Genomic DNA, 71,545 nt, shown 5'->3' with positions numbered 1-71,545 from the left:
CTGGAGTTAGGTAGTATCTCAGTGTAGTTTTAATTTGCATTTCTTTGATGACTAGTGAGGCTGAGCATTTTTTCATGTATCTGCTGGCTGCTCATACAGGTTGGTCTTGAATCCCTGGACTCAGGCAATCCTCTTGCCCTCTGCCTCCCAATGTGCTGGGGATTACAGGCATGAAGGAATCCATTTTCTACTGATTCCCAGATGATGATGATGCTGGTCCAGGAACCACACTTCAAAAACCACTTGTCTAAAGAACAGACATCTGCACTATGGGATTTATCTTTCATGGAACTTCCAGAGTGCACTGTGCACTAGTCAAGGATGGCTGTCAACAAATATTCACTCTCCACCACATTTCCACAGGAGGAGTATGCTTCTTGATGTTGGCCTAGGCCCTGTGACCTGTTTTGGCCTCATGGTTAGTGCGTACTTTTCTGTCCCTCAACTTTGTATTTGGTCATGTGATGGGCTTTAGTCAATAGAATGTTAGCAGTTATGACTTGAAATATACTTGTGTGGTTGTGTTTGAGTTCCTGTGCTTCCGCCATGAGAAATTCTTCCAAGAGTAGCTCAGAAAAATGTTCCCAGAAAAATGAACAACGTAATGGTGCAGATGTGAGCCCAGCTGTTAGCTGGAGCCAAGTCCTATTGAGTCCAGCTTAAATCTGATGAGGCCTTAGACATGAGAGAGAAAAAAGTGTTTACTATTGTAGGCTACTGAGGTCAAAAGAGCTTTGTTATGTAGCTTTATTGTGGAAAGGGCTAATTGGTGCAATGACCAATGTTGGACATTTCCTGTTCTTTAAACTATTTCTTGACCCCTTTCATTGTGTAAATGCCTACACCAGGACCTGGATGAAATCTTAACTGTCTTTGCCAAATTTCAGCATTTCAATCTATATCAATTCATCTAAAGACAATTATCCCCCAATAATTAATGAAACCAAGAGATTATTTATTAATCTCATTTAAAAATATGATCTGGAACTTTGAAAGAAGCTGGAAAAAATGAAACACAATGTTGAATTGACAGCACACGTGAGTGTGCACTGCACTCCAGTCTGGGCGACAGAGTGAGACTCCAACTAAAAAAAAAATGGCAGCATATATGGAAGGAGCAAGAATTTACCGTGAGATAATAAATCTATCTGAAATGGTGAAAGGTGACAAAAATTGCAAGTATTTTAATGGCCAAGTCTCATGGGAAAGTTTAAGCAATTTACTGACTTCTTTTCCAGGTGTCATTTTCCTAGGTGGAGATCATTGTAGAATATAAAATTCTATAGAAATAAATCTGCCTTTGCCCAAAGAAGTCATCATAGGAACCGTTATTTATATTTGCCCTTCAAAACACTCAGTGGAAAAAGCCTCCTAAAGGCTGAGTCCTGGTCACTGACTTTCATTAGAGTCTAAATGGATTACATTCTGACTTGTGCTTCTTATTCTAAAGCACATAAAGCTAAAAACTGTAGCTTTCATGAGGGAAAAGAAACTTCCTCAGGATCACACCATAGCCTGACAAGCACTTAAAAAATTTTTCAAGTACCAATTGTGGCATAACACAACAGGTCAACTATATTCTAGGGAAGAGAAGGATTAAGAATACAGATCCAGACTCTGAACAACTATCGTAATACTATAAGAAAGGGATTGGCAGTAGTAGGAAACTGCCAGGGTAGGGGGAGGAACACCTCATCAACAAGGGCACCTGCATAATGAACATTTGTATACCTAACCCTGAATTGTACCCCACATCTTTAAAATTAAAAAAAAAATACAGATCCCGCTTCGGAGGTCACATGCAGATTATCTACTGGATCACCTACAGGAATGGGGCTCAATATTGCATATGCAAAGTCTTTTACTAATAGCAATAACCAGCTTTTGCAGCTTGCCTCTGTGGATCAGGCTGTGCAATGTCCCAATGATCGGATTCATTTATCTCTCCCCTTGGTCAACAAAGTTTTAGAAAGGTATTCCTTAATCGTGGAATGTACTAAATTAGCCCTTAGCAGATAATATCAAAATTGTTTGTGTGTATGTGTGTGTATGTAATCTTGACAGACCCAGTCTTTATTCCAGGGAAGAGACAGTTTTTGACAAATCACCATTTAGCAGGATTTCAATCTATTCAGGATATGTCATATCATTAGTTAATTATTAGGAAAATTATGATTGCTATTATTGAGATATAATAGCTAGCGTTTATTTGCTGTTTAGTGTATACCATGCACTGGGTACATCTCATTTAATTCTCATATAACACCAATTAATTGCACAGTTTGTATAGATCAAGAAACTGTGGTGACCAGCTCGCCAGGGGTCCCCATAACTAATAAATCATAGAGCTAGAACCTAAATCCACTGAACCTCAAGGTCCATGTTCTAAACCATCTCCCTAAACTGTCTCTATTTTAGCTTAAAGAAATTTTCTTAAAAATACAAAATGTTCAAGGAGAAGCAGAAGAGATATCTTGACACCATGTTGAAAGCGTGAAGGCAGATGAATGTGTGACAACTGATTTAGCAGACCCCAGAAAGCTGATTCTGGCCAGTGGTAGAACTAGAGCAACCTCAGAGACTCAGGGAGGACTGGCAGCAATTACATCCAGGAATGGGAATTCAGGTGAGGCTAAGTGGCTTGAAGTCTGTCTAGGAGTAAGTTAGACCCCAGCCCTCCTTTCCTTACAGCCAGGAGCCTGCTGGCTTCTTTCCATACAACCAGGTGCCTGTCCCTTGCCACTCCAGCAGAAAACTGCGATGCTGTTATTCAGAAAGATCAAAGCTGGGGATTTCTGAACTGGGGCCCATCAGGCACAGTTTGGGGCCAAAACAAGAGGTCTAAACAAACATTTGCACTTGAAAGATGTGACCCAGCTTATTCCTCAACCTTCCTTCCACGCTGGCTCCAAGAATGGGGCAGCCAGGCCTCTATACTCCAGGCAGGAGACAGCAGAAGGCTTTTCTGGGGAATATGACCAGTCTTAGAGGACAGATTTAAAGACATGACAGCAGTGATGCCCACAAAGAAACTGTCCTGTCAGATGGCCCTAAGGTGAAGCCCATCATCTTCAAGAACAATGAGGGAGAGCAAGTTTTCACAACAAAACTTATTTTGCTCTTTATATAATGTACTTATATAACTTGATGGACTTCATTCACTCGAAGTTCCCAGTCCGCTTTAGTGTCCTGCTCTTAAATATAAACAACCAAGCAGGAATCAGTAGACATCTAAGAAAAGACTGTAAACAAAGAAATACATGTTAAAGAGAGACTGCTGCAAGAAGAAACTAACAACAAACATCTTTCATGAAAAAGAAAGAATAGTATTGTACCTTCAAAACAAGTACAGAATGATACAAAGAAAAAGAAACATTCAAAGAGCAAAGGAAGTCCTTAGAAGTAAGAGCATAAAGATAGAAATAGAAATCAATGGAAAGTTGGAAAGAGGGAGTTGAGGAAATTTTCCAGAAAGTAGAGGAAAAGTCAAAGTAATAGCAAATGGAGAGAAATTACTAAATGAATGGATGAATGACAAATACAAGATGCACAAATAATATAAATGGCAAAAAAGGAGAGCAGAAGAATAAGAAGAAAAGAAATGATCTACAAAACAATCCAAAACAATTGCCCAGAAGTATAGTACACAGGCTTCCGGATTGAAAGTCTTATATTGGAGGAAATAGACTCTCACTTTAAGGCACGTCATTGTGAGATTTCAAAATGTTGGAGACAGTCATACAAGCTTCCAGAAAGAAAAGACAGTTCACATACAAAGAACCAGAATCAGAATGGCTTCAGACTAATCAAAAGTAATGTAGTCGGTATTCTAAAGGAAAATTATTTTGAGCGATAATTCTACACACCTACTGGAAAGTGGACTGGATAAATAAAATGTGGTACGTATACACAATGGAGTATTACAGAGCCATAAAGGAGAACAAAATCATGGACTTCGCAGCATGTTGGATGGAGGTGGAGACCATTATATTAAGAGATCTATCACAGAAACAAATAACTAAATACCGCATGTTCCCATTCATAAGTGGACCCTGAACATCAATCACATTAGCACAAGGGAGGGATCAGCAGTTGCTGGGCACTGCTAGGGGAGGGAGAGAGAAAGGAGGCGAGGGAACATGTAACAATACAAAGGGTGCCTGCTCCTATACACGGAGGAGTGAGGGCCAGTGAGAAGCCCAAACTTCACCTGCATGCAGCCTACTTATGTGGTTAATCCACACTTATACTCCACATCTCTATAATAAAATAAAATTTAATAATTAAAAAAGAAATTCTACGGGCAACTTGGCAAGATCTCATCTCTCCAATAAATAAAAAAAATTCTACACTCAAAGTATCAACCAAGTGTCAGGATGGAATAAAGACATTTCAGACACGCAAAATCTCAAAAAATCCAAAAGGGTCCCAGGCATTCTTTCTAAGGAAGCTTGTGGAGGATATGCTCCAATTAAACAAAGGAGTAAACCACGAAAGAAAAAGGCGTGGGTGCTGGGAAAGAGAGGATCAAACCCAGGCGAGAGGCAAAATGATAAAGGAAGATTTCAGAATGACAAGCATTGCCTGAGGTGAAGAGACCAGTAAACACTGAAGCAGTCGGAAGGCACCAGGTGGGAGATTTCTTCAAGAACTGAGCCAGGTGCAGTGGCTCATGCCTGTAATTCCAGCATTTTGGGAGGTGGAGGCAAGAGGATTGCCTGAGCTCTGGGGATCGAGACCAACCTGAGCAACATGGTGAGACCTTGTCTCTACAATAAATCAAAAAATTAGCCAGGTATAGTGATGCATGCCTGTGGTTCCAGCTATGTGGAAGGCTGAGGTGGAAGGATCACCTGAGCCCAGCAGATTGAGGCTGCAGTGGCCATGAGCGTGCCACTGCACTCCAACCTGGGTAACAGAGTGAGATTCTGATTCAAAAAAAAGAAGAAGAAGAACTGAAAGAAAATCTAATGAACCTGAACATCCTGAGAGAAGAATTGGAAAAAAGTTGGGGTGGAATGAAGGATAAGTATATAGGACACTAAGGAAGCAAATAAGCAAAAACAATGCTTCACTATAGAGGAAAGCACACTGCTCAGGAAAGAGACATAATCACAGAGTAAACTGTGGTTCAGCTGTGAGGAGCATTTTCATAGCCAAGATGAAAGCCTAACATTGGTAGGACTCAAATTATCATTGGTCTGTATTGAAGGATGGAGTGCATGTGTGTGGTGGGAGCACAGAGCAAAAGACAGATGAATTTCCACCTTCCCAGTGAAAGACCACCCCCATACAATACAAACCAAGAAGTAGAATAAGAGCATATCCTTTAGAGAATTGGAAGTAAACACCAAGAGCATCAGCTGAAAGAGTTGAGCGTATTTTTTTATTATTATTATTCCTAAGGGGAAGAAAGAGAAAGAAAGATGAGAGAGTGCTGATCTTCACAACAAAGCTTATTTTTCTCTTCATGAGGTTATAGAACTGATGGAAAATTAATAATTGAAAGAAACAATTAAACTGCATTAACGTAAATTTTTTTCACTATAAGTATTTGACAAATTAACCTAATTAAATCAGACCTCTCTTAGGACTTGTACACTCTTTTCTCTCTTCTCAAGTATAGTCATGTGCTGCATAATAGTGTTTTGGTCAATGACAGGCATGGCCTGAGTGAAGAGGTCAGTGAACATGAGCAGAAGGATCACCTGAGCCCAGGAGGTCAATGTTGTGTTGAGCCATAATTGTGCCACCGCACTCTAGCCTGGGGCTTGGGTAACAGAGTGAGGCCCTGACTAAAAATAAAAATAAAAATCTTTAACTGCATCTTCAAAGTTCCTTTTGTCAAGTAAAGTCACAGTATTTAATCTTATGGGAACCATATCATATATGCGGCCTACTTCTGACTGTTTCAGTGTTATACTACTGCATTTTTACCGTAACTTTCTATGTTTAGATACACAGATACTTATCATTATGTTACAGTTGCCTACAGTATTCAGTACAGTAACATGCTGTACAAGTTTGTAGCCTAGGAACAAAAGGCTATACCATAGCATCTAGGAGTGTAGTAGGATGTACCATCTAGGTTTGTGTAGGTACACTCTGTGATGTCTGCACAATGATGAAATCATCTGAGAACACATTTCTTGGAATGTATCCCTGTCATTAAGTGATGGGGGGGCTGTAAATAGATCCCTTACTGAGGAAGAGATAGTGTTATTTACTCAGCATCATGGGAGACCCTCTGGGAATGATGGGGACTATGGATAGCCCAGATTCAAATCCTACCCTCACCATTTCCTAGCTGTGTAGACTAAGTTATTAAACTCTCTGAGCCTCAGTTTTTCCATCTGTAGAATGGTAATGCTAACACCTACCTTCTTTTGAAGGATTGTAATGTTGGGGACCAGGCACCCAATAAATAGCAGATGCTATAAAGTACTGACTAAGAAAGCATAAGATTGCATTTGTTTCCGATTGCTGCTATAACAAATTATCACAAACTTAGTGACTTAAATAAACACACAAGTATTATCTTATAGTTCTGGAGGTCAGAAGTCTAAAATCAAGGTGTCAGCAAAGCTGTGTTCCTTCTGGAGGCTCTAAGGGAGAAACCATTTTCTTCCCTGTTTCAGCTTTAAGAGGCTGCATCACTCTGGTCTCTGCTTCTACCACATCTCCTCTGACTCTCTCACTCTTGCCTTCCTCTTATAAGGACCCTCGTGGTTACTGTGGGCCCAATTGTATATCCAGAGTAATCTCCCCATCTCAAGACCGTTGGCCAGGCAGGGTGGCTCATGCCTGTGATCTCAGAACTTTGGAATGCCTAGGCAGGAGGATTGCTTGAGGCCAGGAGTTTGAGACCAGTCTGGGCAACATAGTGAGACCTCGTCTCTACAAAAAATAAAAAAATTAGCTAGGTGTGGTAGTATATGTCTGTAGTCCTAGATACTCAGGAGGTTGAAGCCAAAGGATCACCTGAGCCCAGGAGGTCACTGCTGCAGTGAGCTGTGATCCCACCACTGCATTCCAGCCTGGTGACAGTGAGGTCCTGACTCAAAATTTAAAAAAAAAATCCTTTACTTAATCACATCTTCAAAGTCCCTTTTATCAAGTAAGGTCACATATTTATAGGTTTCTGAAACTAGGACATGGACATTTTGGGGGCAGGGTCCAACATTCTGCCTATCACTGGAATTAAGTAGATCTTTAGAAGCAACGAGAAGTTAGATAATTTTACTATTCTCTCCCTTTAAATTTTTAAATATTTGCATAATAAAAATTTGTTAATTTTAAGAAATTACTGTTAATTTTTAGATGTGATAATGGCTTGTTTGGTTTTTTTTAATGTCTTATTTTTAGATACGTATATTAAAATATTCCTTCAAAATGGACGATGTATAGATAATAAAAATGTTTGTGAAGGCAGCTGCCCTGACTGGAAATTGGAGATGGAGCGGGTGGGAGGGAGGGAGGGAAATGAGAAGATATCTAGGAGGCATCCAGAAGCCCTAATAATGAAGATTCAATGTGCCTAGCCAAGAAGTTTAGGCCTACCAAGAGACTGAGAGACACATGAGTGTGTTGAGGCAAAACAATCACATCATTCATCCACTTCAAAGTGCAAACAGCCAAGATATCGTCCATTGCCACTCAGCTTTGCTTGACCTGCCTCTATGCTCAGACATAGACATAGAAGGGAGAGTCACAGCATAGTGGGCTTCAGATGCAGTCTGGGCTTCGCCACTGAGGTACACTCATGGAGACTTAGAAAGCAGAAGGGAGGTCGTAGACATTCTCTGTCCAACAGAAACTGGCACACATTGAGACTTTGCAGGCCGGTGTTCTTGCAGCAAGCTGTGTATTTCCCTGACAGTTACCTCACTTGAGATTGCCAAGTTGCTGGGAAGCTGGCAGCAGTTTCCTGAAAATTCTAGATGCCCTGGAAGCAGCATAACTTTCTGACTCCTTGCACCACAGCTGCAGTGGTAAACCCTAGAAGTGGCTGACTTCTGCTCCCAAAACTCCTTTGCCAATCTTGCCAGCAACTATTTAATGGAGACTCTGGAAAGCTCCAAGAGGAGAGTCACAACACAGTGCCCTACGGTCTTGAAAGCAAAGCTGAACCCTGTTCCAGAAATAACCACTGCTCCTTTGAGAAGCAGCTTTTATCCTGTTACTGTGACTGACTGTAGACCGAGTGAACATATGCTCTGAACTGGCCATGGGAACTATATATTCTCTGATTGTCCAAGTCATAAAGGTGGCTTTATGCATGTGCAGCAGCACGCCATCATCAAGTAAAAGTGATAGGTGTAATATTGGGCTCAGTTAGGTCCTAAAGGCACTAGTAAGTGCATAAGCATGGCTCAGATTCCTATACTACCTCTTTCCTCACCTTTTGCTGCTTGGGGAGTACTTTATGACCCATTAACTGCAGAAGAGGAAACTCAAGGCACGTTCATGGAGGAATCTACACAGGTTGCTGCACAACTAGATATAGACTGTTATTACCTTATACAGAGCACAGTGGAAAGGGAAATCCTTCCTATGGGCAGAACTTTAAGCAAGACAGTGGGTTGTTCATTCTTCCTGGAAAGAAGATGTTGCAAGGTAGAAATTTATGCTGATTCATGGAAGGTGGATAAGGATTTGACTACATGGTGAGGGATTTAGAAGGAGCAAGACAGCTGGACTTGGTGACTCAGCCTGTAATCCCAGTACTTTGGGAGGCCGAGGTAAGTGGATTGCCTGAGCCCCTGGGTTCGAGACCAGCCCGGTCAACTTGGCGAGAGCTTGTCTCTACAATAACGAAAAATTAGCCGGAGGCAGGCTCGGTGGCTCAGCCTGTAATCCCGCGCCTTTGGGAGGCTGAGGTGAGTAGATTGCCTGAGTCTGCGGGTTTGAGACCTGCCTGGGCAACTTGGTGAGACCTCATCTCTACAATAAATCAAAAATTAGCCGGGCATGATAGCACGCACCTGTAGTTCCAGCTACTTGGAAGGCTGAGGTGGAAGGATCGCTGGAGCACAGCAGGTCAAGGCTGCGGTGGCCGGGAGCGGCCACTGCACTCCAGTCTGGGCAACAGAGTGAGACTCCAACTCAAAAAAAAAAAAAAATTAGCCGGGCATGATAGCACGCACCTGTAGTTTCAGCTACTTGGAAGACTGAGGTGGAAGGATCGCTGGAGCACAGCAGGTCAACGCTGGGGTGGCCATGGGCGTGCCACTGCACTCCAGCCTGGGCGTTAGAGTGAAATTCCAACTCAAATAAATAAATAAATAAATAAAAATAAGGAACAAAACTAGAAGATTGGTGACCACAAAATCTGGGGAATGGATTTTCAGATAGTCTGCTTGGAATGGAGACAGTGTGAGGATATCTGTGTCCTGTGTGAAGCTCACCACAGCACATGAGGCTTTCAATAATCTGACAAACAAGATGAGCTGTGGACACTAGTCACACATGATGAGAAAACAAAATGGCTATGGTGGCAGGGATGAAGCTCGTGCAACAGCGACTCCTCTTCACCAAGACTGACCTGCCCAGCCTACGCATAGCAAAGACCACCATTGATGCCCTCAATAGAACACCATTCCTCAGAGGAACTAGGTGGTCATTCTATGGGAGATGCATTACATTGACCCCTTTTGTCATGACAGAAGCAGTCATTTGTGTATTCACTAGAATATTCTCCTGCCTGGCCTGCAGTGCTTCTGCCAGCTCCACCATCCATGGGCTTATAGAATGCCTTATTCTGTAAGTATGGGTTAACTTCAAATAGTCTAGATTGACTATGTGCCCATCTGTAGAGTAAATGGCCCTTGCTGATACTATCAGATGTATTAACTAAAGAAAAGCGATGCTCTGTACCCTTGGGTCAGAGAGCTGCTTTGTCAGCATTATTTAGGAAAGTAATTGGATGGATAGTTTTCACCTGCTTTTTCCAACCTGAAAAAGGGGATCTCAGTGGTTATTAAGGCTGGCCACATAGCTAGAGCATGTGCTCACATGACCAATTCATTGTAAGACACCCCACCATGACCAGGTTCTCTGGTACCAAGATGCTTCATACACAGATCGATGGTGGTATGAGACCCGGAGACAAAGCATGTCCTATGTGACCCAGGAATGTGAAGACAAAGAAGTGTGTGCCTGAAGCCCCTTTCAACACATGTCTGTTTTCTGTTTCTGCTATATTGTAGGTGTGGATGTCTATTCATCAGTCAAGTGGAATGTAAAACAAGTATATATATTTGGAAGTGATAAAGATACTGATGTAAAGCTATGGGAATAGATGAAAAAGGAAGAGAGCTGAGCCTGGGTCCCTCCAACATTGATGAGGAAGAGGAGGGGACATCAACAAAAGCGTTGAAGGAGTCGTGAGTTTCTCCCAGGGAGGTGGGAGAAACACCAGAACGTATGGTATCCCCAAAGACAGAGAATTGTGTTTTGCAAAGGAAGGAGTGATTGACCACGTCAGATGCTGCTGAGAGTTAAGATGTGAACTGAGAATTGATCATAGGATTTTGTAATATGAGATCATTGGTGACCATAATAAATATGCTTCCAATGAAGTGGGTTTGAGAGAAACTCAAATGAAGGGCAGAGAAGAGAGGGAAATTGAACAATTCTTTTGAGAAATCTTTTGAAGCAATGGCAGGAAGTCAGAGGCCGAAAGAGAGATTGTTTTAAATGGGAACTATTACGATATGTTTTTATGATGGTGTAAGCAATCAAGCAGGGAGGAAAAGTGGTAGTACATTATCACTTGTATCTTGTAAAGTGAGACAAGGCCAAGGGGATTGAGGTCCAGGAACCTAGTGGAGAGGCCTGCGCTAGCCGGGAAAATCCACAGTTCCTCCATAACAACGGGAGAAAAGGCGGGTGCGTGGGTGAACAGAGGTGGGGACGGGGCTGCAGATGGTCTTATCTGATGGCTTCTGTTTCCTCAGTGAAATAGGAAGCAGCTTCAGCAGCTAAAAGGGTGGATGAGGGAGGAGGTGTTAGAGCTTGAAAGAGAGAAGAGAAAGTGTGAAATAGTCATCTAAGAGATTGGAAACGTAAAGGCCCACTTGATGATGGTTGTCAAGAATTTAAAGTGATACCAGTCCACACAGTTTTGTGGGGTTTTTCCTTCTCCAAATGTGTACAGCTAACTTGGGTACAAATACAAAGTAGGTAGAGAGTTGGGTTTAATTGGGATTGGGTAGTCATGTGAGTATGTCAGAGAGGAGAGAAAGGGGTATGGGGGGTGAGAGTGCATGTATGATGTCAGTGTGATGGTGGCTCTGAAATCTAAGCCATGCCAGGAGAGAAGTGAGGACATGAGGTGAGGGACAGTTCAGGGGTGACAGGGCCAATCTTTAGAGATCCCAGTGGAGTCAATGAATCATTGGAACCAGAGAACTGCTTAAGAGATCATGGAAAGATATGAGGTGAGCCAAGCGTGGTGGCTCACACCTATAATCCCAGCACTTTGGGAGGCTGAGGTGAGAGGATTGCCTGAGCCCATGGGTTCGAGACCAGCCCTGTCAACTTGGTGAGACTTCATCTCTACAATAAATACAAAATTAGCTGGGTGTGGTAGCGTGCACCTGTAGTTCCAGCTACATGGAAGGCTGAGGCAGAAGGATCACTAGAGCCCAGCAGGTCGATGCTGGGGTGGCCATGAGTGTGCCACTGCACTCCAGCCTGGCTGACAGAGTGAGACTCCAGCTCAAAAAAAAAAAAAAAAAAGATACGAGGTGGTGTTGAAAGAGTGAGGTCTTAGACTTGAGATTTTTTTTTAGGTGGCAGAGCTACTAGTAATGACAAAGCTAAGGTATGGCCCTGAGTGTGGTGGCTGGAGTGAGTGGAGAACAAGGTCTTTGCAGAAGATGACCTCAAGGAACTGCAATGCCAGGGTGCTGGCAGCTTGTAAATACTGAAGCCACCAACAATGATGACTCTAGTAGTGGTGGAAAAATAGTGAGTTGTGAGCCAAAATCTCCAGTGAATGAGAGGCAGGAACAGGAGAATAGAGGAGGAGCACTTGCTTTAAAGGAGCTAGAGAACTTTAGGGAGGAAGGAGCGATGAGGAGCAGGGACTGCCCATCTCTCCTGTAACTTCCGAAGTATGTAGGCTTTGGAATTCAAAGCAAAAACCAGCCGCCGCTTAAGGGGAATTCTGGAAAGCAGTGTTCTGAGGGTGAGTGAGAGACAATCTTGCTCCAGTGAATGATTTGATCAGGCTATTATGCCACAAGACACTCCTGGCACACAACACACACACACACACACACACACACACACACACACACACACACACACACACACATCATGCCAGCCCCTGCTGATGCCAGGTCTACAGCAGGGTTTTTATTCATAAAGCCAAAATAGCACTGGGAAGCATGTAAATGGCCCAGGAGTCAGAAGACCTCCTAGCCTCACTACTGTCTTCAACATCACCAATGTGTGGCCAGACCAGTCAGGGTCACTTCACTTCAGTCTACAGATAGGAAAGATGAGGCATGGGAAGTTAAGTAGCTCAACAGTAAGTGGCAGGGATGATCACTGTGACTTCTGACTCTTCCCAGCCCTGTGGTTTTTGCACTAACCGGTTTCTCTCAAGTTTCCAAAACAAGATTTATCCGGTGAAGTCTTTAAAATACAGATTCCTGGGCTACACCTCTGGAGCTATGGATTCAGCAAGTCTGGGGCATGGCCCAGGAATCAGTATTTTAACAGCTGCCCCAGGTGATTTTTAACATGACAGAAGTTTAGAAATGCCTCAGATCAGCACACTGTCTTCTCTACTGACTTATTTTGTGCAGTTGAGAAGGTTCCCTCAATTTCCCAGTCTTTGGAATGGGCACTGAGACAATGACCCATTGTCCTGCACTAGTTGCCTAACATCTCTTCAATGCAACAACTTAATTTAAAAGCTGGAGACCCAATTTTCCAGACAATGAATGGAATAGAAAAGTAATACCAATACTTTATCAGGGTTTGAAAGGGGGATAAATGTGCAGGTCATATTTTGAGGAGATACCCATCCCATCTTCATCACTTACCAGACTGGAATGAAGTCAAATTATTGAGCCCCACCAAGCCTCAGTCTTCCCACCTATAATATGGTCAAAATTCACACCTACCTTATAATGTTTGGCAAGTCTTGGAAATATTGTATGCAAGTTTTTTTTCTTGTAATATTTGTCAAGTTGGAATTAATACAGTAGTTGCTGGTAATAGAAGTAATAATAATGTGACTGGGCATGGTGGCTCACACCCGTAATTCCAGCACTTGGGGAGGCCAAAGCAGGAGGATTGCTTGAGGTCAGGAGTTTCAAACCAGCCAAGGTTTGGCTGACCTAGGCGAGACCTCATCTCTACAAAAAAAAATCAAAAAATTAGCCACATGGCATGCACCTATAGTCCCAGTTACTCAGGAGGCTAGGGTGGAAAGATCAACTGAACTCAAGAGGTCAAGACTATATGGTGAGCCATTGCATTCTAGCCTGAGTGACATAGTGAGACCCTGACTCCAAAAAAAAAGTGAGGTGAAGAAGTAATAACAATGGAAGTTGCTGTTATTGAGAGTTCCTAATCCAGTTCTGATCATTCTATAAGCCAGACGAGAGAATCTGAGCCCCCAGAATGAGTGCTCATTGTAACTGCTATTATCAGTGGGCTTGGGAAACCCTGGAGAGGTCATTCCAATCAATACACTAACATTTGCTTTGTCCTCATGCCTCACGCCCATGTTGACACAAGTGGCCATTAGAGGACGGTGAACCGCGGCAGAAGCAATGGGCCGGAAGGAGGCGGCAGCACGCTGGATTTGGCACTTGAGGAGATAGTGTTTGAATCAATTGCAGCTTGTCATTAATTCTGGGATAAGGTTGGGTTCAGGCCATGTACATTATTGTTCTTGGACCCACCCTCGGAAACAGCGTAGGATTCCCAGCTCAATAAAGGGGTTGCTCTCAAGGTCTCAAAAGCTTCTCATTGATCTCAACAGCAAGTACCGCTGCCAGCAAAAATTTCACTGTGTGATTCATGCTGTGTGGTAGGGAAATGTCAAATACCCTCTTCTCTGGAGAGGAAGGAAAGCCACACAACATTAGGTTAAGCTGAACTTGAATAGAAGTCCTGCTCCTGAAATTCTAGCTTATAGCAATTTCTCCTCCTTCTGAAAAGTGATCAAGATGCAAACAAAACAGAAGGGAGGACTTGCTTTCAGTCCTATCTGCCATTAAGGTGACCACTGTTCACCTAACTTAATTTTTCTCTAGACTAAAAGTAATTAACAATAAAGGGTTATTTACATGATAGTATGTCTATATGGTGGGATATTGTGAGTAGTTAAAAGTGATGCTGGGATCTCTGTTGTAAACCTGAACAATATTAGACCACAAAATATTGAGTGAAAATAGCAGGGTAAAAAACTGCATATTTAGTAGTAACCCATGTTTGTAAGGGGGAAAGTAGGTGTGTGTGTGTGTGTGTGTGTGTGTGTGTGTGTGTGTGTGCTTTTAAAATGACAACACTTAAAAATCTAACAGTGGGGAAAACTTAAATAAAATATGGTACACTCATACACCGGAATGTTAACTGACACTAAAATTTCATTTTGGAGAATCTGTAGCACCACCATGAAGTACATGATGCAGACATGCTCTCTCAATGCCACTCCAGTTCTTTCCTTCCTAAACAAGGGAGGACTATGTGATCTACAGCCTGTTACAGCGTGAGTTCTACAGGTGACCGGACCTGATGAGCAGATCCTTCTGCTGCTATTTCTGCTGCCGCTACCAGGTCTCAGATAGGTGTGTCCACGAAGCCCAGGCTAACACCTTGCGCTCCAGTCAATGCAAGAAGTCTGTAAGCCACTCGCTTCTGAAATAAATGCCAGGCATGGTGGCTCACACTTGCAATCCCAGCACTTTGGGAGGCTGAGGTGGGATTGTTTGAGCTCAAGAGTTCAAGACCAGCCTGGGAAACATAGCAAGACCTCGTCTCTACAAAAAATAATAATAATAATAATAAAAAAATTAACCAGGCACAGTGGTGCATGCCTGTAGTCCCAGCTATGCGGGAGGCTGAGGTGGAAGGATCGCCTGAGCCCAAGATGTTGAGGCTACAGTGAACTGTGATCTGTGCCACTATACTCCAGCTTGGGCAACAGAGTGAGTCCCTGACTCAAAAACAAGAAAAAACAAACAAAAAAACCCTGTTCTTAAAATCAAAATACTTGTAGGGAAAAGTTTATTACTGTGTTTGTTTATTTGTTTTCTAAAAAGCCAAGTACAAAACTCTTGATTTATAGCTTTATCACAGCACTATTGAGAAAAAAGACCTATACAGAAAAAAGACCCAAGGAAATGCAGCCAAAATACAACAGCGATTGCCTGTGGGCACTGAGATCATGGAAGGATCCTTCTCCTTTTTAGCATTTCTGTTATTTTTAATTTTTAGAAACTTAACGTTTCATAAGAAATGAGCAACTGTCACTTGATTGTCTCTGTAGAAGAGCAAGGAGGACTTTGTGGTCTCCTCACTGCCACCTGTGTGTCCCCAGGGTAGACACACTTGGGGACTGGAGGCCCTGCTTGCACTAGCCTCCTTTTCTCAACTCCCTTTCCCCACTGTATGTTTTCTTCCTTTTTCTATTTAATATGGGCATCCACGGATGCATCTTGTCTTTCAGATAGTTTCCTTCCTTCAAACCCTCTATCAGAGATCAAAAACTAACAAATTGTGATAATAGCAAATAATGGTGATCATAGTAACAATCATCCAGGCAGAGACCTTTAGAGTAACTAGCTTGGTTTATTCTGCATCCTGCATCCCTGAATGAAGCAAACTTTTGTCCTTTTCCATCTGGAGCTGTCAAGTGGTGGGATAATAGGATCGTGTGAAGCAGCAAACAGAAAGGCGTCTTCATTCTCAAGATGCAACCGGTAAGTGTGTGGGGGCCACTCAGATGGCTATAGCTTGCAACCATCCAGCCACTGTGCCAGAGTGTCGGAGAACTGGCAGTACTGGGACCAGGTGGGCCTGTGGAGAGGAAGGGAAGAGCTCCTTCAAGTCAGAACTCAGGACCTCCAGAGCTTCGCAGCCCAATCCAGGCCACTTACACCACCTGCTATGCCCCTGGAGCATTTGTTTGCCAATCCTGCTCTGGGCACATTTCTGAAGGCTTTTGTGTACCTCCAGAGCTGTCTCTACCACATCGTGCCAGTGCTTTCTCTGTCCTAGTGCCCGACTGCACCTTGCCTCATTCCATAAACCCCACATGGTGTGATGGAGAGGCTGAACTGTGAACTGTAAAATTTTCTGCCAGCCCTGAAAGGGAAGTATCCTTAGCTTCTCTGAAGTGAGCTTGGGAGAAGTCCTCTGACTTGCCAAGAGCTACACGGTGAGTCCTGCAGATTCTAGGCCTGCAGTTAGAATCTTGTTCCCTGGCCAGGGTCGCTTTTACCTCTCCATGTGTGTGTTTTACTCTTCGCCTTCCAGAATTCCTTCCAGCTTCTCAACCCACCTAGAGCAGCTGGATGAAGTTTCTCTAATCTTTTCTCCTAGTGCCCCTGAAAGTGATCCCCTGTTCTAAGTCCCTGTGCCAGCACCGAGACCTCAAGTTCTCCAGTCCCTACCTCTGGCTTGGGGCATCACCAGGCCAACAGCAGGCCGTTAGAAACACTGTGTAGTCATCTCACCCCTTGGCAGGCAGGCCTCCATGGATCTTCCAGGAGGTTCCCACAGTGGAAGAAGGGGCTGTGGTCCCCTGACCCCTCATAGTTAGAGAGCAGCAGGTAAAACACAAACATTACTATCTTCAGAAATCTCAAAGCTGAGCATAGCCCCAGGGTGAACACTGCAGAAGGACTCCTGGGTGCATGTGGAGTGTTGGTCTTCTCCCTTCTTGTCTGCCCCAACCCTGCAGAGCTGCCCAATCTGAGCTTTAGGAAATGCATGGCTGCCTGCTAGCTTAATAAGTGCTCGCTTCACTGGGAACTTGAGTGAGTAAGGGGGCCTTGATTAGCCTGGCTTAGCATATCTCTACTTGGTACCGTAAAATAAAGATGATTTTAGCTCATTTGTGCTTACCCTAGAGGGTCAGCCAAGCTTTCAAATTAATGGGAAGGTCAAGACTATGTATGAAAGGTATTTCAAACATTCAGAAGACAGTTAACGCTAATAATGGGACTTTCACTTTAAAATGCAAGCTATTAAGTTAGTGGTGAAAATGGGTTAATGAATAAGTGGTACTGAAACCAAAGACTACCACTTGGAATTATAAACTTGAATCTCTACATTTCACTTTTTATACCAAAATAAATTTCAACAAGGCCATAAAAACATAACAATTTTATTTTTAAATTTATTTAACAAAAATTTAAAATAGGGCTTATTCTGTGCCAGCACTGTTGTGATATAGAGAAAAATACGGCTCAATTTATGGACAACTGAAGAGCCTAAAAGACCTTTCTAAGGAGATTTCATATAAATCCAGCAGCCACAAAAGAAAAACTGAGGGATTTGATTCTGTGAAACTATAAAACTTTTGTTGGATGAATGTACCAAGTTTATTATACCAAAGTTAAAATACAAATACCAAACCTAAAAAAATAGTACATCTATGATGAACAAAGTAATAACCCTGATTTATAAAGGACACATAAAAAATCAGTAAGAAGAAAACACTTATCAACCCAATAAAAAAATGGGCTAAGAATATGAATAAGCAGTTCACAGAAAAATGGCCAACAAACCACATGAAAAGATGCTCAACTTCCTTTGTAATTTAAGAATACATAATAAAACAGAATGGTATAATTTTAAAACTGCACAAGTGTTTAACACCTCAGACTGGTGAGCTTGAAGGACACAGGCTCCCTCATACAATGTGGCTGAGGGACCACTTTTCCAAATAACAATTTAGCAACTAGTCTCTCCAACTTTTAAATGCACCAAATAGTCCCAACAAATACCCTGCCAGGGATTACCCTATTGTTACACTTGAAAGAACATAAAACTTACAGCAGCAAAATGCTTATGATAGAATTTTGAAACAGCAGCAATAGCAACAAAAAATGGAAACAATCTAAATGTTCATCAGTAGGAGACTGGCAGATAAATTAACTGAAACATCTATACGGTGGGATACTAAGCTATTACAGCAACAGCAGCAACCTTTAAGTAGTGCTATGCCAAGATTCATGAGTGCTATTAATAAGTGAAAAAAAGCAGACCAGATATGGTAGCTCACGCCTATAATCCCAGCACTTAGGAAGGCCAAGGTGAGAGGATTGTCCGAGCTCAGGGGTTCGAGACCAGTTTGGGCAACTTGAGCCCTCATCTGTACAATAAATCAAAAAATTAGCCAAGTGTGGTGGTGCGTGCCTGTAGTTCCAGCTACTCGGAAGGTTGAGGTGGAAGGATCGTCTGAGCCTAGCAGGTCGAGGCTGCGGTGGCCGTGAGCATGCCACTGCACTCTAGCCTGGGTGACAGAGTGAGACTCCAACTAAAAAAAAAGATTAAAAAAACAAGGTGCATGTCAGTGTGTACACTGGGATTTCATGTGTGTTTAAAACTATTTGGGCAGATATTTTTCTTTGCGTTATAAGACATATTAGCAGTGGTGACCTTGAGGAGGCTACTAATAAGAGGAAAAATTTTATTTTTCATTTAAAAAAAAAGCAATAAATTAAAAAATTAAAATGTTGTGAATAGCTTCTGAGTAGTACCTCCAAATGCAGCCTCAGTTTTTCAAAAACATTTAGGGGGCACCCATTATGTTCCAGGCACAGAACTGGATGCTGGAGATACAGAAGCAAGAAAAATAATCTCTGATTGAATTTAGTTCCAAAATATCGTGAAGACACAGAAAAAGACCAAAAAAGCAACAACAACAAAAAAGCCTCTGAAACAGACACACTTCCTGGGCCAGATTCTGAATGAGGTCTCCACTCCCCACAGGGTCCATGGGTTATGGAAGGCACACCACCACCCAGTCTTACACTAATGAAATGAGTCTACTTGCAGCCTTGCCATCTCCAACTGTCTGAACTGCTCAGAATCCCTGAGTCTGGATCCACAGAAGGACTGAACAGTCATCCTTTGGTTGCCTTCTATACAACCAGAACATAGGTCTCTATGTCATCCACTCCCATCTCTCTGAGTAGCCTGGTGAAACCTGAGGCTGGGAATAGCTCAGATCCAGGACAGCTAAGACCATGGCTAAGTCATTCTACCTCTTTGTGCCCCAGTTTCCTCACTTTAAAAAAATGAAGATAGAACTACTTTCTGCAGAGAGATTTGTGAGGATTAAGTGATGATGTGCATGTCAACACAAAACTGCACACCAAACCAGTCAAAAAATAATTGCAGCTTTATTAAAAGATTTCTTCTATTGTAAGAGGCTTCTATTCTAACACTCATCAATGATTTCTTAACTTTTGGGACAGAATACATTGATTGCAAAATAAAGCCTAATTTCAGAAATATTAAGTTCTGAAAAATTATACCATCTGGCACTTAGTAAATATGTCACTGTTCCTAGAGCTAACTGGAGATTACAAAGCCCAGAATCAACCAGGCAGGCAATTATGAGATGTTGAATAGGGGGAGAAAAGGCAGAAGATGATGGAAATTTTTAGTGGTACAGAGTCAAGTAGGTAATGTAGGCCTGCCATCATAAGTTGCATCCATGGGGGTGGTAGCAGTGCAAGCTGAAAATGCAGGGTTTTCATGTACCCTGTTGGTTTAGACTATCAGAAAGATCCAAACACTCACACCAGAAAAGTCTCCAGGCTCGAAATTGGGCCAAGATATGTTGCTCACTAATCTACCCCCAGGTGAACAACTGAGAAAAGGGTCTGGTCATTACTCAAGAATCATGAACAGAGACCAAAAAAAGTCACATAATATGCCTATTTGGCAAATAGTGAATATGGGCAACTTAGTCCTAATTCAAGGAAGGATAAACAGAATAAAATTAACATGATACCTATGGGGAAATATCACAAGAAAAAAAGGGGACATCATAATAAAATCCAGAGGACCATTCTTCTGAAAATGACATACTGCAGGATCCAGAAGTAAATTTTACAAAACTGACATTCTTAATAAGACATCACCAGACACAACCTCTGGAAAAAGCCATGAGAGAACAGAGATTTTTTTAAAAATTAAATTTTAAAAGGAAGATGGATAAGATAACAAAGAATTGTAAGAAATTAAAAATGTAATAACTGAAATTCAACAACTTATTCATGATTTTTAAAAAAACTTTAAACAAACTAGACGTGGGAAGGAAAACTCTTAAAATCTGATTAAACTTAAAGAAAACATCACATGTAATGATAAAATATTGAACTTCTTTACCCGTGAGATTAGGAATGAGACAAGGATGCCACCAACATCACTTCTATTCAATGTTTACTGGAGACCCTAGCCCATGCAACAAGGCAAGGAAAGTAAAGAAAAGATATTGTAGAGCCAAAGTGAAAGGTAAAACAATAGAATTTTTAGAAAAAAAAGAAGCATATCCTCAGGACAAAGGAATAAGCAAATATTTGTTTAAAAACAACCATAAAGGGAAAGTGAAAATAAATTAGACTATTTTAAAACTAAGAATTTCATTTATCAAGACACCATTTAAGAAGGTAAAATCCAGGCACATGGTGGCACATGCCAGTTGTCCCAGCTACTTGGGAGGCTAAGGCAGAAGGATCACTCATGACCAGGAGGTCAAGGCTGCAGTGAGCCATGATCATGCCACTGCACTCCAGTTTGGGTAACAGAGCCAGATCCCATCTCTTATTTATAAATAAATAAATAATTTTATTTTTTTAAAAAGGTAGTCCACAGAATGAAAGATATTTTGCAATATATGTATCCAACAAAAAACTTGTATCTGAAATATATAAATATCTCTTACAAACTAATGAGAAAAAGACAAATGACACAATAGAAAAGTTGACAAAATATTTGAACAGGGACTTCACAAAAAGGGATATCTAAACAGTCAACGAGATGCTCAACTTCACCAGGGAAATGCAAAGTAAAACTATCTTGCAATGCCACCACACAGTCATGAGTATAAACTAAAAACAACAAACACTGGTGAGAATGTGAAGCAACTGAAACCTATAACTGTTGGTAGCATTGTAAATGAATCAAAATTCCTTTAGAAAATTGTTTGGCTCGGTATGAAAAATTTGAAAATATGTATATCCTATGACTAGCAATTTTATTTCTCAGTATAAACAATAGAAATCCATTTACATATTCACCAAAAGATAAGTATAGAATGTTCATGGCAGTATTAAAAAAATAGAAACTACCCAAATGTCCACCAATAAAAGATTAAATAAATAAGTTGTAGTGTATCCATACAATGGAATACTATACAGCAATGAGAATGAATGAATTACAACTACATACAACAACATGAACAAATACAACATTGAGTGAAAGAAGTCAGACACAGGCCCAACCACCTGTAAATTTTAGAAGACTTTACTAACCAAATGCCTGGCTAAAGAGGAAATCAAATTTGTAGTTATTTTTGGCAACAAATATACAATAATCAAATATATAAAGAGTTCTTTGAAATAAATATGATGACTTGAATTTCAAAAATAGGCAAGGGACAGGGACAAAAAAAAATCACAAAAGAATATTAATATATAACAAATATAGAGGAAAACACCCTAATGTAATATTACAAAAGGTAAAAGAAGATAAAACAAAATTGTTATTCGCCTTTCAAATGGCAAAATTTTGTGATTGGTAAAGGTGCAGTAAATAGGCATTTTACCGATTGGGCTTGGTGGCTCAGCCTGTAATCCCAGCACTTTGGGAGGCTGAGGTGAGGGGATTGCCTGAGCCCACAGGTTCGAGACCAGCCCAGGCAACTTGGCAAGACCTCATCTCTACAATAAATAAATAAATAATTAGCTGGGCAGGGTAGCGTGCACCTGTAGTTCCAACTGCTTGAAAGGTTGAGATGGAAGGATTACCAGCACCTAGCAGGTCGATGCTGGGGTGGCCACGAACGTGCCACTGCACTCCAGCCTGGGTAATGGAGTGAGACTCCAACTCAAAAAAAAAAAAAAAAAAAAATAGACATTTTACTAAAACTTTCAATGGAAATATAAATTGATACACGCTTACTGGAGAGTCATTTCACAATATGCATCAACAATCTTAAATGTATTCAAAAACCTTAGGGGAATTTATATGAGAAAATAATAAGAGACTATTATAATAACCACAGAGATTTATTCTGAGGATGTTCAAGCTGGCATTCTATATAACTCTACACAAGACTTGAAAAAAAAGGTGCAACTCAAGGCAATTTGTCTGATAATTATTTCCTTCCTTCTGTGGCCTTGAGGTTGTAGAACTCGGTGGTTTTCTGCTACTTACTTTGCTGAGTAGGAGTCCGTTAGTTTGGGACTGCAGATTCAGCAGCCAAGATTTGGCCAAGGTTAATATAAAAGACAATGAGTGAAAATCATGGATACAGGCTATACAAAAAAATGTACTACTTACCATGCTCCCATCCCTTCTTTTCCTCTTACAATTATCTTGGCACATTCAATTGTCTTCTTTAAATTCGGATTCAGTAACTCTGTGGAGAAAATAAAGTGGAAGATACCACACCACTATGCGACAGCTAGGTTAGAGGGATGTCAGGGAAGGCACAGAGCATTCACACTAGACAGACTTTCATGAAATTCCAAGAATAAATCTATTCATAGATTTTTCTCAGACAGCCCTAAAAGGTAGCAGGATGTAGTCAACTTTTAACGAAAACCATTGTTTTTTTTCCTCGTAAGTCCTATAATAATTTTTCCATTAAAATATATGTATATATTCACTATTTCTTCTGTGCTAGGCAATATAAGTAGTAGTAGAGATCTAATGGCAAACACGATAAACCCATCCCCACCCTCACAGAGCCTGCAGTCACTTGTAATAAAATGGATACTTGGAATGATGGGGGAACACAGTTTGATGAGGAAGCATTTAGTAGGGGCACCTAAGTTAGACTTAAGCATCAGAGAAGGGTTACTGGGACAAGTGACATCTACAGGAGTAGGTAAAGAAAGGGGATTGAGGGAGTCACAGGAGGAACACTGTTCTAGGCACAGGGAACAACCTGTGAAAGGGCCCAGCAGTGTCTCTGAAGAACCAGCATGTTTATGTACTCATCCTTCCATTCCCTCTATGGAATGTGGAAACAAAGACCTCCCAATAGGGACTGTTGTGGTACCCTCCTTGCTGCCTGTACTAGTCTCCCCTTTCCCGAGTCGAAAAATTGCTTTTCCAGAAAACATCACGTCAGTACCCCTTGCCTATAAAACAGAGCCCCACATCTTTGACTTAGTCCGATTGTACCCCAACGTGCCTTTCCATTTCCACAACCTTACTTCCCACCGCTTTCCTCACAACTCCATCATTCAAAACACATCAAGGGCAAGAGACAAAGATGGCGCCCACCCTGAAGGTGGGTGCTCCATTCATGATACCCACAGCTTAGGGATCATGGGTGGTTTCTCCTCCAGCACTCTGTTCCTGCTCGTTTCCCAACCTGGATCTGCTCATCAAGCAGCACAGTTCTTAAAAGTCTACCACTGACTGCCTAGCCCACTGTGCTGTCTCCCCTCTTCTGAATAAAATTTCACTTTGATTCAGGATTTATCTGTTAAATACACACTTGTGTCCTAATCCCCACCTATCTTGAAAATTCTTTGAACAAAAGAAAGTTGTATTCATCAAGTACCAGGCAGTATACCAGACACTGCTTGGCACTTTATGTACACAATAGTGGATTGAAAACTCATAAAATCTTTGCAAGGTAGGTATTAGTATTATCTCCATTTTACAAAAAAGAAACCTGAGCCTCAAATCACATCACTTGTAAGAGGTAGAGCCAAGATCCTGCAGCCCCAAAGCCTGTCTCCTCTCTGTTCCTCACCTTGCCTGACAGGGAAAGGATGAGCCCTCTGAACTGCCCACGTGCTTAGCACAGGGTCCAGTGCCTACAGATGGTAAATTGCTTCCATCCTATTGAATCCTACTTGCCTGTGGGTACAAGCAACCAGGGAAGACTGTTTTCAACTCCTCTTAGAATGTCTTCACTTTCAGGAGTCCCTAGCTCATTCCTCTCCCTGGCAGTGCAGCCCTCTGGTGTCTCTACTTTCTGTGGAGGTCTCCATTGCACCTCCTCACCTTGCTCAGGTTCTGTCCACACGGTGATCATTAAAACTAAGCACTGATCTACAGGAATCAGCTGATGCCCAGGTTCATTATCTGCTTCAATTCCCACTTACCTATCTGGATTCTGGCTCCCCTTTTTAGCCACTAGGGATTTTTCCAACTTTCGCCAACTCGGTCAGGTACTATGTATGCATGTATGTATGCATTTTTGAGTCAGGGTCTCTGTTGCCCAGACTGGAGTGAGGTGGCACTATCACAATGATCATGGTTCATGGCATCCTCGACTTCCTATGCTCAGGCGATCCTTCTACCACAGCATCCCCAGTAACTGGGACTACAGGCACGCCCCATCGTGCCCAGCTAATTTTATTTATTTATTTATTTTTATGTTTTATTTTTTAGAGACAAGGCTTTGCTATGCTGCCCAGGTTGGTCTCAAACTCCTGGGCTCAGGCAACCTGCTCGCCTCAGCCTCCAAAAGTGCTGGAATTACAGGCATGTGCCACCATGCCCAGTCAGTCAGATACTTTAAAAGATGGCCTTTTTTTCCTTTTCTTTTTTACATTCTACCTAGCGGGAGAGTTTTAAGAATATTAAGTCCATCATATTTTCATCACAACGCCCAGTACCACTTCTATTACAGGTAGATAATTGGATTCTGGAGAGGCAGAGAAAGAGAAAGAAAGATCTATATATATTTCTTTTTTTTTTTTGAGTTGGAGTCTCACTCTGTCGCCCAGACTGGAGTGCAGTGGCTGCTTCCGGCCACCGCAGTGTCGACCTGCTGGGCTCCGGCGATCCTTCCGCCTCAGCCTTCCAAGTAGCTGGAACTACAGGCGTGCGCTACCATGCCCAGCTAGTTTTTTGATTTATTGTAGAGATGAGGTCTCGTCAAGTTGCACAGGTCTCAAACTTGTGGGCTCAGGCAATCCACTCACCTCAGCCTCCCAAAGCACGGGATTACAGGCTGAGCCACCAAGCCCAGCTTATATATTTCTTTTTAGAAGGATATAAATTATGAACCTACTGTATTTCTCTTTGCCTTGGCCACCAGGAAGCTCATGGTGACATTGACTATTCCATCATTCCATTTAAATTCAAGTTAAATTAATCTAATTAATTGTAAAGAATGATTAAATGATGTTTTTAATTTGTATGTTTCCCCAAATAGCCTGTGATTGTTGTAGTTAACTATGGTCCCTGCATGGTATTATCCTACCCAACCCTCACAGCAATCCTGAGAAGTAGTGAATGTTATCTCCACTTCACAGATGGAGAAGTTTCAGAAAGTGATTTGTACATGAGCTTGTGCTCATGTAGCTATTTCTTTTTTTTTTTTTTTTTTTGAGTTGGAGTCTCACTCCGTCGCCCAGGCTGGAGTGCAGTGGTATGCTCACGGCCACCCCAGTGTCAACCTTCTGGGCTCCGGCAATCCTTCCAAGTAGCTGGAACTACAGGTGCATGCTACCATGCCTGGCTAATTTTTTGTTTATTGTAGAGATAAGGTCTTGCCAAATTGCCCAGGCTGTTCTTGAACCCGTGGGCTCAGGCAATCCCCTCACCTCGGCTTCCCAAAGTGCTGGGATTACAGGCTTGAGCCACTACACCCAGCCTCATGTAGGCCTCATGTTCCTCTATTAATGGAAGCAGCTGGGATTCCCACTGATTTCCTGCAGGCTTCCTGTACCTTTCCCTCCTTGAATCCAGAAACTTTCTTACTTCCATCTGGAGCCTGAGGCCGATCATGGGGCCCAGCGCAAGCTGGTGCTGCTCCCCAGGCCACAGGAGAAGGCTGCAAGCCTTTGCCCCAGCCTCTCCACTGTCTCCTAAAGACACTGCCCAGAAGCCGCAGGCTCTGGAATGGATCTCACTCATCAGGGTGGAGGGAGGTTTGCTCATTAGGGAGGCCCTGAGGATCCCGGGGTGCTTGGGCCCACCTCCTGCAGAAAGCTCAGGTGTCAGGGAGACCTGGCCCAGCTGTGCAGCCTCCTGGGTTAGCCCCAGTATGGGAGCCACATTGCTGGGGCTCCGATTCTCTCAGCACTACCACTCTCAAGCTGTGTGGTCTTGGGCATATAACCTCCCTGGGCCTCAGTTTCCCCATTTATAGAATGGGGATAATAACAGTAACCTAACCTGTGGGGGCCATTGTGAACATTAGATGAATTAATCTTGTGAAGAGCTTAGAAGAGTACCCTAGCAGTTAGCAAGCACTAGAATGACAATTCTATAAAGCCTGGCATTTAGTAGGTGCTCAATAAATGCTTATAGAATTAATGAATTCTGGCAACCATCTCCTCTTGACCACAGGTACTTGGAACCCCCTAAGAGAAGTAGGCAAGCTCCCTTGGGGATGACTGGCTCCTGTCTCCTCCCAGTGACACTTCTGCCTTTCAAAGTAGCACATCTGTCACCTTGAAGAAGGGAGCAATGGCTGAGCATGGGTGACATCAGGCCAGCTGAAGCCCTCTGCTCCCACCCTTCAAGTTGGGATGGGCTCTGATGCCTGCAGCCTCCTTTCAATGTCCCAACACTGTCTCTGCCCATTTGGATGTGGGTCTCCATTGCCATATCCCAGGCTCCATCCCAGACTAGCTTGCCTGTCTCACCGCAACCCTGTCTCACTGTCTACCTTGGCAGTGTTGGGCTCAGGCTGCCCGGGACCCTGCCCTAGATACAGCTCAGCCCAGCTCTTGCCAGCTCCTGCCAGGTTCTCCTCCAAGCTTGTAAACTCTGACTATTGGGAAGGCAGACCTCTGAACATGGTGCCACGGCCTCCAATGTCTGGTGTGGAATGGAAGGAGGAGACCTACCAGAACATGACATGTGGCAGCGGTTCCTTCCTTGGTCACACCAGTCACTGTTGCGGATCTGAAAGAGGCCAAAGCCAGTGGAGCCATCTTGTGTGTTCTCGTAGACAGCTGTGGGATTGAACTTGCTCTCAAAGTAAGCCAGGCACACCCCTAAGATGGAACAGGAGGTGTGTGGTTCTGAGAATAGCTGGAGTTGGGGATGCCAGGGAAGGGGAGGGAGGGAAAGGAGGTGAGAAGTCAGGGACTGTGAAGAGCCTACTCACAGTTTGCAAGGCTGTAGCCTTCAAAGTAATCCAGGCCTCCTTTGAGGAGCTTTTTTGCCACCGTGCAACGCCCCAAGATGTGAGCACCACTCGGAATTACCAGGCAGCTGATGAGGGAGAGAAGGACAGATGCCTTCATCTTCTCCAGGCTCCTGGCTGGTCAGGGCAACAGTGGCCAAGTGAATGGGTTGAGTCAGATCACGGGGACACTGGTCCTATGAAGGAAAGGGAAGGGGCGTCGCAGGGGCAGGTGTGTGTACTTCAGTGTGGTCACAAAAAATGGGAGTCTTAACTGGCTTAACCATGATGCTTCTCTCCATCCTAATTCTCTGCTTCATGTACCTGCAAGCCTGGAATACCTGAGACCCTGCCCCTTCTCCTCTTTTTGATCTCTTTTTTTTTAAGAAAATTGCACTCTTAAATGTCCCTTTGCCCCAGTTCTTTTCTTCTAGCAAAACCTACTGGCTGCTTTTTGGTTTGTATTTTACTCGTTTTGCTTCAACATTAGATGTAGAGACTCAAGTCCTTTATTCCCCTTTATTATAAAAGTAGACTTTGTTCATTAAATACACTTTGGAAAACAGAAAAAGAGAAAGAAGAAAAAAAATGCATCATGGTCCCACCACTCGAGCACAACCTCGACTATCCTGTGGAATTATTTCAATACCTGCCTCTTATGCCGGAATAGAGTCCATGTTGTGTTCTTACCCTTGACATAGTCTTTTCCCCAGATTTTTAACAAACCAAACTTCACTGAGCTTTTCTCTTGCTGTCCACACAAGGAGACAAGCCCAGGTACAGCCAGATCTGCTGCTCAGCAGCCAGACAACAGTAGACAAGTCACTTAATCTCACAGTACCTCTGCTTCCTCATCTTTAAAAAGGGTGTTCCATACAGGGTGCTCAGAGAATTAACTTCATTTCTGCTGCCTCCACCTAAATCCACCACCTTCTTACTGCCAGCTGAGTCACAGCCCTGCCTTCTTGTCTCCACACCCCCCAGCCAACTCATGCAGATGGTGTGTTCTACCACTACTGAAGAATGTCCCCAAAGCAAGTACAACATGTCACTTTGAGAACACTGCTAGTCCCCTATTTCTTACCACAGCAAACCCACACTTGGCTTTCCAAGCCCTCCATAATCTGGCTTTACCCCGCCAGTCTCCATCAGGAGGAACTGATTCAGTCAACTCAGAATTCTCTTGGTGTTCCCTCTCTGGACCTGTGCACCTCCCCACACCTCTCCCTCAGTGCCCATGTGCCTGCTAAATCTTATCTTGGTGCCCTCATGTGTGGTTCTTCTCCATCCATAGGAAGCTACCATGCCTCTCCTCATCCAAATGTTGCTCCATCCAAGCCTCCACCCTAGGTGCCAACTCCCTGAAGCCTGAAGGATCCTCCAGGAAAGTTCAATTTTCCCTCTTAGCCCCTATTGCCCTTAGAGTCTCTTCCATGACACCGTTGTGCTAGCTCTATTTCTCAGACTAGAATGTGCAACCAGAAATTAGGATGCACCTTCTTCCTGGAATTGTCCACAACCCCTAACACTCCATCAATAGATATCAACTGGACAATTGATTGCACCATTCACAGGTTTATGCATATCCTCCAGGCTATATTTATCACACCAGGGAGTCTCAACCTTGGCACCTGGGCTGGAAAATTCTTTGTTCTGGGAACCATCCCATGCATTGGAATTGTTTAGGAATACATCTGACTACTAGATGCCAGTAGCTCTGACCCTCAGTTGTAACCAATATGTCCCCTGGGGGACAAAACTGTCCTCTGTTGAGAACCAATGGCCTAGACAAAACATCAAACCTGGGCAAAAGTTAGAAATTGGTATATCCATAAATGTAGAAGAATCGCATTTTCAAACATTTGCTTAAATCTTGATCTGTGTGATTAGTTGTAGACATGACCTTTATATCAAATACAGCATCTAGGAGAGCCTCACATTTAATAGCTCAGACTTGGGAATCAGATCGCCTGGGTCTGAATCCCAGCTTTACCTCTCAGTGGGTGAAATATCAGTGATCGCAGTAGTGATCTAAGGCAAGTCACTCAACCTCTCTGTACCTCAGGTTCCTCATCAATAGCAGAGATTAAAATAATACTTAACTTATTGCGTTGGTTTGAAGAGTTAACTATACAAAGCACCAGATGCCCTGTGGACACTCACTTTTCCAAGCACCCCATGCCCTTAGCTTAATAACCGGATCTTAGTGCATGTTTTTATTTCTCAACAGAGTCAACAATATGCTCAGGCAATGTCTGTCTCCCAAAGGGCAGGCCCCATCTCAACTCATAAAAGGCATGCTGAGTCCTCTCCCTTTCCCTCTTCTCTTGTAACTGGTTCATCAGGGCATGCTGAGTGCTGCTCTTCCAGAACCTACCCACCTCACTTTCCCTTCTGCCATTGTCCAGTCCAGACCACCATCATCTCTGACTAAGGAAGAGGTTTCCTAACTATACTTCACTATACCTCTCTTTTGTTCCCATAAACCCCTTCTTCAGATAGCAGCTAGCAAGGCCTTTCTAAAAACATATATCCAGTCACATCACTCACCTCCAGTGGAGTCCCCATGCACTTTGAATAAGATCCCAACTCCAGGGCAACCCCTTCGGGTCCCCTCCCACTGTGGGAACTTTTCTAACCTCTCAATAAATCCTGCTTTAAAAAAAAAAAAGATCCCAACTCCTCAACCTGGCAAGACCCTTCCTGATGTAACCACTGAGCCCCTCTCCAGTCTGATTCTACATCACTCTCTCCTCTGCCCACCTGCATTCCACTACAGTCATCTTACACATTTCTTTTCCTTGAACATGCCAATCTCATTCCTACCACAGGTCCTTTGCACCAGCCAGCCATTCCTTCTGCCAGGGACATGACTACCCTGACCACCACATAGCATGGTCTTTCTTGTCATGGTCTCAGCTCAAATGAGTTCACTACCCCAAAGAAGCTTTCTTGATCACTGCCCCATTGCAAAAGATGATTTGTGTTTTCTTCATAATATGTCAATTTAGCAATTCCCTTGTTCATTTAGCTGTTCACTTGATTTTTTTCCCTCTCCAGTGCCAGAGTGTAAGCAGCAGGAAAGCAGAAACCCGGTCTGTTTTGTTCTCTGATTTATTCCCAGAACTTAGAACAGAACCTGGTGTGTAGTGGGTGTTCATGAATCTTTGCTGAATGAACAAAAACCTATTCTTCCTAACAAAACTGCCATCAGATGAGCAGTAAGTGAATTTGCTGATGAGCACCTTCTGCAGCTGGGTCCCAGTTCCTGCCCACCACATACCCACTTACCAGTCCACCAGTCCTTCCAAAGGCCCTTGGTGCCTTCCTGAGGGGAGGGGAAGAATAGCCACCGTAGCAGCTTCGACGTCTGTGGTGGGAAAGTTGCTCCACCTACACTTTGTTCCCTGGATTTTTCAGACACTGCTTCCTCAATAGCCTGTTTGCCTGCACCCAAGAGTCCTTCACCATGACCTGCTCTTCCAGAATCTTTTCTATGACATCAGTTGCTACGCACCAGAATATTCTGAAAAAGGGAGGGGTCTGTCACCATCACATTTAAATTAGGTTCCCTAGTGTTGCTGAAACAAATTACCACAAATCTAGTGGCTTAAATAACACAATGTATTATCTTAAAGTTCTCTTAACTCAGAAGTCGGAAATTGGTTTCACAGGGCTAAAATCAAGGTGTCAGCAGGGCTGTGCTCCTTTCTGGAGGCTCTAGAAGAGGATTCATTCCCTTTCCCATTTAGGTTCTTGGCAAAATAAAGCTTCTTGCAATTCCTTTTTCCTTGCTAGTTGTCGACTGAGGGCCATTTCCAGCTATGAGGGCTGTCTGCATTTCCTGGCTCAGTCCCCCTTACTCTGTCTTCAGTGCCAGGAAGGGTAGGCAAATCCTCACACACTTTGAATTTCTCCTGCCTCTTCTTCTGTCATTGTATCTTTCTGACCCACTTTTCTTCTTTTCCTTTCACTTCTAAGAACTCATGATTAGATTGGTCCACCCAGACAACCCAGGACAATCTCCCCATCTCAAAGTCCTTAACCTTAATCACATATGAAAAGCCCTATTTGCCATGGAAATGAACATATTCAGAGGTTCCAAGGACTAGGACAGAGACACATTTGGGGTATGAGAATTCTGCCTACCACAGCAATCATCCAGGTCCCCATAGGACCACCTTCTAGGTGGAGCAGTGGGAGAAGCCCTCATTTAGTTCCTTGCTCATCATGGGGCCTTGGTCAGGGGACTTCCTCTCGTGGGGTCTGGGCAGCCTCATTTGTGGCTTGAGGACATCAGATTGGGTTATCTTTGGGATCCCTTTTAGCTCCAAAAATTAAGAGACATTGAGATGACTGAGGGTAAATTGCCTTTTGAGGACATGGTAGTCCTTCTGGCTGACTCAGTTAGGACTGATAATTCATTGATTAATTAAAAATGATAGTGTGAAGAATCATAAAAAAGTAAAATCAGGCCATAAACCTGGAACCTTAAACCCATATATGCCTATTTGCTCAATAATCTTTAGTGTTGGCCTTTTCTTAGACTAGAGCATTGCCTAAGACTTTTTGTGTAAGCCATGCTGTACTATATTCCATTTCTAGTTTCTGTAACTTTAAAGTGAAGCAAGGTGGGATACTCAGGCAAAAGATTACCATGAGGAATAGAAAATGAAGCTGGTTGCACAGCAGGAAGAGCTGAGTCCTGGTGACATCACTTGACCTCTGGATCAGGTTATACCTGAAGTCAGCCCTACCTTGGGACTTCTGTGTTCCTCTTTGTTTCAGCCAGTTTGAGTTATGTCTTAAAGAGCTCTGACCCACTCACTCTTTGGGAAAAGCCCCAGATGCCTGAGTTGGCCAGTAGTAGAGCCATGAGGACTATCCTTTCCATCCCAATTCTCATGGAAGACAAGGATCTTCTCTGTTTATCTTTGAGGACTAAGCCTGACCCTTTTTTTTTCCTTATCCGAATTCCTAACTAAGAGACTTGAGAAGTCACACCTCATATGGACTCGCCAGATGCCAGATGGGATTTTATTATCCTATTACTCTATACAAGGGGGACCCAAAAAACCCGGAATTATCTTTTGGACGTTGGGTCCCTTGTGGTACACTTGGAATTTGTTCCTCCAGATCAAACAGTCAATCAGTTTTTAACTTGAAGTTTTGAATAGGTTGCATCATGATTTGCAGAAGAAATGTCCCCAGTTGTAGCAAACCGGTGACTGGTTCTTCCACCATGACAACACATTTGCCCATACTGCACTAAGTGTTCAGCAGTTTTTGAGCAAAACCAGCATGACCCCCATGTCCCACATTCCCTATTCACCCAATCACACTACAGGCTACTTTTTTTTGTTTCCCTGGATAAAAAAAGTCCTCAAAGGGAAATGTTTTGTGGATGTGGAAGAGGTGAAACAAAAATCAGCAGAATCACTAAAAGGCATCAAAATGGACAAGTTTAAAAACTGTTTTGTGCCAGGCTCGGTGGCTCAGCCTATAATCCCGTGCCTTTGGGAGGCTGAGGTGAGTGGATTGCCTGAGCCCGCGGGTTCGAGACCCGCCTAGGCAACTTGGTGAGACCTCATCTCTACAATCAATCAAAAATTAGCCGGGTGTGGTAATGCATGCCTGTAGTTCCAGCTACTTGGAAGGCTGAGGCAGAAGGATCGCCAGAGCCCAGCAGGTCAAGGCTGCGGTGGCCGGGAGCGGCCACTGCACTCCAGTCTGGGCGACAGAGTGAGACTCCAACTCAAAAAAAAAAAAATTGTTTTGTATGTGGTACATATACACGATGGAATATTATGTAGCCATAAAGAAGAACAAAATCATGAACTTCACAGCAACCTGAATGGACTTAGAGTCTATAATACTGAGTGATCTTTCACAGAAACAAAGAACTGAGTATCATATGTTCTCACTCATAAGGGAACTTTGAACAACTATCGTAATACTGTAAGAGAATGATTGGCAGTAGTGGAAAACTGCTGGGAGGGGGGCGGGGAAGCAGGATTGGCAGTAGTGGAACTCTGCCTGGGGAAGGGTGGGCACACCTCATTAACAAGGGTACCTGCATAATGAACATTTGTATACCTTACCCTGAATTGTACCCCACATCTTTAAAATAAAAAAATTAAAAGAAAAAAACTGTTTTGAGCAGTGGAAAAAGCATCTCGACATGTTTATTGCATCAAACAGAGAGTATTTGGAAGATGACCAAAGTTTAAACATGTAAGAGCACATTTATTTACTTTTACAAATAAATTCCAGGTAATTTTGGGTTCCCCTCATATACTAAAGTTTACTTTCCAGCCTGACTTTGGCATAACATCACATAACAAATAAAGAAGAAAATCAAAGTAATTATGGGAGTCTGGGAACTTCCAGACTCCAGAAACCTTGTCAGACCCTTATCTATCCTCTCTGCCATATATCAGACTTCATCTGCATATCAACAAACCTGGAGTTTTCCACTCCTTATCGCAACAAAATATCTCCTCTACTGATTTCTCAAATTCCTTAGATAGGAACTACAAATTACCAGTCAAGAAATCTTTGAATCCACCTATGACCTGCAAGTCCCTGCTTGGAAATGTCCCTCCTTCCTGGGTCAATGAAAATCAATGAATTAATGTGTGTTTTTTGTAACTTCTGCCTCCCTAAAATTGTATATAACCAAGCCATTATTTAACCACAGTTGGCACATGTTCTCAGAACCTCCTGAGGATGGGTGTTTCTTGGCCTAGATCCTCAAATTTGGTTCAGAATAAACTATCTCAAAATATTTTACAGAGTTTGGCATCTTTCTTTTTTTTTTTTTTTTTTTGAGTTGGAGTCTCACTCCATTGCCCAGGCTGGAGTGCAGTGGTACACTCATGGCCACCGCAACCTTGACCTGCTGGGCTCAGGTGATCCTTGTACCTCAGCCTTCCAAGTAGCTGGAACTACAGGCATGCACCACCATGCCCAGTTTAATTTTTTATTTATTATAGAGATGAGGTCTTGCCAAGTTGCCCAGGCTGGTCTCGAATCCTGGGCTCAGGCAATTCTCTCGCCTCCGCCTCCCAAAGTGCTGAGATTATAGGCTTGAGCCACTGTGCTCAGCTGAATTGGCATCTTTTCATCAACATGTTTATTTAAAGGCTCATTATTCTGTGTGTCAACTATTGGATGTATTCTTCTTTCAGCTAACATTTAGGAAATCCACAATATTCTCAGTTGACTTTTTTTTTTTTAAAGAAAACAGTTTTATTGAAATATAATTCACATAACATACAATGTACCCATTTACAATGTTCTGGGAGTGGGAGGGGATGTCCTTGCCCTGAGGAACATGCCGTGCTGAAACACTTTCTCTCCTGTAGTCCTAGAGCTTCCCCTTGTCCCAGTTCCCACAGGCCCCTGAGCCTCTCATGCCCCTTTGGCACTCCAGGTACATTTTCCTTGAACTGGCCCTGAGCAGAGAGCTCACTGCTTGCAATTCTCTTCCCTTTGCATAATATGGGCTTCCCGAGAAGGTGTAGATGTGGTCCAAGCCCACCTCTTTCCCAGGGTGCGGCCGTCATTCAATAAGCTGAGAAGAGAGAAACCTTGGCTTTCTGTGCGAGGGTCCTTTCCTCTCCTTGCTCAGGGGCCTGGAAGAGCCTTGGACTGATGGTTATTCCTGATGAGGTCTGGCACCCTCAGCACTGGGGACTTTTAAGTTAACTTAAAGAACTCAGGTACAGGTGGGACGCAGGAAAGGGCTCAGCTGGAGACTGATTGACAGAGAACCAAGGTGTTTTTACAGAAATCAGTTAATCAAGAAACATTCCCACCTGCAGAAACTCCCATCTCTGAAAAGACATAATATCAGAAAAGAAATGTCCCCCTCATCCACAGTGGTAGACTGAAAAGAAAATGAAGAACGGCCACCATTCTAGGGTTTTTTTAATGTATACATGCCCCTTTGCTATGTGGCTTTTAGCTCCTCCTATCAAAGTATGTCATCTATCTTTCACTCCCTGACCAACAGACTGCAGTGGAAGGAAGCAGTGCCGGTGCTGATCGAGGGCTCAAGGAACCTGGCAGCCTCTGCTCACTCTGAACCCTGCCACCACCATGTAAATAAGCCTGGCCTCCTCTCCCAAGAGATGAGTAGTACCAGTTACCCCCGTTGCCAAAGTGGACAGCTGGTTAATCACCAGACACATAAGGCCACCCTAGACTTTCCAGCCCCTAGCTGACCATAGATACATGAATGATGGCATCCAAGATATCAAGTCCAGATGAGATGAGCAGAACTCCCCAGTTAATGCTTCAAGTCATTGCTTTGAGTTTGGGGCCAGGAGGTTGTTACACAGCAATTGGTAACTGACACATCCCCTCAGCTCTGTACTCTTGCTTTGGCTTGAGTCTCCAGGCAACCATGCGTCTGGATCCTTTGCATGTTGACCATCTGCTCTGGGTGCTTACTGACAGAATTGACCGGTCAAGCTGATACTGCAATCACATAACCTCCAGCAAAGGTCTGATTCCCGGAGGGAAGAGAACTTCCTTTCTTTCCTGATATGACATTTACCTCTCCTAGAAAAATTGACCTAGAAGTCCTCATGATAAGGGGGCCTCCTCAGACAAAGACACCAGAGTTTGCTGCTCCATCATCTGCCCTGTAATGAGGTCACTGGGTGTGACTGGATGGAATAGGTCTTGTTTTACTGGTGGGGGTTAATACACTGGCTGTATACATTGGGTAAAGTGTACAGAGTCCTCTCTTTCTTAGAGAAATGGCTTATGGTTTTTGCCACACTCAGTCATCTGAAAATACTTTTTAGGTTCTAGTATGCCAAAAACTGTTGTTGCGGGAAAACAGAGAGACAGTGACACTGAGGCTATCTTAGGAAGTAGCGTTTTATTAGTGCTGGCATGACTCAGTGGGCTAATACTCCAAGGCTGAGCAACCCAGAGAAAGAAGAGAGGGGTTTTATGTGTTAGTTTAGGTAAGGAAGGGGGGTCGGGTTGTATAGCTATACATTTTTCTTTGGAATTTGTAAGGTGGTATTTAACAAAACCAGATTTTCAAAGAACAAGTTGTCTCCAGGGTATACATGACAAGCAGGGGTTATAAATCAATAACTTCACAAAGAGAGAATGTGGGGGAAAGGTTGTGAGTCGATTACTATCTTGCATTTCCAGGAAAGCAGCTTGTGGCTATTTAGTTTTCTCACGTCCCATGTCTACCAGGTTTGGAGCTTGCAGGTTGATTTTTAAAAAGGAATAATTTTAACTGTTTTTAGCCCCTCTCTGCCATACTGTGACAAGTGTTGGGGGCACCAAAATGAGTTCAGAACATGGTGGAGTACACTCAGAGGTTAAATAATAAGTGATATTCTAAAAACACCAAAAGAGAAGTCCATCCACAGTTCTGTGAGGGGCAAAGAGAAGAGAGTTCCAACCTACATCAGTGGGGCAAGATGGGGGCAAGGGAGGTTGCACTGAACAAGAGATGAGGAAACTGAGTCTGAGAGGATGGGCAAGGAGGTCACCAGTAGGATGGGTGGAGTGTGCTTGAGACCTGCCTCTACCCCTCTTTTGTTGTCTTGTTCCCCAACCACCAGCACCACCATGCTCCAGTGCCTTTGGAGATATTGAAAGCTCCACCTGCTCGAGAACAGAGCAGGCATTTTTTGAACTCTGCCAATGTGTCAGGCACTGGGCTGAGGGAATCATACAAATTAGGTCACTGGAACTATTTAACACACATGACCTCAAAAGTTAACTATTATGATGATGCTGCTGTTCATTTTCTGAGGCAGAAGTTAAGGTTTAAGAATGACTTGTCTAAAGTCACCAACAATCACTTACCCCTCAAGGTAAGTGGCTGGGCAAGAGCTCCATTCCAGAAGCCATGCTCTCAGCCCTCTGCCACTTGCCCTCAGGAACTATGATACTCTCAGTGTGATGTTCCAGGCACTCTTTTCCCTCTTTGTTTTTCCCTCCAGTTTATTTCTTTTTACTTATTTATCCATTTGAAATGTGTCAAGTTCCCTGAATCTGCCAATCTGGTACTTTATTTCTGAGACATTCTCAGGCATTGTCACCTCACTCCATTCTCCATGTTTCTTAACCCCAGCACTTTGGGAGGCCGAGGAGAGAGGACTGCCTGAGCCCATAGGTACGAGACCAGCCTGGGTAACCTCATCTCTACAGTAAATTAAAAAAAAAATTAGCTGGGCATGGTAACACATGCCTGTAGTTCCAGCTACTTAGAAGGCTGAAGCTAAAAGATCACCTGAGCCCAGCAGATCGAGACTTCAGTGGCCATGAGTGTGCCACTGCACTCTAGACTGGGAGACAGAGTGAGATTCTGACTCAAAAAAAAACTTCTTAATCTCTCATTGTAACTGAACTCAGGTTTGGCTACTCACCACTTAGACGTCAAACCCATGAGACAAGGGTTGGTGACACGAAAATAAGTTTATTCAAAAGCCAGCTACCTGAAGAGATGGCAGACTAATGTATCAAAAACCACTTCAAGTCAGTAGAAATTTCAGGTTCTTTTTATCTTAAGGCAGAGGAAAAGGTGGGGATCAGGATCAAAAGGTGACTGACAGCCACAGACACCTGGGTGCCAGCAAAGGTCCGAGGAGACTGGGAAGTTACTTTTGTCCTTGGTCAGATCACAATGTTCCTATAAGTCATTAACAAAACATAGTTAGTTATTTTTATACTTCTCCTTTAATCCCAAAGTTAGTTTTGAAAACTACATGATTGCTGTTTTTGCATTTTATTTAAGTGCCCTAAAATTAGCCTAGCCTGTCTGCAGGAATGGGTAAAGGCATCTTAAACAAAAATGGAGCTGTTTATGTTAATTCTTTTGCTGTTTCACTATTGTATCACATTTCCCATGTCCGTATCTCTGGGTTGCAAGGCGGATCATTTCCTCATATTCATCTTCCCGCTCACAAATTCTCCCTTTAGGTATGTTGAATCTGCTGCTAAATCCACAAACTGAGTTTTTCATTTCATTAATTTGAGTTTTCATATTTATAAGCTCGATTTAACTCATTTTCACATCGATTATTTTCTTTACTTGTGTTTTTAATCTTGCTTTATTTTCTTGAAACCATATTAAATAAACATATTTTACATCCTGCAACTCATTATCCGCGATATCTGAGGTCTGTGCAGGTATGATCCTAGGGTCTGTTCTTCAGGTTAACTGATGGTAAAGACTTCTCAGAAGAAATAGAAATAATTTTTCCCCTGTCACTCAGTGCCCAGGTTTAAGACAAGCGATCTTCCTTGTAACCCCTTGCCTTGAGTGTGGAACTCTTCAGAGTCCCAGCTTTATAGTGGTCTCCCGCTGGACTCCACCTCTCCTCCTCAAAGACCCAAGGTTGTACACTCAAGGCAAAAGCCAGCTAACATATTCCACTTACCTCTCCAGATTAAACTGAGTTGAATTTTAGGCTGAAATGTTTTGGTTTTTGTTTTTTCTCATGGAAAAATTTTTTTAAATTTTATGCAGCATTTTTAGCTTTGCTCATCAGAAGGATCAATCTAGTTACCCAGCTTACCATACTACCTCAGACACAGAAGTAGAATCTCACTATCCCATACAACATTATTTTTTAAAAATAGCCAGAATCTGACCAGTACTTACTATACACTAGATTCTAGGCTAAGCATTTTATACAAAGTCTGACAATTAAGTTCACAAACTTGCCACCATGCACCTACATAGGCAGTACTGTACAAACAACTCAGTAAGATTTCATAACCTTGGTGTATCAGTGTCTCACTGCTGTGTTCATGTCGACATATGGTGGTGACTCGCTGAGTGGTGTTTATTATTGCTGCATATTTTTGTGTGCTGTCATGAGAATGTCAGAGCTTGAATTAGAGCAACAAACAAACTATTAAATTTCTTGTTAAACTTGGCAAGAGTGGACATAAAATCAGGAACATATTTGTCCAAGTTTATGGGGATAATGCCATGAGGAAAACAGCAGTGTACAGATGGATTAAACATTGTTCTGAGGGGAGAGAAAGCATTACTGATGAAGAGAAGTCAGGACAGCTAGTAATGAACAGAACTGATGAAAACATTGCAAAAATTTGTCAGATTGTACAGCAAAATCATTGACTGACTATGAGACCAAATAAGCATCAATAGAGAAACAGTTAGGAAAATCTTAACTGAAAATCCTGGCAAGAGAAAAGTATGTGCAAAAATGGTCCTGAGGGAGCTCTTGCATCACGACAATGCACCAGCTCACACAGAGCTATCTGTGAGGGAGTTTTTAGCCGGCAAACAAATAACCGTATTGGAACATTCTCCCTACTCACCTAATCTGGTCCCCAGTGACTCTTTTCTTTATCTTTTCCAAAGATAAAGGAAATACTAAAAAAAAGTCTTTTTGATGGCATTCAGGACAAGGGTAATACAGCAATAGCTCCGATGGCCATTCCAGAAAAATAGTTCCAAAATTGCTTTGATGGGTGGTCTAGGCACTGGCATAGGTACATAGCTTCCTAAGTGGAGTACTTTCAAGGTAACCATAGTGACATTCAGCAATGAAGTATGTAGCACTTTTTCTAGGATGAGTTTGCAAACTTAATTGTCTGAACTCATATGTATTATCTATTGTAATCCTCACAATAACCTTCTCAGTTACAACCTCAGTTTACAGGTAAGGAAATTGAGCTCAGGAAGATTATATGACTTGTCTAAGATCACAAGCTACTAGAAACCAGCCACCCTACTCCAGAGATAGCATGTCTACCCTTCCTACTACTTGCTGGGTAGTGCTGTCTCTGTATGTATACAAAATATTATTTTGCAAAGAGGTTGCCTCTCTTTGATCATTGGAAGTGTTTCTCCTTTTGTGCACCATTTTTATTCTTAAAATATTTTCCAAATGTGAATTTTAACAAACACTGCATATTTGTTAAAACTATGTATGCTGAGATTCTTATATGTTCACAAAATTGAATGATTTTTGTAGACAAAAAGGAGGAAGAGGAGGACGAGGAGGCAACAGCAACAGTAGTAACATAGGAACACTAGCACCATTTCGGGAGTCTTCATGAGTGGTTCCTGAATTGAGAATTATGGATTTTATCATTTGGAAAATTTCTGTTGCACCTGGGATAAAAAAAAAAAAAAAAGATAACCAGTGTATTAGGCTTTTCAATAGCATGTAATAGAAAACTGAACACAAACCAACTGAAAGCAAAATATATATATTAGCATAGTCCAAAATAGATCAGCTGGATCCAAGGCTGGATCCAAGGACCCCCACAAAACCTTGAGTATCCTGTGTCTCCCTTTCTCTCTGCTTTCCTTCACATCAGCTTTATTCTCATGCAGTTTTGTCCTAAGCAGGGGCAAATTTGAACACCAAAGAGCCCTGGGTGGTGTCCCCCTCCCATTGGCCAGCCTGTGTCTCACATCCCATACCCAGCCTGCTGTACCCTGATCAGTACCATGCCCTGATTTAACTGGCCAAGTCTTAATCAAATGACATCCACTGTAACTAAAAAATGAATTTGATTTATTAACAAGTAAAAACTGCAGTCTTGAAAATCTCCAACATAGCTTAACTAACTTCCTCAAACCAGAGTGACAAATTGGTTGAAGAATCTGATCTATGATTTCCATTGAGAAATGAAATAGAGAACTCATTCTATTCTATGAGTGACCCAGAGGTGGGTCAGGCTCCCTGTCTTTGAACTTCCTCACCCGGCAGAGTAAAGTGCCTTCTCCCCAACCACCTTTCTTTAAGGACCCAGATTGCTACCCATCCTGAAGGGGGCCAATTATGACTATAACCAGGAGACACTGAGGGGGTTCTGGAAACACACTGATGACAAGACCAATGCCCAGGTTCTTTGTGTATAATAAAGGGCCAAACCCCTACAGGCCTGAAATACCTTTTACATTTATAAAGTATCACATGCCTGCCACCTATCTGGGTCCTTAAGACAGAGAATCTAGAGAAAAGCACAGCAGATGCTCTTAGTCCCATTTTACAGTTGAGGAAATTTGACACAAGCAGGGCCACAGAGCCATAAGTGGGGTAGCCAGGCCTAGAAGCCCCCAGCCCAAGCCCTGCAATTGCAGTTGTTGAGTCCTTCTTTCCTGCTGATATACCCCAACCTTTGAATCCCCTTTGCCCCCACCACACACATACACCCCCTCCCAGCCCCAGTGCCCAAGGCTTCTGATCAGCAGGTGACAGGTGCCAGAACTACCCATGGCAGGGACTAGTCAGGGGCAGGAGATCTCCCTGCAGCCCCTCATGTCTAGCCACATAGGTAACCGCCTTTATTTATGTTCCTACTTTATTCAGGGTGGGCTGCATAGAAGACTGAGGAATTTGGCTACACATCCTAATTCCAACTCTCAGGGTAGAAGGTGATGCAGGCCTGGGCAATCAGTGACAGAGGTGGGTTAGGGCCCCAGCCAGGGTCAGCCATGAGACTTTGAGACTGGAACTATTTATAAAGAGGGAACTCTGTTGTCCTGGCATATCTAACTGTAAGGATTTGTGAGCCTGGAGCTGGGATTACTTTTTCTGTCAGGGAGGAAGGACCTGCCTGTATGTGAGGTCAATAGAAAGGAAAACACAAGAGATGGAGGAAAGAAAGATATTGATATCTGATAACGTGATATTGAAACTTTGGATCCAGCAAACTAAAGTCAGAAAACTCCTTATACTTGCCAGGTACATGAGATAGCAAATTTCCATTTGGTGTTGAAGCAGGTTTTAATTAGTTTTCTGTCACTTACAACCAAAGACTCCTGACTGATAGCAGTTTCCTTCCCTCCCTGACTTTTATGAATTATAGAGGTCAAAGGGCTTTTTACATGAAGAAATCTAGAGGACACTACTCTAATCAAGGTGTCAGGTAGTGTCCCTGATACTGTGCAGGGGGCACACAACATCACCTTGGGGCATTCTTATCAGAAATATTTAAACTGAATAATCATGAAGAAACAAACTGCAGAATTGAATAACAAACCAGATGTTCTAAAGATGAATGGTTCATAGGATTCAAGATCATGAAGAGAGAGAGGTGGGAGACTGCACTTCATTGGGGGAAACTAAAGTTTCACAATATTCCAAGATAATTCATAAGACTTTGACTGAATTACGGATTTTAAAAAACAGCTATGAAGACATTTATGTTGATCGGGCATGGTGGTTCATGCCTGTAATCCCAGCACATTGAGAGGCCAAGGTAGGAGTATCACTTGAGGCCAGGAGTTCAAGACCAACCTGGACAACATAGCAAGACATTGTCTCTACAAAAAAAAAAAAAAAAAAGACATCTGTGGGACCAGTGAGGACATTCAAGTATAGACTATGTTTTGCATGGTGTCATGGAAGCAAAGTTTATTTTCTTGGGCTGATAATGATACTGAGGTTAGGAAGGCAATTGTCCTTATTTTGGGGAGACTTGAAGTATTTAGTGGTAAAATTTTATTTGCCTGCAAATGACTGTTTCAGATGGTTTGGCAAAATGGAAGCATGTATATATACTGAGCGAAAAAGAGAACTGGAGCAGGAATGGCAAGATGTTTATAGCCAGTAAACCTGGCTAGGGGGCAGAAAGAATCACGTCATCCTTTTAACGTGAAAAATAACTGGATTTTTTAAGAAGCTAGAAAAAGAACTGGGGTCCTAAAATCAGCCAGTCCTGACTCTAGCAATTCCCAACTGTGTGACCACGAACACATCATTTACCTTCTCTGGCTTCAACTCTTCAACTGTAAAATGAGGATAATGATGGAATCTTCCTCACAGGCTTGTTGGGGGCATTAATTGAGAAAAATATTTGTAAAATGCTTAACATGGTGCCTAGCACGTAATAGACACTCAATAAATAGTGTTTTTAAAATTAAAATGAGGAGGAGGAGGAAGGAAAAGAGAAAAAGGAGGAGGAAGAAGAAGAAGTAAAGGGGAAGAAGCAGAAGAGGGACAGAAAAGCGGGAGGGTAGAACTTGCTTCCTTTCCCCCTCTCCAGCTGGTGGCATTCCAGCACATCAATTCTTGTGACACAATTTGATCAGGAAGAGAACAAAAAGGAGAGGAGGATGTTGCCAGAGAGATGAGCAAGTTTCTTCTAGGCAGGACAATAACGATTGGGGAAAAGGTTTCATCTCAAAGTTCTCAGGGTAAATTGACTAAGTTATAAAGGCAAAGCACTTAGCAAAGCCTTAAACATGCTGCTCACTAACCCCCACAGACCTCCCAGCTCCAAGCTTTCCTGGGAAACACTAGAGGGCGGACTACCGTCAGCTACAGAACCACTGGCTGCTCAGCTTCCTTTCCCTGGACCTGGTGTCCCAAGGAAGGACATCAGTCATTACTCTCCTTCATCTTGAGACCACCAGTAAAACTTGGAGGAATCCCTCCTCCCACAGTAGAGGGCACCTGAATACACATGAAGTCTGCCCCTAACTTCAGAATGCAGAAATGCATGCACAAGGGGAACCCTCCCAATTGTTCCACCACAGATTTCTATTTTTAAGGATATTTTGTCAGCTATAATTCAACAGTGAGAGAGAGTTTGCTAGTTCAAGTCCCAAGTCCCTCACAGGAGCCAGGAACCCTAAATTGGGGCCCTACTCAGCCACCTTTGACTTGGAGATGAGAAGCCAGCCCTGAACCCCTGAATTTCATTTGCTGTCTTGGGACTAAGGCCCATCAGTTTGCCCCAGTCCTTGACCCTAGATAGACATCTCAGAAGACTCTCTCTAATGGAAGGGTCTTCATCTGCTCTTCAGAAATCATCAGATACCACATCCTACAGTTACATTTGGTTTTTTGTTCGTTTGTTTTTTCTCTCTTAATTTTTTTTGTTTTAAGGATGTGGGGTACAATTCAGGGTTAGGTATACAAATGTTCATTCTGCAGGTACCCTTGTTGATAAGGTGTGTCCCCCTTCCCCAGCAGATTCCCACTATTGCCAATTCCACCTCCCCCCCAACCCCCCGGAGCAGTTTCCTACTACTGCCAATCTTTTTCATATAGTATTATGATAATTGTTCAAGGTCTGCTTATGAGTGAGAACATGTGATACTCAGTTCTTTTTATTTGTATCTGTGCCAATATCTGCATCTGTATCTACAGTATCAGAAAAAAAAAAAAAAAAAATGCCTGGAGACAAGAAAAGATGCTGACCAGCCCGATTCTACCGACACTCAGAAACATCTGAGGTAGAAGTTCCCATTTACAATGATCTAGCTTACCTAATTTCAGAATTCTTGCTGTGAAACTAATGATAAAAGGCAACCCCATGTACAGTCTTTTGCTACTAGCTCACCCTCCTTGCTTCTTTACTCGAGTGGCTCATAGGGGTTATATTGGGGCTTGAGGGTGATGCACCCAGTTCAGCATGCTATTCAAATAGGAGCAGGACGGTAATAGGACCAGGGCCAGAGTTCAGGGCTCTGAGTCCCAAAGAGAGAGGGCTGGGAATACATTTTTGGTCATGCAGCCAAAGCCACCCCTCCCTAAAAGAACTCTAATATTATTTAAGCACAGGACAGAAACCCTTTAGTTTCTAAGAAGGTGGGGCTCTACCCCTGATCTGTGAGTGGGTGTATGATCCAGTTCTGGCCAGTAGGATGTAAGGAGAAGTATGCTGGGGAAAGAGGGTCTGTGGTAGTGGTTTCCTCCTTGGTAAGAGAGAGACAAGGAAGGAGAGGGTCTCTGCTCTAGATCACCCTGCTCCCACTTTGAACACAGCTGCCTGAGGCATGATGTTTGGAATGGCTGCCACCATTTTTTGACATGAGGAGACCTAGAGGATGGCAGTGACACCAGTTCAGAGCCTGACATCACTGAGCTCTAAATCAATATTAGCAGCTGCCCACCTCCAGACTTCTTCTCATGCAAGAAAAATGAAGCTCTGTTGTGTGAACCCCCTTTGGTCATGTATTATTCTTTGCTACTGAAAGCATCCCTAACTGACTCAAGAGATTTGTGTAACTCTGCCACATGTTTATTTTCCAATCTAAGCATTTTTAGCTGTGGTGTTGCTTGTCTATTTCAAAAATATTCAACCGGCATTGGAAAGAAAACAGTCCTGCTTTTGTGTACTCATTGAGTGCTTGTTGGAGGCAAAGCGTGTTCACAGCCTTGAGAAAGGCCAGTGAAAGGAGGCAGGAAGTAGAGGTGTGTTCTTTTATGAACATTCTCTTGTTGCCCATGTCAGGATGAAGCCACCCTCAGCTGCCCACAATGCACTGAAATGGATGGAGAAAGACATCAGGCTGTGCCAAGAGAAACACCGTGCAGGGAGCAGGCAGGGGACCCATCACGACCCACAAATCTGGGCATGGGGGGGAGGCAGAAACGCTGTTCCTGATCCCGGGGGGCTTGTGAGCCCACATCACAAAGGGGATGAGTAAAACCAGTAGGAACCACCTCACCGCAAAGGGCCCTCCATGAGGAAAGAAGGTTGAAAGGCACAAAGGAGTTGGGTTCAGTAAAGGATGAGACATCGCCCAACACCGACGCACCTGTGGTAGGGTGACCAACTGTCCCTGGTTATCTAGAATTGAGGGGTTTTCCAGATGTGGACTTTAAAGATGGAAATGTCTTGATTGTAGTGCCACCAGAAGAGGTTACATGAATACATGAGCTACACCTGAGATAGAGCCCCCACCTCCTCAAGCTGCGCACCCTCACCACGGTGGAAATAAGCAGCACAGCAAGGCTCGCCTGTGGTTTAGGGGACTCAGGTTGAGTTGTCTTCAATCACTCATGGGGTCTAAGTGAACAGAAGGTAATGGATGAATGAATGAATGACTCCAACTGGGTAGTTACTTAAGCCCTATGATAGTTTTGTTTCCAACACGATTATCTTCCATTGACTAAAGGTAATTTCCAACACTGTTGAATCCACCACCTCCCACTGCAATCCATGGGGCAAAGGAAACACATCTGAAGCCATGGACCCCCAAAAATCACATTCGTACCCATTTTATACTTGTACCTTCCTGCCCTGAAGGAACTTGTTTTCCATTTGAGGAGTTGACAAGAGCATAGAAAAGAGCATACAACCCAGAGGCTCGTACTCAGTGCCAAAGGAACCACAGGAAGTGCTATCGAGACATCTCATGGTGTCAAGACAGTGATAAACTTTTCTGTGGCTCAGGCTCTGGGGCCATGGTTTACACAGGTCATCTCATTGTATGCTCCCAATAGTCCTGAAAAGTGGGTACTCACACCATCCACATTTCACAGAGGGAACCCTAAGGCTTACAGGAAATAGGTAACCTACCCAAGGGCACACAGGTGACAAGTATTGGATCTTCCAGAGGCAGTCCCTTTAAATCCACACTGCTGCTTTTGTGCTCCAGAGGAAGAAGATCCAGGTGGGTCCTGACATTGCTTCTTAGGCATGTGACCAAGGACAGGAAGTTTCACTCTCTAAATCCCAGTGTCCTTATGTGAAAAATGGGACTAAAAACAGTACTAATCTCAGAAGGCTGTGTGGAAAGTTCCCAGTTCACAATAAGCTCTTCATGAATGCCAAAGTCAAGAAAGAAGAGGACTCCGAGTGCAGCCCAGAGCAGGCATGAGCAGTCCACGCCAAAGGGTGAGAAAAAGCTAACAGGCAGGGGCTGAAGGCTGAGAGGGTCGGTCTAGTGATTCTAGACCCTGGCTGCACATCAGAATCACCTGGAGAGTAACACCAGCTAAATCTGACTGAACACCTGAGTGTGGGACTCAGCCGTCAGTAGTTCTACAATTCCCCAGTGACTCCAATGTGTAGCCTGGGTGGAAAGTCACTGGCCTAACCATTTGCTGTAAGATATGTGGATCTTGGAGGATCATGGGCATCACCTGGGAGCTTGTTAAAAGGTACAGTCTCAGGCCCCACCCCAGATCTGCTGAATCGGAATCTGCATTTTTACAAGATCCCTGGGTGATTCATGTGTACACTGAAGTCTAAGCATCCCTGGGCTAGCCTTTGAGTCATACAGATGAAGAAAATAAGCAAAATGCCAGGCAGGCTTTGAACCTGACTAAAATCCAAAGTGCAAGCTGGAGGGGAAATGAGGAGTGGCTATTTTCAATGATCGCTCATGGATAACCTTATCTCCCAGCAAATGCAATGGGCAATGGCGGTAGGTCTCGGTGCGTTTAAACTTTAATGAATCTGTGATTGCAGACGTTCAGGAAGTCAGGGATTCTGCCAGCCGCCCAATGTTTGTTCACCTGCCACTGTATCAGCCAAAAGACTACATTATCTGGTGTCAACAAAGCACATGCCAGGTCCTGGCCTGGGAATAGCAGAAAGATGTCAACCTGTGGAGGCTCTAGAATCATTACAAGGAAATAGTTCTCATAGGGCCTTTACTCAACCAGAATGAGCAGATCTCCATCCGTGGGCAAACAGGGCCTACTAAGGCAGGCTCTGAGGAGAGCAGGTGGCAGCTGGCTCCCTGGCCAGAGCATGAGCTTGCCCTCTGTGGATAAAGTAAAAGCCTACATAATACTGAAAAAGGCATCCCACACTTTATGGAATCTTAGAGCAGCAAATCTCAAACTGAGTCAAGGTCAGCTGGAGGGCTTGCTAAAGCACAGATTGCTGGGCCCCACCTGCAGAGTTTTTGACTCTACAGGTTTGGAGATTCAATGGCAAGGCCTGTTATGGTCCATGGTCCATAGGTATTGCTTCATCTGAAGAACTGGCAACCTCTGTCACATTGTACCCCCAACATGGGGCTTTCTTGGTAGAAAAGAAAAAAAGGGGATCTGTAACTTCTAGAACCTGAAGAAATTATATAAACTAAATTCTTATCAGTAGTTACCATCTCTAATAATACCAATGGATTCACCATCATTTGATAAAAGTCAGTCAAAGATCAAATTCTACATCCTGTGTGAAAAGCACTCAAGAAAACAGTACAAACATGAAGTCTGTTTTAAAAAAAGCAATTCAGTCTGGTTCAATATCTACCATTATCTCAGAATAGCCAACTCTTTTGAGTTTGATAATCTAATCAAAGCAATGGATCCTTTCCCTGAAAAATGGACATTAATACAAACTTCTGTCTACAATTTCAGGGAGTACACAGAACCCTGAATCCTTTCCTTAAACCCATCTCAGAATTTCCTAGATAAAAGTAAAATAGAATTCTGCTGGTTTTGCTTTTCATTATTCATTCATGTTTCTGAGAGCACTACCCTTCTTTCTTTTAGGATCCATCCTCGTTCGCCCCTGGGCTCAAAGTTGGAGCATGTTACCTAGGGCTGCAAACAACCAGTGCACCTCATTCTCCTGACCACAGTGATTGGCTCAGGGATAGGCGCATGGCCCACTCAGGACCAATAAGAATCAACAAAAGTCAAAGGAAGGCCCTTTACTTTTTCTTACTGAAGCCAGCCAGGAAGACAGTAACCACAGTAACTAGAAGCTGACAACTGACATTTTGAAACCACAGAAGATTGTCTTTGTGAGAATAGATTCAATGCAAAGCCCAGAAATGAAGAGAGAAGCCAGATCCTGAACATAGCATTGAGACCTGGAGTGCAGTCAGATCTGCCTCTGGATGGTTTAGCAAATAAATCCTATGAACTTATACTCAAACCAACTTGAGTCACAACAGCAGAAAGCACCCAGATGGATACTCTTCATGAATTCATTGGATGTTTTGATGGTTCTTCATGCAGCTGCCAATTGAATAAATAATGTTACTATATAAATGTTATTTATGACCCGATGTTGGCATTCCACTTTCAGTAAATCCCTTCATTCCTACAGTTAATCCTCAGGCTCCTTTATAAATAAACCCCTTTCAATACAAGCGTTCTTCACTCACATGAATCAATAATGTTTATTATGCACCACTGGATTGAAAATCATGATATCCCACCCGATCACATTGCAATAAGTGAATCATGTAAACCTGATTAAAGCAGCCTAGCCTGAGGTTTATCTTTGGGAAACTACTTAACTACTTAACAAACTACTAACAATTCTGAAATCAAACAATTCAATGCCATAAATGTGATTAAAATGCAAATTTAATTAAGCGTATTCTTAGACCTCAAGGATACACGTCATTTTTTCAGATTACAAATTATTGATTTCTGGCAAGCAAGAGAAGGAAAAAGCTTGTGCCAGAAAGATCCCAGGATTAAGTGAATTCCCTATAGCTCTAGAGTTTGGTCTCTGCAGTCAGGCAGACCTGAGATAAAACGCAGGCTCTTCCACTTATTAACTCATGCCACCTCTGGGTCTCCATTTCTCATCCATAAAAATGGGTAAATTAACATCCTTCCTGTAAAGCTAATAAGAGAATGTGAGGGCTTATCCCTCCTCCTGGAGAAGTCTGACTCAGCTCTTCATCATTCACAAACACAACTCCCAAAGTACAAGGGTATCTAGTTATTGTTTTGAAAATCAATGAAGGGAAGGAATCAAACACGTCTCATGCTTACCCTGTACACACTGTAATTCAGAATAACTAAAAAGTTGAGGGAGAGTTTCCCTTTCAAGAAGAATTTCAGCTAATAAATGAAGAAGCAATGATGGAATTAGAACAGAACCAGTTTCCAACCCCTAATGAACTAGTAGATTTGGGCACTGAACATCAGTGGCTGCTCACATCCCCCAAATAGAGAGCATTAGACTCTGCATATGTGTGTGTGTGTGTGTGTATGTGTGTGTGTGTGTGTGTATGTGTGTGTGCGCGCGCGCGCGCGCGCGCACCTCCTGCTGGAAGAACACAGCCCAGAAAGTGGTCTTGCAAAAAACCATTGAGAGAATCTGGCCAAGCCTCTACCAAACCACCAATTTTCACCAGGCACCTGTAGTCCCAGCAACTTGGGAGGCAGAGGCAGGAGGATCACTTGAGCCCAGGAGTTTGAGTCCTGCTTGGGAAACATAGCCAGATCTTGTCTCTGAAAACAAAAAATTAAAACTCACTGATTGGCTGGGCACAATGGCTCAGCCTGTAATCCCAGCACTTTGGAAGGCCGAGGCTAGTGGATTGGCTGAGCCCGCGGGATGGAGACTAGCCCGGGAAACTTGGCAAGACCTTGTCTCTACAGTAAATCAAAAATTAGCCAGGCATGGTAGTGCGTGCCTGTAGTCCCGGCTACTTGGAAAGCTGAGGTGGAAGGATTACCTGAACCCAGCAGGTCGACGCTGGGGTGGCCGTGAGTGTGCCACTGCACTCCAGCCTGGGCGACAGAGTGAGACTCCAATTAAAAAAAAAAACAAAAAACCTCACCAATTTTCAAAAACTGCAGGGGACAAAGGCACTTGTTATATGTTGCCATGGAGATTCACTCAACAACCTCCAAATCATGGGGAATTATGTAGGTAAACAACCTAGTTTCTTCAACATATAATTGTTTTGAAAATAAGAGATTGAAGGGAAGCCTACTGATTAAAAGATACATATCAACTGGTTAGAATGCATAAACCTTATTTGGATCTTAATTAAAATGAACCAACTGTAAAATAAATTTGAACTGATCTGAGAACTATAAATGGTTGACTGTATATAATAAGGAATTTTAAATTTAAATGCAATAATGATATGTGATTATGGTTTTAAAGAGAAACATTTATCTTTTTAGATGCATATTGAATGTGTATGGATAAAATTAAATACTTTCTGGGGTTTGCTACAAAGTAATATGAGATGGCAGCATAGGGAGGACATTGATACTGACCGTCACTGAATATGGTCAGCATGTGGGTTCATAATATGATTCTCCAAATTGTGTATATGTTTCAAAATGTTCTGTAGATGCTTAAAACGCTGCATAACTAAAAGTGGAAAAGGCCCCCAAGCAGTGGTGATTATGAAGATTTGGGAACAGGATGGGGAGCTGGGTTGTGAAATCCAAGGGTATTCCAGTGCTCCCTACTGGATGTCCCTGCCTCCCTGCAGTTTCCTCCACACCCCTTCTGCCGCCTTTCCACGTTTGCCTTCCTTAAACTCACCTCCCAGTCTCCCTCTCCAGTCTAGTTACTCCACTCCTCCCCTCTGCTTCTCTACCCCATTCAGCAAAACAAGTTTTTCATGGAGCCCACCCATAGCCAGGATTCCAGCATGTCCTCATCCTGCCACAGTGTCAAAGGGCTGGCCCACAGTGAACATTCAGTCAGCAAGCAGCCACTCTTCTTTCAGATAGTAAAACCCATCTAGGTTTCATGGTCCAACGTGGAGCGCATGGGTTGAGGACGAATAGACCCTAAAATAAATAAAGGTAGAGTGTGAAACAACCCAGCTCTTTGTGGGTCTAGTTCTGTGGCTGCAGAATCCTTCAGGAGCTTTTGTAAAATAAATATTCCAATGCATGGACACACACGCGTGTGCACACCCTAATGATTCAGAATCACTGAAGTAGGGCAGGGTTACCCATATTGTCTCAAAGTCCCCCCAGATGATTCTGATTTAGCCAGCATCATGTAAGTCCAGTGCTTGGAAACCACCGATGGGGTCCATATAATTTAGCAACTCATATGAGAAGAGAGAGAAGGAGAGAGATGATCAGTTATCTATTACTCAGAATCTGCTAGGCACAGATCAAAATCAGGCCCCAGAAAAGCAGTTTGCGATGATTGATTTCCCACAACTGTGAAGCTCAGTATCTATGTGGGGTCTAGGACATAGTGACCCCCTTTTGTTGTAGTGTCCTCTGCCTGCTGGCCTATGGGGCAGGGCTAGAGGAGAGAGGATATCTTGTGCCCTCTCTTCTGCCTGTCAGTCCTCTAGGTCTCATACAGTAGGCAGCTCCTGCCAGAGCAAAACCCTGAGGGTTATGGGAACTAAACCCGGCTGGGCAGTAGGCTAGGTCTCTGTCTCCTCTCTCTCTCTCCCCTGACCCCTCTTCCCTGCCTCTGGCACACACATTTGCACCAAGTGCTGGAACTCAGAGGGGTGAAGTGCTGAGAGAGCGGGATGCCCCACCGATTATGCTGCCTTATGTCAAGGATTGGCAGACACAGGGGATGTTTCTCTCTTCCAAAATACTTTAAATTTATTCAAAATGAAGAATTGACCCTATCCCAGATTCTGTGGCAAAAAACCTCCCACAAAATATTGGAAACCATATTTAGCAAGTAGTGCTGGAAAAACTGGCTAGCCGCATGCGGAAGAATGAAGCTACCTATTACCATACACAAAAATCAACTCAGAATGGATCAAGAACTTGAATTTAAAACCTCAAACTATAAAAATCTTGGAAGAAAACATAAGGAATACCCTCTGGCTATCAGGGCAGGCAACAAATTCCTGATCAAGTCCTCAATGCAACAAAAGCTAAGATAGACAGGTGGGACTTTATCAAACTGAAAAGTTTTTGCACAGCAAAAAAACCATCAAGGAAGTAAAGAGACAACAACAAGAGAATGGAACAAAATACTTGAAAGCTGTATATTGGACAAAGGCCTAACATCCAAGATCTACAAGGAACTCAAACGAATTGAAAGGAAAAAAACAATAACCCCATTAAAAAGTGGGCAGAAGACATGAACAGACACTTCTCATACAAGCAGCCAACAAACACGTGAAATAAATGCTCAGCCTCACTAATCATCAGCAAAATGCAAATTGAAACTATAACACTGATATGGATGGCTATCATTAATACGGCTATAATTAATAAGTCAAAAAACATCAAGTGCTGGTGCAGCTGTGGAGAAAAGGGGTGGGAATATAAGCTAGTTCAAGCTCTTTGGAAAGCAGTGTGGCAATTCTTCAAAGAACTAAAAATCGAGTTTCCACACAATTCAGCAATCCCCATCATGGGAGTATGACCAGAGGAATATAAATCATTACAAAAAAGACACCTGTACATGCATGCTTATTGCAGAACTATTTACAATAACAAAAACATGGAATCAACCCGGATGTCCATCAAAAGTGGACTGGATAAAGAAAATGTGGTACATATATTTGATGCAATATTATGCAGCCATAAAGAAGAACAAAATCATGGCCTTCACAGCAACTTGGATGCAGCTAGAGACCATCATACTATGTGAGCTATCGCAGAAACAAAGACCTGAATACCACATGTTCTTACTCATAAGCGGGCCTTGACCACTAGTCACACTAGCACAGGGGTGAGATTGGCAGACACTGGACACCGCTAGAGGAAGGAGGGAGAGAGGAAGGAGGGATGCATGTGGCAATATACTGGGTACCTGGTCCACTATCAAAGAGAAAGGGCCAGTTAGAAGACCAAACCACCTGCATGCAACCTACTTATGTAGCAAACCCCCTCTTGTACCCCTCTTGAACCCCACAACTCTAAAATTTAAAAAAACCACCTCCCACAGATTGCCCTATACTTAACTTAAAGCTTCTGATCAACAGTTTTTTGACTTCATTGATGTTTAAAATGTAAAATGGTGGCCTTATAGTACCCAGTTCCTTAGGCCTCCCTAAATCGTCCTTCCTCAGTCCCTGTCTTTATTCCCACCTTTGCTTTTCTATGGCACTTCTCACTATCTAACATACTATGTATTTTACTCGTATTTGATTGTTCTCTCCCTCAAACATATGTTCTCCCAGGAGAACATAATCTTGGAAGGGCAATGATTTCTTTGTGCTGCATCCCCAGGGTGTGTTACAGTACCCAACACATGGAGGAGACTCCTTGATTCCTGGTTGAGTACTGGTCACTGTAGAGGGCTGTGAGGACAGAATGAGCTAACACAGGTCCCTCGGAAAGGGCCTGGCCCCAGAGTAGACTTCAGTAAAGATTCGCTTGTATTAATTTTATTTTATCCAATTTGCTTTCAGAGACTGGTCACTCCATGCACTGATCTCCAGAGACTTTGTTTTCAGCCCCACCTCACCCATTTTTCCGTGAAGCGTGCACTCTCTGGTTCCTAATGAAGGTTTGAAGAGTTCTCCTCTGAAGCAGCTCATATGCTTATTTCAAAGCCAGCCAGGCACTTTGTCCCCCAGATGTCACCCACCCATACCACACACCGACTGAGGCCTCACTGATTAGGCCTCCTGGGGCTTCCCATATTGGTACTCCCAAGACCTTTGGAGTTCCAGATGGGCCTTTTTTGTTGAGTAACTTAACCCTGCCCTCCATCTACTTCCCATCGTCTGATTCCTCTGCTCCCTTCCCAAGCAGGCCCTCTCTTCCATTCCCTTCTACAATCCTCCTTACAGAATGTCTGGTCCTCCCAGCTCTTTCCTCCAGCGGTGAGCCCCAAGCCACCAACATCAATTCCAGGATGGTTTCTCTCCTGTCTTCAAATAGGGGGTCAGGGCAGGATCCACCTACTACTCCTTTTTTCTGGTGAAGGCACTAGCAATCACCTCCCCCTTTGCTGGGTTTCATGGCTTTCAGCTCTGTATGGTACCACCCAGGAAGTACTGTAATTAACTGTAAGCTTCTGGGGGCCCAGACTGTGGTTCGGCCTTCTTGGTGGTCCACAGTAGACACACAACAATTGCATGTTGAATAAGTGAGTGGACACTCACTGAACAGATGGGATAGCATTCAATGCTTTATCCAGAGCTCACACTGAGCCATCCTCTGCTATACATTTTGTGGCACTCAACTGGTGCCACCAGCGGCTTCCCTTGTTCCTAGCCTCCAATTTGGGCCGCAAAAAGTCTTGCAATTTTGCTAACAGAGAGAGCCTGGAGGGATGAGACATGTTCACAGATTTCTCTTCAAACAATATATGGCCGCCTCAAAGAGAACAATACTAGGGCACGTTGATGCTGAGCATTTCTTCCGTTGTGGGCAAGTGTTAGTGCTTCAGATCTAATAGTTCTAATAACAGTAATGTAGGAAAACCAAAAATGATTGCCATGTGGAGAGAGAAACAACCACAAAGCCCCAAGAGAGAGAACGGAAGCAAGAAAATCTTGCTTAAAAAGACAGATAACAAACCTAGTGGGGGAGGTGGAGGAGGGAGGACAGAAATCACAGTAACTCTGGGTTTTCTCAAAAAATTGATGTAGCAATTAAAACAAGTAAGAATGGGTTGAAATAACACCGTTGACAGCCAGAGCTAAAGTAGAAATAAGGTGGGGGTAAGAGGGAGATGAAAAAGGAAAAGAAACCATCTGAGACTCAAAAGACAAAAGAATGTGTTTGACCCAAAAGAAGAGCTCAACAGATATTTCCTGATCACTTGCGAGGATTCTGAATTTGGCAAGATGGGGGCAAGGAGGGGGCATATTTCCAGGCCATACCCAGCCATCTAAAAGGCCTGGCAGGGAGTTGCCCAGGAGGATTCTGATCAGAGCCTGTTACCTGTAGATCAAGCATGATGGGTCTTCTGAGCGGATTGCCAGCGTCCTCCTGGATTCTGGCAACAAAACTATCACAGGGCTGTTCTCATCCCTGCCCCTTGACAGGACATTCCTCCACCTCACAATCACCTGCTGGGAAACTGCCTGTGTCTAACCCCATTCTTTTCTTCTGAATCCGAGGATCTTGCCATTCTTTCCCGGTCCTCGGCTCACTGTCCTCCATATTGGATTATAGGATAACAGAATGTCAAGGTTGGGTGGGGGACACCGGTCCTTAAAAAGTCATCTGCATTTGGACATACAGATCCCCTCGGAAATCTTGCTAACATGCAGATTCTGAGTCACAGGTTTGGAGTGGGACCTAAGAGTCTTTTTCTCCCTCAGGTTCCCAGGTGATGCTCGTGTTGCTGCCCACTAGATTACACTTACAGAGTAAGCCCTGGACCTAGCTGTCTGATATGGTAGAATAGCCAAATTAAATACAATTTTAAACTCAGTTCTCAGTCACACTTCAAGTGCCCAATGGCTGCATGTTGAACAGAACATTCTCGTCATCCCAGAAAGTACTACTGAGCAGCACTGATGGAACAATGGCCTCCTGCAATAGACTGAATGTTGATGTCTTCCCCAAAACGTGTATGTTGAATCCCAATCCCCAATGTGATGGAATTAAAAGGTGGAGACATTGGGAGGTAATTAGGTCATGAGGACGGAACCCTCATGAATGAGATGAATGCTCTTATTAAAAAGGCTCCAGAAAGTTCTGTTGCCTTCTTTCACCATGTGAGAACACAGCAAAATGTTGTCAGTCTGCAACTGGGAAGAGGGCCTTCACCAGAACCGTCCATGAACTTGGACTTGCAACCTCCAGAACCCTAAGAAATAAATAAAGTACAAAAATGTTCATTGCAAATTTATTCACAATAGCCAAATTCTAGAAACAACTCAAAGGTCCACCATCAGGAGATTGGATAAACAGACTTGGATATATTCATACCATGGAATACTACTCAGCAGTGAAAAAGAACAAACTACTGGATATGTAATAAGATAAGTGGATCTCACAGGCTTTTTGTTGAGCAAAAGAAAAAGACACAAAGGAACACATACTGAATCATTCCATTTATAGGAAGCTTAAGAACAGGCAAAAGTAATCTATGGGAATAGAAGTCAGAAAGGTGGTTACCTTTGAACTGAGAGGATTGCTTGGAAAGGAGCATGAGAGAACATTCTCACATCATTGTCTCAACATGTTCTGTTTCTTGGTGTATGCACATTTGAGAATTTATCAAGTTTAAGATTTATAAATTTTATAAATGTGTATGTAACTAATACCTCAATTTAAAAAGCACAAATTAATATATATGCACATATACAAATCATACATATACATATCATAGTTTCCTAGTCAAACTCAAGAAATTATTCTTTCGGCTATTTTCTTTTACTTTGTTATAAGTTTATTTCTAAGAGACGGGGGTCTCAATATGTTGCCCAGGCTGGACTCGGAAGCCTACGCTCAAGTGATCCTCCCTCCCCAGCCTCCCAAGCAGTAGGACTATTAGGCACTCAGCCTGATAAAGTTTTGGTTTTTGTTTTCTTCAAAATAAATCTCCTTTCCTTCTCTTTAAATTTTAATTTTTGGTCAGGCGCCAAAAATAGGCTCAAGCCTATAATCCCAGCACTTTGGGAGACCAAAGCAAGAGGATTACCTGAGCCTAGGAGTTTGAGACCAGCCTGGGCAACTTGGTGAGACTTTGTCTCTACAATAAATCAAACAAAATTTTTTTTTACTTTATTAATGTATATCTATTAATTGCAAAAATGTATTTTAAGATTTTTTGCATTTTCTAAATGGCAGACTCACCAGGGATTGTGTATTTCTACTCTCAAAAACACAAGGGAACAAGCCTTTTCTACTAGATACAGGGAGGAGGTAAAGACCTCCTCCCTCCGAGGTCTTTCTGACTCTTCAAGATCCACCAGGAGTAGGAAGGACTCTTTTTGCTCTCAGACCTCCATACTGGTTCAGACTTCCATGGCTTCATGGTTGCTGAGTGTGCCTGAAATAATCTTCCTTCCTCCTTCATTTGTCTAACTTCTATACATCCTTCAAAACCCAGATGTCCTTCTGAATATTCTCCTCTTACCCTTTATCTGCCTTTCATGGCGTCTGTGACAGCATTCTCCCATGGAACTCTAATGGTTTTTACATCTGTGAATTTCTCCAGCTCGGGGACATGTCTGCATGGGTCTCCCATCCCCTTCCCTACACTGTCGAGCCAACAACAGGGGCTCATTTTGTTAGGAGAGGATCCTAAGATGGATGGATAATCCTTAAATTCTGTTGCAGCACAGCTGTTTTATAGGGTTTTCATAAATAAAAAAATCTCCAACATTACAAAAACTAATCTAGATATTGAGGAAATGAAGTGTTCATAAAAATAGAAGCATTGTGAACGCAACTGTGTAAACGGGAAGCCTCTCCTTTCTGGGGGAAGCTAATTGCCCCCAATGGGCTGGTGGCAAATAAAGGGTAATGAAGGACGCCAGAATTATTTATAAAGACTTGGCTCCTGTGGCTTTGATAAATTTATCATGAAATGCCCCACAGAGCCTCAGCCCTGGAGGAAGCTTATTGCATCTATGATCACAACTTGAGATGCGTTTAAGGTTCTGCCTGGAGCTGGTTTTCAGAAACATCAAATGCCTGAATTTTGTGGGGGGGTTTAAATAAGAAAAATCATAAAATCTTTGAAACATAAAGAACTGACTATTTAAAAATATATCTTATCAGGGACTGCAAGTCTTTGAAGTTTCTGTCCTAAACGGCCATTCACTTTTCCTCCCTACTCCTCAGTATGTTAGAAAGACACAGGAAGACCTGCTTTTGTGGATTTAAATACAAGCTTCCAATCTAGGGTGAAACCGGGTGGGCCCTGGTGATTCCTGGGAGTAAACAGATAAAATATCAGGGAAGGCCGGGCTAGGTGGCTCAGCCTATAATCCCGCGCCTTTGGGAGGCTGAGGTGAGTGGATTCTGAGCCCGCGGGTTTGAGACCCGCTGGGCAATGAGACCTCATCTCTACAATCAATCAAAAAATCAGCCGGGCGTGGTAGCGCGTGCCTGTAATTCCGGCTACTCGGAAGGCTGAGGCGGAAGGATCACCGGAGCTCAGCAGGCGAGGCTGCAGTGGCCGGGAGCGGCCACTGCACTCCAGTCTGGGCGACCGAGTGAGACTCCAACTCAAAAAAACAAACAAACAAAAAAAAAATCAGGGAAGAAAGCTCAGTTCACCCAAGACTCATGCTCCCACAGAGCCCTCCAACCCTTCCACCTGACTCCAGCCCTCTGGGACTTTCCTTAAATGTATTAGGTATTTCTCTAAGTTGAGATAGAGATACCCAACAATTTCACTTCAAGACATCTGTCCAAAGAAAGATAACACAAGTCCACACAAAACTTGTACATGAATGTTCATAGCAGCATTGTTTGTAATAGTCCCCAAATAGAAATGCTCAAATATCTATCAACTGATGAATGAATAAATAAAATGTGGTCTATCTATACAACAAAATATGATTCAGTAATAAAAAGGATCAAAGTGCTTATACACATGGATGAACCTTGAAAACACGCTAAAGGAAAGAAGTTGGTCAGAAAAGAATATATATCGTATAATTCCATTTTTATAAAATGTCCAGAATAGGCAAATCTATAAAGAATAGGCAAATCTATAGAGACAGAAAGTAGATTAGTTTAGTGAGTACCCAAGGATTGGGGAACTTGGGGGATTGTCGTGCTGGACTCCCAAAGACCCTGTGTCCAAGAAGCCGAAGAAATGACCTGGAGACAACAGGCAAGATATGGGCTTTATTTGGGAACTCATAGGGAAGATGGTCCAGGAGTGGCCAGCTGGACAGGAAAAAGAAAACCACTCTCAGTTGTAAGAGGCACCTAGGGTATACAGCATTTTACACAGGGAAGAGTGTGGGATTATGCATGAAAAGGAGAGGGTTTCTGGTGTGCAGGCGCAGTATGAGAAGGTGCTTATACATACGTCACATGAACACAAAATGGCTGTGAGTTCTCTCTAGGAATGGGATTTTGCAGCATTATAATGACCCAAAGGTGAACTAGAGGTAACCAAAAGTTAAGGGCATTGATCTAGGCGTGCTCCATCTGATCTGAACCAGCCCAGGGGGGCAGCTACTTCAAGGAAGAGTGCCCAAGAACATACACTACACACAGTAGCAAGATGCAGTCAGCAGGTGCGGAAAATGCTTCCCCCATGGCCTCAGCATGACCTGCCTGCCCACGCACGGAGCCCAGGGGGAAGTGGGACATCCTGGGTTGGCCACTTCTAGAACCCCTCCCCAGGATCCAACTCCCTGTTTGGGGCCATATCCAGGGTGTGCTCCTATTGTCACTGAGTGTGTGTCACCCCACAGGGATGGAAATGGGAAGTGACTGCTACTGGTTAAGGAGGTTTTTTTTTTTTGAGACGTGAAGAAAAGATTTTAAAATTAATTGTGGTGGTGGTTGCACCACTCTATGACTACATTAAAAGCCACTGAATTGTATGATATCTAAAATATATATTGTCTAAGTTATAATTGAGAGAGAGAGAGAAGCAGGGTACTCTCCAGTCTTTGAGCCAAGCAGACCTGTGTTGAAAACCAGCTCCATTTACTGACGCTAAGGCTTTGGGCAGTTATCTAATCTCTCTAAGTCTCAGCGTTCTCATCTATGAAATGGGGGTATGCATACTGACTCTACAGGTTTATTGTAAGGATTGAATAAGATCATGTGCATGAACTGCTTAATAAGTGTATCAGAACACAGGACAGGCCCTCAGGAAGTGGATGCAGATGTTGATAGTAGTAATAAAGGATATGTCTTGCACAGCTTCAGAGGTCTTTCCATGCTCTCATTCATTTAACAAGTACATACCGAGGACCCACCCTGTGTCTGACAACATTCAAAGCCTTGGGATCTGGCAGTGAACATGTCCGACAAAGTCCTGCTCATGTGGGTCTCACACTCTAATGGGGGAAGGAAGAATCAGCAGATGGGCAAACATGGCAAATATCAGACAGGTGAGACAGTGGCCACCAGGCCTCCTCCTCAAAGCATCTCACTCTCATTTTGTGCACATTTGGCTTTTAAAGAAGGTTTTGTTTGAACCCACCATCCTCAAGGCTTAAATAATGTGTTTCAAAACCTCTGCCCACTCTATGCCCAAGACATTCCAGGCCCCATGCTGGGACAAATGTGGCGTCTCGGGCATAACAGTTCTTTCCTAAGTGATCCTGATGACGTGACTCCAAACAGGCCTCTCTCTCAAACCCTGCAAAACTGAATTTCTCATCACTTTCAGTGAAAATTATGCTTCCTTGCAAACATAGTTCCAACGAGTGATCAAGATTCATGCTGCTAATAGGGCCTCAAGTCTTCCTGATTTGGTTTGAATCTTTCAAAAATGCCTTGATTAAATTTGGATCTCCCAAAAACGTCCGTGACTTTGATTCAGAAAGTGTGAATTCTCGGCAAGTTTCACCAAGTGTAGGACGTTTCTTTTCGTCACGCGTTCACTCTCTTCAGTGACTAAGGCCTGCGTCTTACACAAATGGGTACATTTTTAGCCTGATGGCTGAGGAGAGACACTTGCCAGAATTAGACCCCCTGCTTCCCTTTGTCTGGCAGGCTCACTGTGCCTTGTAGGTAACGTCACGCCCAGATCCCCTCAGCTTGCTGAAAGTGTCTTCAGAGACCAGGCGGTGTGGTCTAGGCTGGTTCTGCAGATGCTTGGTTAGGAAGACGCAGGGACATGATGGCCACATCTGCCAGAAGGGGTGTTTGGCTGCGAGAAAGCACTTCTCAGTTTCCAAAAGTCCCTGCAGCCTCCTCTCTGTTCTCATCTCAGTCCTGATCACACAGCAGATGGGTGGGCTGGGATTCTCTGATGTGATGCACTTGGCATTGGCTCACAAAACAGACACGATAACAGTCCCCTCGGGGAAGGAGCACAAAGAGCTGATGGCTGTGTTTTCTGACAGATGACAGGGGAGGAAGATCTGACTGGGCCAGGTACACCTGTCTTTTAATCGTCTGCCAACTGTAACAGCAAACACTCCCATGGCAACAGAAACAAAGGATTGGGACAGGTATAAGCATGGAGCTGCAGGGAGATTTGCATAAGACTCTCCGTGCATTGCAGGAGAATGCCTGGATGCATTTGCTGCATTTTCTCTTGCATCCGAGTTCTTCCGCAGCTCCAACAGCAAAGACCTCCTGGAGAGAAGTGTTGAACCGGCAAAAATGGGAGAAGAAAGTTGAAAGCCTGGCTTGCCTTTTGACTTTTTGAAAGTCAACTTTGAGTTGAAAGACCCCAAAGGACTCAGGGCATGAAATTTACAAGGGATCTAGAAACTCCAAAGACCTGTGAAACTTCAAGACCTGAAGTCTAGTATTCCCTGCTCCCCAGGAGAAGGAGTTTCCCAGGACAGAGACAGGGAGAGCCTTTAGAATGTCGAGGGGCAGCAAGCACACGCTGGGAGTTCCCCCTGAAAACCGCCCTGCTCACTGACAATCCTGCCCCTATCTTCCCCAGACGTAACTTGTGGGGAGTGAAGAATACAACAGAGACCTCAGACAAGTGGGAGGTCCTAGGGGGGAGAATCCCATGTCTAGAGTTGCCAGATAAAATGCTATATTTGGAACATACTTATACTAAAAAATTGCCCATTGTTTACCTGAAACTCAAATTTAACTGGGTGGCCTGTGTTTTTATTTGCTAAATAAAACACAGCCCTACTTCACCTCCCACCTAGGGGAAACCTAGAGAGCCTTCTCACCTAAGCACACTGAGGAAGGCCAAGACAAGGACAGGTTGCTAGGCAGAGGGACCTGGTAGAGACCTGGTGGGGCGTGGCCTGAGGCAGGAGAAGGCAAATGCCTCAGCTTCCAGGTGAGGGCTTAGAGGTCAGAAGGAGGAGGACACAGCCACCACATGCAGGGAGCACTCCCTGAGGATCACGGTGGTGTCATCCTGGTAGGGAATAACAGGGTCATGCAGACCAGATTGCACACGTGAACGCACATAAGCCATGTGCCGCTGCACAAAAACAATGAGAGCCTACCCTTGTGAGCGCTTTCTATATTCCATGAACTTATTGAGCTTTCTGTTTAATACTTTATATATATTTTTTCAAGTCACCCAAGAGATGCCAAAAATGACTGTTAGGGATGTTTTGTTTTGTTTTTGAGTTGGAGTCTCACTCTGTCACCTAGGCTGGAGTGCAGTGTCATACTCACGGCCACCACAGCCTCAACCTGCTGGGCTCAGGCAATCCTTCTGCCTCAGACTTCCAAGTAGCTGGAAGTATAGGCAGGTGCCACCATGCCTGGATAATTTTTTAATTGACTGTAGAGACGAGGTCTTACAAAATTGCCCAGGCTGGTCTCGAACCTCTGGGCTTAGGTCATCCTCTCACCTCTGCTTCCCAAAGTGCTGAGATTATAGGCATGAGCCACCATGCCCAGCCTAGGTTTAATATTTTTTTAATGCATTCTCTTTTCTTTTGTCAGCTTCTCTAATCCTTCCAACAACCCTATGGGGTAGGTCTTTTTAATCACCAATTTTCTAATGAGTTGGAACAAAGATTTTTTATTTTTTATTTTTTGAGTTGGAGTCTCACTCGGTCACCCAGACTGGAAGGCAGTGACTGCTCCCAGCCACCGCAGCCTCACCTGCTGGACTCCGGCGATCCTTCCGCCTCAGCCTTCCGAGTAGCCAGAATTACAGGCATGCGCTACCACGCCCAGCTGATTTTTTTATTTATTGTAGAGATGAGGTCTCTCTGCCCAGGCGGGTCTCGAACCTGCGGGGAACAAAGATTTTTTAAAAGTGAGGTAAGTGTCCCAGACACCCAGATGGCAGGTGGCAGAACCAGGGTGTGAGCCCAGCAGTTTGGCTATTGAATATGTATTCTTAATCTCCATACTCTACAACCCATATCATTTGGGGTTGGATGCGACTGCAAGTAATAGAAAACCCCATTTAGCAGTGACTGAAACACAGAGTTTTATTTTATTGTGTGAAAAGCAAAAACAAACTCTAGAGGTGGACAGGCCAGGACAGGTGTTGCAGCTTCACAGAGTTCTTCCAGAATTCCTCCTGCCTTTACTAGGTGCCTTTCAAAGTTGTGGTCCAAGAGGGCTGCTGAAGACTTAGCCATCATGTTTGTGTTCCAAGCAGCAGGAAGGAGGAAAACGAGTGGTTCCCTCCCTTCAACACTTTCTTAGGAAGTCACGTAGACTACCTTTCAGGCACACAGCCTCATTTGCTTCAAGAGAAGCTAGAGCAAGTAATTACTTGGCTGGTTGGCAATGTGCCCAGCAACAATTAGGGGAGATAAAAAGGAGAGAATGACTATTGAGAATTGACAGCAGTCTCTGTTGCACTGCCTCTGAAATGCTCAAGTCCCTGGAACAGTAAGCTTCTAGTAGATTTTGCTGCTGCCCAAATCTCTCCCCTAAGCTCATGGTCACTGTAGCCAACAAGGTAGCAAGTGTGACTTCTCAAGGTATCCACAAAGAGCTAAAGAGCCTGGTGGTTGAAGTACAGAAAAGCTCCCAGGGAACCTCCTCCCAGTCCCCCCACCTCCACTAGGAAGTGACTACTACCCTGGTTTCTATTATTCTATTTTATTTTATTTTTTGATCATAGAGACAGGGGTCTCATTATGTGACCCAGGCTGGTCTTGAACTCCTGGTCTTAAGGGATCCTTTCTGCTTTGGCCTACCAATGTGCTGGGATCACAGGCGTGAGCCACCATGCCCGGCCAACTGTTCTGAAGGATAGATTTGCATTTTCTAGTACTTCATAGAAAAGGAAGCATAGGGAATACATTCCTTCGCATCTGGGTTCTCTCACTCAGCATTGCGTGTATGAGATTCACCCCTGTTGTGTGCGTCAGCGGTTCATGTCTTCTCACTGCTGCCTGGTGCTCCGTGACAGGAATATACCACAACGTGTTCATCCATTCATCTGTTGAGGGACACTTGGTTTGCTTCCAGTTTTGAGCGCCTATGAATAAAGGTTTTATGAATATTCTTGCACAAGTTGTGGACATTGCTTTTCACAGCTCTTAGGAGTAGAATGTTAAATGCCTAGGAGTAGAATTACAGGACAGAGAGAACTGATTTATGGGGCAGGTAGACACTATCTGTTAACGGAACTGCCAAACAATTTTCTGAAGTGGCTGCAGCATTTAACACTCCCCCAGGCAATCTATGAACTCCACATGGTGAGTTCTAGGGAGGAACCCCCAGGGTAGTGCCTTGTCCTCATCTGGACCTCGAAGGTCCGGTCCTGGCAAGGTCAGCACGTGGAACTCCAGCCTGGGAGGTTGTGGCAGGGCTCTCTTGCAGGGCAACCACAGAGATGCTCGGGCTGAGGGGATTCCAGAACAGGAGGCCACTTCATCAGGCCCTGTGATGTGGGCGGCACTGGGCAAAGACATTCTCAGGACCATGGACATGGCGAGCCCAGCACAGGAGGTGTTCGGGAGACTCCTGTCATCTTTCATGTCAGCTCGGGCCTGCCAGGATGCAGGGATACACCAGGATGTGTGAAGGGGGATTAGGAGATGCATTTCAGACACTCAGGATGGGCACCAAAGGGAAGTAATGGCCCCAGAAGAGAGCCAGCAATGTCCCCCTCACGAATCCCCACACACTCTAAGAAAACAGGCTGCAGGGACCCTTCTCATCTGGAGTAGAAGTGATTTGCAGGCACAGTGAAAGCTGTTTCTCCTGATGCAAGATGTTAATGTCTTGTGGCAGACTCTTTGAACAGAGTTTTAGGTCCACAGGTCATGAACTCTAGAAAGTTGACAAGGCTATGGGGTGGCCTGATGAAGAAGCATCTCCTTTTGTATTTCTTCTGATTTTACTTACTGTCTTCTCTTTTCCTCAGGAACACTTAGTCTCAGCCACTGGTTGTGGCTAGTGACAGCAATGTAGGAGGGGATCGTAACACCCATTGGTGTTGAAGGGTGTATAGCCAAGTAGTTAGGAGAGAGGAGCTCTGAAGCAGCCTGCCTGGGTTCAAATCCCAACTCTGCCTTATATTAGCTATGTAACACGGGACAAGTTATTGAACAGAGCTCTCTTATGCCTTAGTTTCCCCACCTGGAAAATGAAAATGATAATAAGATGTGCTCACAAGATTTTCTGAGGAGTAAATGAGTTAGTATTATGCAAAGGTCTCAGAACAGGCCTAAAACATAATAATCCCTCAGTAGTGCTGCAGTGACACAATTAGTTCTGACCCTGGAACGTTATCAATGACACAACTACACTGTATAGGGGAAAAAATCCAGTCCCTTACTCAAGTCCTGGAGTCACTGAGTGGCAAAGCAGTAATTTCCAGGTTATTGGGTGGCTCCATTTCTCATATCCCACTACTTTTATTTTATTTTTTTTGAGTTGGAGTCCCACTCTGTCGCCCAGACTGGAGGACAGTGGAACGCTCCCGGCCACCGCAGCCTCTACCTGCTGGGCTCCAGCGATCCTTCCACCTCAGCCTTCCTAGTAGCCAGAACTACAGGCGCGCGCTACCACACCTGGCTAATTTTTGATTTATTGAAGAGATGAGGTCTCGCCAAGTTGCCTGGGCAGGTCTTGAACCCGTGGGCTCAGGCAATCCACTCGCCTCGGCCTCCCAAAGTGCTGGGATTACAGACTGAGCTACCAAGCCCGGCCATCCCTACTTTGTTTTGTTTGTTTTGTTTTGTTTTGTTTCGTTTTTTTGAGTTGGAGTCTCACTCTTGCCCAGACTGGAGTGCAGTGGCCACTCCCGGCCACCGCAGCCTCGACTTGCTGGCTCCAGCGATCCTTCAGCCTCAGACTTCCAAGTAGCTGGAACTACAGGCGCGCACTACCACACCCGGCTAATTTTTTTGATTTTATTGTAGAGATGAGGTCTCGCCAAGTTGCCCGGGCGGGTCTCGAACCCGCGGGCTCAGGCAATCCACTCACCTCAGCCTCCCAAGGCGCGGGATTACAGGCTGAGCCACCAAGCCCGGCCGTCCCTACTTTTATTGACACCAAGTGCAAGGTCCAGGCTGAATGGATGCCTGAGGGCCTTGGGAATGTGGCACCACTGCCACCTGGTGGTGATACTGCCATATGGCCTGTGGCTGGGGCTCCCACTGAAGTCAACGGGGACAGTGATGAAGGCAGTGTGCTCAGACCCCAGGACCACCACTGGGCAACCTGACTAGGGGGATATGACAGGTTCCCAAAGCCTCTCTGGAAACCTTGTCTCCAGAGAGCTCAAATCCCCACAATCAGAGTCTGTCCTTCAAGGAGAGGCACTTTGAGATCAGTGTTCGCCAAGGCTTGTGCATGTTCCTATCACATCAGTGTGTTTGCTGTTTACCAGATCAACCGGCTCTTGAACAGGAGAAAGGTCAAGGGAAGTGGACATGGGCAGGTCAGTTCTGATGAAGAAGATGCAATTCAGCAGGACTCAAAGTTTGGGGACTCACCCAGGGAGGTCAGCTTTAAGGTGGGGGCGTTGAAATGAGAGCCCCCTTAATAATTTTGTCTTTCTCTGCCAACTCCCCCACTTAGGTGGGAGAATATGGGTAAAAGTCCTTCATGAGAAATACAAAGCCCTCTGTGCTTTGGGTCCTGCTGACGTGTCCAGCTTCATGTCTCCCTTGCCCCACCTCACACCCCACTTCAGGTATATAGTGATGACTTGGACTGCTTCTCACAAATCTGTTTTCTGGGAAAGGCCCTTCATCCCCTACCACTAAGACTCCTATGGTACCTACTTCAAGAGAACCTCACATGTCATATCCTGTGCGACTGGCATCCCTGGGAATTAACCCCATAGATTACAACAAGAAATGGTGCCTTAGGGGCTTGTGCAACTTGGAAAAACGCCTACCACCACCTCCCACACGAGTAGATGAGTGAATCTGGCCTCCAGACCATAGTTGACTGATCTGGTTGTGGGCTCCAAAATTAAGTGCAGCTAATCAGAGAGCTCCCAGCCTCACAATATGAAATGGATATAAGAGATTCCAAGCTCAGATTGGCTGGGATCTCAAACAAAGTTAGCATTGGTGGCAGCCCTGAACTATGTGCTGCAGATACCCTGGTCAGATGGCTTTATCATGGTGGGTGCATCCATCCCTGAGACGCTGTGTTGGCTGCTAACATGTCACAGCTGCCCCTTCTCTGGAAAATCCCTACCTTGGCCACCAGACAACAGCCACATATGTATAAAAGGCCAGCCTTCAAGGCACAACTCTGCAATGCATTTATATCCTAAAAGCCACTCCACAAATCCAGAGTCAGACCACATCCTTGCTCTACCCTGGTCCTTCCCTATTCTGCTTCTTCTTGCTACTACAGACTTTACCTGAAAGCACTGACCCAAGAGATGACCCAAATCCCTGTCTCAGGCTCTGCCTCTTGGGAACCCACCCAAGGCACATCTTAACAATGTTGATTCTTCCAATCCATGAGCATGGAATATTTTTCCATTTGTTTGTGTCATCTTTTATTTCTTTGAGTTTTATAGTTTTTGTTGTAAAGTTTTGTGCTTGTAGTTTTGTTGTAAAGTTTTGTGTTTTGTAGTTTTTGTTGTAGAGGCCTTTCGTGTCTCTGATTAGGAAAATGCTAAGGTATTTCATTTTTGTGTGTGTGGCTATTGTGAATGGTATTGTGCTTTTTATTTGGGTTTCTGTTGGTTTATTGTTGATGTACAGAAATTTGACTGTGACTGTCTTTTGCGAATTTATTTTATACTCTGAGACTTTGCCAAAGTCCTTTATCGGTGCAAGGAGGTTTTTGACAGATTATCTTGGGTTTTCAAGATATAGCATCATGTCATCTGCAAAGAGGGATAACTTGACTTCCTCTTTTCCTATTTGGATACCCCTGATCTCCTTCTCTTGTCTAACTGCTCTAGCTAAGACTTCCAAAACTATGTTGAAAAGGAGGGGTGAGAGTGGGCATCCTTGTCTTGTTTCAGTTTTCAGGGGAAATGGTTCCAATTTCTGTCTGTTTAGCAGTATGCTAGAGACATCTCTTTGAAATACAAAACTCAGATCTCTCCTTCCCAACCCAGTGAGCACCTGGCTCTAACGTACACTGCCTCCTCTTGTAGGAGAGACAAAATTAACAAACTCAGTCTCTGCTCCTCCCCGGCTTGTTCCCTATCACTACTCCTTCCTTCTCCCTTTAAAATGCCCAGGCAACTCTGCGTAAATTGAAATTGAGTTCAGTTTGAGACAGAGCAGGGAACCCCCTTTTTAGGGGCCTGTGGATCCCAAGCATGGAAATAAAGTTAAATCCTAAAGTTTCTTCAAGGGAAATTCCAGGCACCTAGTTAGCTCCAAATTAAATAAATAACTTGCTAAACAAAACTGTAATAATAACCTAAAACAATGGCCAAGGAGTTAAAGTTCCAAAGATATCTGTTTTCCCTATAGAAACTAAAGACAACATCTTAACACATGTCCCTGAGTTGTCTTTCAGAGTCTTGGACCCCCACAGAATGGATCTGCCAGTGCAGACCTCAGATAAGAGGGAAATGAAGACTGAACTTGAATTATCTTCCTTTCTTCTAAGTTTCTTAGAAAGTCACTCCCTCTAGCCAGTTAACCTTTTTCTACTGACCCCAAATTTTTAAACATAATTTCTCTTCCTTAGACAATTGCAGATCAGAAGATCTTCTAATCTACCTACAACCTGTAAGCCCCTGCTTCAAGATATCCCACCCTTTTAAGCTTAAACAAATGTGTAACCTCCATGTATTAATGACTTTTCCCATAGTTTCTGCTTTCCTGAAATTTATCCCACCTTCAAAAATCCTTGCCTGCAAGCCATCAGGGAGGCCAGGATTTGAACATTTAGCTGCCTGTTCCTCCCTGCTTAGTGCCCTGCCATAAAAGCCTTTCTTTCCATCACTGCATACCATAGTGTAGACATCTGGTTTTACTGTACTAGGCAAGCAGACCCAGTTCTATAACAAGTTCACTTGGACTCTTTTCCCCACTGCAATGGTTATTACTGAATAAAGCCTATCCTTACTCTTCTAGCTAGTGGCCTGCCTTATCTTTGACAAGAGAAATAACAACTATGCAATGAGGAGGAAAGGTGGGAAATGGGGACCGACACTGCCAGCGCCCAAGTACCCGCTTCCAAGTCACTCCTCCATGCCTGCGTCTTGGCCCCATAAGACACCTTGTGACCATATAATAAATTTCCACTTCTTGCTTAAGCAAACTCATGTCAGTTTCTATTACTTACAACTAATTCAGCATTTCCGCCTCCTGGTGTGTCCTTCTCCTCCCTGTTGTCTGCCTGGTTTATACCCACCTAGTTTTCAACACAACTGCAGCATCGACTCCTTGAAGCCTGCAATCTGTGGCCCTGGGTGTGTACCTCCATCACGTCCAGAGCCCCTTGGTCACTGTCCTGAACTTTTTGGTTTACAACTAAAGAAGTTCTTTGAGTTGATATAGAAAACCCATTTGGCCAACAGAACTAAAAATCTGTGTTTCAGTGGAAAACTATGCATTGTTTTGAGCAAGCAGGCCCCACAAAATATTTTAACATCATGTATTTTTTAGCATTTATTTTCTTCCTGACCTCATCATGTATAGTCCCATTTTTGAAGTTCACAATCATGCCTTATTCATGGCATTACTTTTTGGCAACACATACCTTTGTGAGCAATTACGAAACAAACAAAGAGCAAAATTCAGACAAACACCTTGATAAGTCACTAAGAAATACCATCATGGCCAGGCTCGGTGGCCTAACCTGTAATCCCAGCACTTTGGGAGGCCGAGGAGAGTGGATTGCCAGCCGGGGCAACTTGGCGAGAAATTGTCTCTACATTACATCAACCTAAGTGCCCATGCCATAAGAAATAAGATAGACCAGGGGGACCTCATCAAACTGACGAGCTTCTGCAAAGCAAAAGAAACCATCAAGAGAGCAGGGAGACAGCCCACAGAATGAGAAAAAAATATTTGCCAACTGTGTATCTGACAAAGGGCTAACATCTAGGATCTACAAGAAACTCAAACGTGCCAAAAGGAAAAAAACAAACAGCCCCATTAAAAAGTGGGCAAAAGACATGAATAGACATTTCTCAATAGAAGATATACATGCAGCCAACAGACACATGAAAAAGTGCTCAGCCTCACTCATCATAAGAGAAATGCAAATCAAAACCACTTTGAGATACCACCTAATCCCAGTAAGAATGGTCACCATTAATAAAGCAAACAACAATAGATGCTGGTGAGGATGAGGAGAAAAAAGAAGGCTCATACCAATCTGGGTTAGCTAATCCTAATTCTATGGAAGCTAATTTGCAACTCTGAATATAGCAGATAACTGATAGCAATGCAAAATCATTCTTGCCTAGAGACATGCAAATAAACTCTATGCAGGGGAAGGATGATCCCCCTCTATAGAAAAGCCAGTTTTGCATCCATCTGAATATCCCTACACTGCTGGTAGGAATGCAAACTAGTGCAACCTCTTTGGAAGACAGCATGGCAATTTCTGAAAGAACTAGAAATTGGCTTTCCATATAATCCAGTAAGTCCCTTATTGGGAACAGAACCGGAGGAACTCACATCATTCTACAAAAAAGATACCTGCACACGCGTGTTTGTTGCAGCTCTATTCACAATAACAAAAACATGGAACCAACCATGCTGCCCATTAAAGCTGGACTGGATAAAAAAAATGTGGTATATATACACGATGGAATATTATGCAGCCATAAAGAAGGACAAACATATGGACTTTGCAGCAACTTTTTATGAATTTAGTCTATCATACTCAGTGATCTATCACAGAAACAAAGAACAGAGTAACATATGTTCTCACTCATAAGCAGACCTTGAACAATTATCATAATACT

The 71,545-nt window shown here is 43.6% G+C and overlaps 1 protein-coding gene across 1 annotated transcript; it reads right to left on the bottom strand.

Annotated features, from left to right (window-relative positions):
• Positions 1 to 15,800: 15,800 nt before the first annotated feature.
• Positions 15,801 to 27,439, bottom strand: LYZL4 (lysozyme like 4). Its single transcript, XM_008068550.2, has 4 exons — positions 27,296 to 27,439; positions 27,033 to 27,182; positions 22,549 to 22,627; positions 15,801 to 16,044 (listed from the first exon to the last, which is right to left on the bottom strand). Exons 1-4 carry the CDS (start codon positions 27,432 to 27,434, stop codon positions 15,975 to 15,977), a joined length of 438 nt encoding a protein of 145 aa, XP_008066741.1. The 5' UTR covers positions 27,435 to 27,439; the 3' UTR covers positions 15,801 to 15,974.
• Positions 27,440 to 71,545: the final 44,106 nt, after the last annotated feature.

The sequence above is a fragment of the Carlito syrichta genome, unplaced genomic scaffold (genome assembly GCF_000164805.1).
Source record: "Carlito syrichta isolate Samal-C Ts95f unplaced genomic scaffold, Tarsius_syrichta-2.0.1 Scaffold311198, whole genome shotgun sequence".
Classification (NCBI taxonomy): Eukaryota; Metazoa; Chordata; class Mammalia; order Primates; family Tarsiidae; genus Carlito; species Carlito syrichta.
Note: the sequence above shows the minus strand (reverse complement) of the source record. Positions and strands in the feature narration are given on the sequence as shown.

Excerpts from the sequence above, each read along its gene's own strand:
- LYZL4 (XM_008068550.2), bottom strand. The coding sequence starts at position 27,434 with ATGAAGGCATCTGTCCTTCTCTCCCTCATCAGCTGCCTGGTAATTCCG. Across the intron at positions 27,183-27,295 it reads AGGCTACAGCCTTGCAAACT|GGGTGTGCCTGGCTTACTTT; the intron begins GTGAGTAGGCTC and ends GTTCCATCTTAG. Across the intron at positions 16,045-22,548 it reads AAAGAAGGGATGGGAGCATG|GCCCACCTGGTCCCAGTACT; the intron begins GTAAGTAGTACA and ends TCCTCTCCACAG.